The sequence below is a fragment of the Bidens hawaiensis genome, unplaced genomic scaffold (genome assembly GCF_021521415.1).
Source record: "Bidens hawaiensis isolate Kalapana, Puna unplaced genomic scaffold, B.hawaiensis_p1.1 tig00031418_1, whole genome shotgun sequence".
NCBI lineage: Eukaryota > Viridiplantae > Streptophyta > Magnoliopsida > Asterales > Asteraceae > Bidens > Bidens hawaiensis.
Window position 1 is genome coordinate 120,647 of NW_027505212.1, and position 72,089 is coordinate 192,735.

The window sequence follows — 72,089 nt, forward strand, 5'->3', positions numbered from 1 at the left end:
TTTTAAATCCTAATCTCATACCCGGGCCATACCCTTTAGATTTCGGGTATACCCGTCTCATTTATTTTGGGTTTCAGGTATAACCGTCGGAATCGGGTTTTTATGCCATCCCTAATCCTACGATTAGGGATGTGGGATTTAATATAAGTGCCCCCCCCTCCCTCCTCAAATACCGGTTAATAATTGGACATTTTGATCTTAAAACTGCCCACGTCATTGTTTGGCATCATACAAACTATGTAAATAACTTCATAATACTATAGTCATGCACATTTAAAATATTAAATTTGAAAAAACAAGACTATTATACAATGCAAAGCGACATAAATTAAATGGGGCTTGTAAATATTTATGCTAGTACAACTACAAATACAACAGTCTGGAGTTGTTCATTGTCAACATCAAAATATCATTTAAGCATCTTCAAGAAGGCGTCGAGTCTGTAACCCGCAATAATGTCCATAACAAGACCTTGAATTCTCAAGTTTCTATCCAAAGTCCACATAATCTAGTAATGCGTCTTTAGACAAATACTACCTGAAAAACATGCTTAAAAGAAAATACGTCAACTATAAATTCATGAGTTCATGATTTTATAACTAGGTAAAAATAGAATAAAGTTTAAATTCATACAATAAAAGAATAAAATAATTTAATGTGTAAATTAACACACTCACAACCAAACCTAACTATACACATCTTTGTGCTCAATCAAGTACGATTTTCGCGCCTGCTTGTATCATTAAGTTTCATGAAATATAATTACGTCGTCGACTGGCCGAAAACAATAATTAAGAGGATATATACGTATATTTTCGTGTATTTTACATTTATGTTTATTAAATATAGTATTTTATAAATTCTATTTTATAAATTCTTTTCCCATTTAGATACCTTTATGTGTAAATATACATGTTTCTCGTACATACACTAGGACAATCTACATTTGCCAGGTTCCAATCGCATCACACTCGAGCCAACCTCACTATTCTGATCAGGGTGGACAAAGTGGTGAATGACATAAAGACTACATCTTTTTATAGGTGAAGCATAGGAGGCGGAAGTTGAATTTAGCTTGAGAGGCTTGGTGTTCGTTTAACTTTGTTTCCCTTGTAATTTTCTTGCTTTCAGGCTATTTGCTTTTATTTACTTAGTAATTTGTAGGGCTCTTTATAAAGGCTTTAGCCACACATCGTTTTCTTAATATATCAAGGAAGACTAATATCCTACTAGACACAAAAGGAAATACATTCTTTATTAATAAAATATTTGTGTTGTTTTGATCATTATTAACTACATTATATTCTATGTAAATTACCCAATAATTAAATCATGAGATGATAAATGCTTAATGTTTTATGTGTGTAACTGTAGTTTTTGTCAAAATATATGGTTATATATTTTCTACAATTCTATCTATTTAAATGCGTTTGGTATAAGTTTGTGAAAGTTTTATATAATTTTCTTGCACGGTTAATTGTTTACTTTGGTTAATATATATAAGAGTTTATGACATTATTTAATTGATACAAATGATTAAGTGTATCGATATGAGATTAGCAAGTAAGAGATACGAAACATTAGCTAACGGTAACCAAGTTTAAGCTCGAATTGTGACACATGAAGCAAACTGGTTATTATTTAGTTATTTACCGAACTCATACCATCAAAATTTTGGATTGGGGCTTGACAGAAAATATGTGGGAAAAAGTTAAATGGGTGCGTAAGCAGTTTGGGTCTATTTTATAAACGTAAATACATTGAAGTATTTACGAGAATATAATAATGTAAATTGAAATCACTAGAATAATAGAAAGTCTAGTTAAATATTTATGTTCCAAGTCAGTTTTGATGTGAGCTAAATATCAAAAACTGGACAAAAGGCTTCAAAGCTAATCATTTTCAGCCGCATAAGAACATAAACGAGTATAACTAATACATGTGTGAAGAGGTAGGTCCCAGCAGAGCCCAGTTGGACCCGCAAGACTCACCTTAAACAGGGACGTCTGCGCAGAGACCAACTGGATCCGCAGGGACCTACCATGCTCAGAGACGTGACGTCCTTACGCGCAGTACGCAAGCTGGTCCCGCAGGAAATGCCTCCCAATGGTGAAGGACTCCGCCTGTCCCCGCAGCCTCGGATACAAGCCATTAGGGAAGGCCACCCGCGCAGCATGGCTACACGCACAAGGCACTTAGCTCTCGATCATTCAGTGTCACCTGAAGGAATGAGCCAAGCCGGGAGCAATCCCGCACAGAGGCGGGAGGGGGAATACTCCCGCCCAAATAAGCCAGTCCGTATACTGAAGGATCTTTTACTGTACCTGACGAGGTATGGGCGAAAGATCTGATCAGAGATACGACAGCTCACTGATACAGTATGGCGAGCAGCATGCTCCTGTACTGTATCACTATTAGCCGCTGCCTACTCACCAACTACTGTCATACCACGTGCGTAGCCGGCAGTTGGTGGAAAGGGAATAGTACACAGCAGGCCTGGTCACTATCAGCCGCTGCCTACCCACCAACTACCAGCAGGGCACGTGCGTAGGCTACTGTTGATGAACAGGAACACTGTTGCAGCCGGCCATACCTCCTTGGAAACCTACCTTCGGCTATAAATACCCCAAATGGTATGATCATCTCAACACATTACATTATCATATTATCATCATAATATACCTGATATATGCTCTAGCAATCTCTTAATATACTTTTATATTTAAAGAGCAATCTAGTCTGATTCTCACGCCGGAGGGTGGTCACAAGGAGGAACCCCCCCTTCTCAGTGACGAGCTCACGGTGTCTGTTTTGCAGGTTATCAGAAGAACCATCTTCTCAGGGCCTAACCCCTCGTGGGAAACATCTCTCCAACCCCCAGGTTACCAGTAATCTGTCCGGGGTCCGGTTAGTGTTTCTTCATTGGCGCCATCCGTGCATAAAGCTAGAACTACAATTTTCTCCAGTTTTTTCAAACTTTTACAAAGATGGTTAGAGAAATTCCGGTAACCACAACCCCAGCTACTGGGGGGAATACCGGCAACACAGTTTTTACAAACACTACCCCGGCTACCGAAGCCGGGGCAAGTGAAGTAAATTTTACGAACACTACCCCACTTACCAAAGCTGGGGCAAGTGCAGTAAATGATCACCTACTGGGATCCACCGATATCCAGTTTGAGAAACGAATACTCCCCCGCCAGACTCTCGATGAAGTTAAGGCATGGGCGGAGGCACGACAAAAGGAATTCCAGGCTGAGTTGAACGAACGCTTGCGTTCCGTGCAACAGGCCGACGAATTCGAATACTGGGAGGATGACTCGGAGGAATCCGACTCCGACGCGAACCCTCGCCATAGGGCAAAAGGGAAGCGTAAGGAAACGGAATCCCAACCGAAAAGGCATTTTGGACAAGCCTTCAAACCAAAAAGCACAGGTGGAAGTCCACGAGACTTCTCCAAAACATTCAGACCAAACGTTGCAAATGCAGGAACGTCCAAATTTGCAAGGGACATTGCTGAAGCAATCGCCCCAAAGAGTGCCAAACAAATGCCCAACATAGGCACATATGACGGTATATCTGATCCAGACGATCATTTGAACAGGTTCATAGCGGGGGCAACCGTCAGCAATTGGACGGAACCCACGTGGTGTTACATGTTCCAAATGACGCTGGTGGGGGCTGCTAGAGCTTGGTTTGATCGCCTACCAGTCAACCACATCTACGACTGGGCAGACTTCCAGCAGAAGTTTAGCCAACACTTCAGCCAGCAAAGAAAGTATACCGAGGAGCAATGGACAATCCTCAAATGCATACGTGAGGAAGATGAATCTCTGCCAAACTTCATCACTCGCTTCAACTCAAAGAAGCTAAGTTTAGGCAATATCAGCGAAGATCTTGTTCGCGCTGCCTTCATCCAGGGCGCACATGACCCAGAGCTCATCCGCACCCTAACGGGTAAAGATGGAATGCCATCCACATGGGATGGCATCATGACAGCAGCAAAACACTATGCGGAAACATAGAAGCAACTGGGTAAAGATCTCCCACAGAGCACAAACCTCCACACCCAGAGGACGAGAGAAGACAACGTCCTCACCGCCCGACTAAATAAAAAACGAAAGCAAGGCATTTGGCAGTCAAGGGTAAACTTTGACACCTCATCCGGCTTGCAACATTGGTTGGGCGGAAGGGATAATGTACAGTCGCACCGGAACTCCAGATGGACGCCACTCACCAAAAGCGTCACTGAGATATTCGCCACTGAAGAGCTCCCATGGCCAAAGCCTCCAATAATCCGACATCGTCACGATGCTGATCGGAGCAAATACTGTGACTTCCACAAGACAAAAGGCCACAACACTGAAGAATGCATAGACGTAAAGGACATGGTCGAAGCATTTGTCAGAGATGGGACGCTCGCGCACCTCGTGGCGCAATAAAGGCTGAGCAGGCGGGTGCGTATAGAACCCCAGCTGGGGAAAACACGAATCAATTCCAGCTTCAAAATCGAGACTACATGCTGCGTAAAGAACGAGATCCCGAACCAGGTGCGTATCAGCTCGATGGCACTCCCATCCCAACAACATGGAAGGGAGCTCATTTACACAGTTTGCATGTAAATCAATTCCAATATGTAAAGAAAAGGCCAAGAGCCACTTCTAATGGAAATGATTCTCTTTAAGAACATCGAAGCTGATGATTTTACATTTATACTTTTCTGAACACTAATATGCCGGTTTTCACCGCATAATTACGTGAAGTCATTGCATGGGAAGGCGGTCCTACCCGCACGAACCCAGCAACGTGACAAACCTTCACGCAGGTCAGTTGAAGGGGAAAAAGTTCAGCACCCAAAAATGAAAGTGCCGGTCTATCCCATTGAATCATTAAAGGAAACTGAATAATAACCTATCAACAACCGCACGTCGAACGGTTAAACTACGCAACACTGGTGACGGCATTCACATTACGCGAAGTCGTTGCGTGGGAAGGCGGTCCTACCCGCACGAACACATTAACGTGGCAAACCTTCATGCAGGTCAGTTGAAGGGAAAGAGTTCAATTATCCCATTAAATGAAAGTGCCGGTTTATCCGCATGAATCATTAAAGGAAACTGAACACCAACCTATTGACAACCGCGCGTCGAACGGTTCAAAACAAAATTCTTAAAAAGGATGAGGAAAACCTACACGCAGGTCAGATAAGGGTAAAGTTTTGCCATCCTACTAAGTGCAAGTGACGGTTCTACCCGCACAATCACGAAAGAGGAAGCAAGACTTCCTGTTATCAACCACGTTCAAAGGTTAACTTATCCTCAAAAGGATGAGGAAAACCTACACGCAGGTCAGATAAGGGTAAAGTTTTGCCATCCTACTAAGTGCAAGTGACGGTTCTACCCGCACAATCACGAAAGAGGAAGCAAGACTTCCTGTTATCAACCACGTTCAAAGGTTAACTTATCCTCAAAAGATAAGGAAAACCTTCACGCAGGTCAGATGAAGGTTAAAGTTTAGCCATCCTACCAAGTGCAAGTGACGGTTCTACCCGCACAATCACGAAGGAGGAAGCGAAACTTTAACCCATTATCAACCACGTTCAAAGGTTAACTTATTCTAAACACTTGGAAAATCGCTAACTTAAACTAAGTATGCAAGTCATGAGTTTATAAAGCAAGGAACCCAAAGAAGGAAATAACAATCTTATCCGCAAAAAGATTTATATTTCAGTAATATATTACAAGAATGGCCGGGTTACTACCCGCCTAAAAGAGTAAATCTATACAAGTCTATCTTAGCAATGGGAAAGGATCTTCAGGATCAAGCTTCAGGGCCGCCTCCACTTGGACCCGCTCCGTCAGAGGAACGGGGTGGTTCGAGGAAAGCTTTGAGGACAGCTAACCCATCATCAGCAGCAGCGACTTCGTCCACCTTTTCCACCACTGGATGCGGGAAGGCGGTGTATTGGTTCAATGCTTGGTCATAAATGGCTTCGGTGTCCACATCGAACAAAGGGAAGTTGGAAGGCGGGACGCCTTTCTCAACAAACCCTAGACCAAGCAAGAAGCCGGCCTTTTCCCCATCCTCATGAGAAGCATTGAGGGCTGCGCTCATAGCATCATCGTAAGAGGTCTCTGAAAAGACCCGACGCACAACCTACAAAGAAAAAATACAAGTATTAGAACCTTTTCTTACAAAAGAAAAGCGTGAAGATAAAGCTAAACATACCTGAGGCAACGCTTCTCGAAGAAGCCATTGGAGGGCAGCTTGAGCTTCGTTATGGGCGCGTTCGGCTTCGCTCTTGTTAAGGTTGGCAAGTAAAACTTCCTTTGCGGCAGCCTCTTCGACGCCCTTAAGCTTCCGCTCGGTGTGGTCAAGCACCCCCCTTTGGTCCAAGATTTCCTGGAGTTTCTTGGCATCTTCCATTGCCAAGGCATCATGAGCGCGTTAGAGAGCCTCTAATTTGGCCTTGAGCTCCTCATTCTCCACACGCAAAGGCTCAGCAACGGCTTCAGCCTTGGCAGCCCTCTCGGTTGCGTTTCGCGCAGTCTCCCTGGCCAGCCGAAGCTGTTCATTCACAGCTTGGGCAGCCTTGGAGCGGGCCTCGAGTCGCGCCTGAACTTCAACCTCGAGGGCCTTGAAGGCCTTCTCCTTGTCGGCGGCAGCTGCCGCCAGCTGTTGGTTCTCCTCCCGAAGAGCACGCGCCTCAGATACGTCCTTGGCGCGAGCTACTTTCAACTTGTCGTTTTCACGACAAAGCAGCTCGACGCGCGGCTGCATCCGGGCCTGGAGAACCCGAAGCTCATTGGTTAGCCTACCCTCCTGGTAGCTAACCATGGCTTCCCCCAACGCACCCGGGGGAGCAGCGTGGCGAGCCCAGTCCACGCACTCCACAGGTGTGCGAAGGGTTGTTCCTCGGCGTATGTTCCATCGTGGAACATACACTTCATTGGAATCCGATACTGCAAAAGAAACAAAGGCAGTAAGGAAAAGATGATAAAAAACATAAGGGAAAAAGAAAGGAACCCTACGCACCTGTAGGGTCAATGACAGGCCGATAGCCGCCAAACCCATCACCTGAACCTAAAGGAAATCCATCCAACAGGTCAGGCAGACGGGAAGGTGGCAAAGATCGGCGGGAAGCCCTGCGCGTACCTGATGGTCCGGCCGTCGGTGCCGGTGGCGCGGGCATGGTGGCAACCGCCGTGGTCGCCGTTGTGGTCGCCGCCGTGGTCGCCGCCTCGTAGTCAGCAGCAGCAGTAACCGCCGGCTCTGTGAAGGATGCTGTAAAAATCGCACTCACGGCCGGCGGTGACGTCATCTCGGCTGGAACAGTTGGCTCAAAGGAACGAGCAACTGGACCAGCGGATGCAGGCGCAGGCGCCTGGGTCGACGCCTCAGGAAGGCTGACCGAGCCTACCGTCATTGGCGGGGAGGTACTCCCCTGCGCTTCACCCCGGAATGCGTCAACATCCACGCCTACACAAAGAAGAAAGTGTTAAATTTATGAAGTGATAAATCTACAAAGACATTATGATTGTACTTACGGGTTTTCTTGACCCTGAACGTACGGACGGGCGGGGAGGAACCCGATGGAGCCGGCCTCTTGGTACCGGTCACCGTCGTCTTCGTTGGTTCTCCGGAGGTAACGGTCGTAGCCTCCGGAGCAGTGGTCTTCTCACCACCGGGCTTCCCCGCCACCTCTTCACTATCTGACTCCGAGTCAGATAGAACCACTGGATCAGCTGTGGAGGCCTTCTCCTTCCCCTTCACGCCGGCAGCAGCCTTCTTCTTCCGCACCAACGGAGGAGCATCTGAGGATTCCTCAGAAGAAGACGGGTCAGGATTTCCAGCAGCGGGTACAGCTTTGAGGGATTGAGGAAAAAATATCGCCTTACCTGGCCGCAGGTGGCTCAGGATCTCGTGGCCCAGCGGATAGACCTCCACAAACCGATCCGCCGTTTGCTCCAGGATGGGCAACTCGCCATCGTCCAGAGCACGAGTACCCATCCGCGCGGGACCGTCGGTTTCCCGCGGGAACAGAAGCGACTCCAAATCATTTCCCTCTGAAAGAAAAGAAACAGTTAGAAGACAAATGCGTATCAAAAAGAAAGACAAGACATACCATAGGGAATAGAGTTCAAACCGTATTCGAGAAGGATGGGAACCTGAGACGCATCCTTCCAAACCCGGCTCATCCCTAACATGACCATCCCGGACTCCGCAAACCGGTAAACCGGAGATTGGATCCGGGATATCTTCGAAAACCATTCCGCCTCCTGGTAGTTGGGGGCGTGAAGGCTCGGTATCGCTTGGCCATTTTTAAACTTCATGGCAAGGGGGATGGCGCGGGCAGAAATGTAGAAGAATTCCTGCTTCCACGCGCGAAGACTGCGCTCGGTGTCGCAAATCTTCAGACCCTTAATACGGGTCGTCAAGGTGTACCACCCCTGGATGCACCTCCAGGTATAGAAGGTCATCAGGCGGTCCACATGGGGCTCGATGCCCAAAATCCGGCACACCCACTCAAAATGGCGAATCTTGGCGATCGCCATGGGGTGCAGCTCGGTCAAATGAACACCGTGCCTCTCAAGGACACGGTAAACAAATTTCGTCAATGGGAATCTAAGATTCCCATAGACAAAAAATGCAGCATAAACCCCGATCTTGCCTCTGGGGGCATCGTACACGGTCTGGTGGGATTCAGGAAACTCAGGCTCGAGATGATCGAGCATGAACTTCCTGACAACATACTGGTACTGATCGCCGGGCAGAGCACACTGGCACTCGCCAGCAGTACCCCTGTCGTCAGCTACAGCTTCAGCATCACGAGAAGACATCTTGCAGAGGAAGAAGAGAACGATTTCAAGAGAATGCTCGATTGAATAAAGGAGTATTCGCCGGAAATCGCCTTAAGATGAAGAGAAGAGTGAAAAGTGTGAATTGCAAATAACCCTCTCCCCCTTTATATAGTAATCGCATTTAATGCGGTGAATTTAATGCGGAGGAGAGAGAAATCAAAGGTGCAATGAAACTATGACACGTGGCAAAAAGCAAGCTGGCAACAGCTGTTGAAAGGACGTGTGCCAGTAATTTCGCGGCCACGCGCCCGAAAAATCACGCCCACGCGCCTGAAAAAGCGACTGGAATGACCATGTTCTGTCACGTCACCATAACTTCCTGCACGTCCTGACACAGTCAGAAGAAACCGTCGCACGACGTTTCAGAGGTTTGGACTGTTCTTATCTTTTCACCAACTCTTCGAATTTCAAAATTCAAAATTCGAAAATATTAAAAAGTAAGCGGGAAAATACCCCTTACCCCTTGGCAAACAAGTAACCGTAAGACGGCTGCGGGTACAGTGTAAAGGCAAAACCCTTCACATACCTAGCACCCGCAGGGAATTGAAGCCAAATAAACCTTGGTAAACAAGTAACCGTAAGACGGATGCGGGTACAGTGTAAAGGCAAAACCCTTCACATACCTAGCACCCGCAGGGAATTGAAGCCAAATAAACCTTGGCAAACAAGTAACCGTAAGACGGATGCGGGTACAGTGTAAAGGCAAAACCCTTCACATACCTAGCACCCGCAGGGAATTGAAGCCAAATAAACCTTGGCAAACAAGTAACCGTAAGACGGATGCGGGTACAGTGTAAAGGCAAAACCCTTCACATACCGAGCACCCGCAGGGAATTGAAGCCAAGTACCTCGGCAACCAAGTAACTATAAGACGGCTGCGGGTACAGTGTTCAGGCAAAACCCTTCACATACCTAGCACCCGCAGGGAATTGACGCCAGGAATACCTTGGAAGTAAAGTAACCGTAAGACGAGCGCAAGTACAGTGTTAAGGCAAAACCCTTCACATACCTAGCGCTCCGCTGGGAATTGAAACCAAGAAGGATCTTCTGGGCAATGCTTGCGGAAACGGAAATAACATCCCCGCATAGCGGGAACGTCGAGAACTACGTTGTTTGAAGCTCCAGGATGGAATTGGTGGTCTTAACATAATTGATCACTATGTTCAAAACTACCAAAACCTCATGGAAAATCCATACAACTGGGACTCAATGCTCCTGACTTGCGAGGAGGTTACAGACCTACCCGCATCATACCCAAAGACCAAGCAGGAAACTCGGGCATTTCTGCAAGTGACAAGGACTTCCGAGGGAAAGAATCCCCATGGAAAACCTTACAAAACCCTTTTCAAAACCCTTTGCTCAAGTCCAAAAGTTCACCTCACTTTATTAAACACTCATGAGAAGAACATTGGACTGGGGGGACTTGAAGAGGTAGGTCCCAGCAGAGCCCAGTTGGACCCGCAAGACTCACCTTAAACAGGGACGTCTGCGCAGAGACCAACTGGATCCGCAGGGACCTACCATGCTCAGAGACGTGACGTCCTTACGCGCAGTACGCAAGCTGGTCCCGCAGGAAATGCCTCCCAATGGTGAAGGACTCCGCCTGTCCCCGCAGCCTCGGATACAAGCCATTAGGGAAGGCCACCCGCGCAGCATGGCTACACGCACAAGGCACTTAGCTCTCGATCATTCAGTGTCACCTGAAGGAATGAGCCAAGCCGGGAGCAATCCCGCACAGAGGCGGGAGGGGGAATACTCCCGCCCAAATAAGCCAGTCCGTAACTGAAGGATCTTTTACTGTACCTGACGAGGTATGGGCGAAAGATCTGATCAGAGATACGACAGCTCACTGATACAGTATGGCGAGCAGCATGCTCCTGTACTGTATCACTATTAGCCGCTGCCTACTCACCAACTACTGTCATACCACGTGCGTAGCCGGCAGTTGGTGGAAAGGGAATAGTACACAGCAGGCCTGGTCACTATCAGCCGCTGCCTACCCACCAACTACCAGCAGGGCACGTGCGTAGGCTACTGTTGATGAACAGGAACACTGTTGCAGCCGGCCATACCTCCTTGGAAACCTACCTTCGGCTATAAATACCCCAAATGGTATGATCATCTCAACACATTACATTATCATATTATCATCATAATATACCTGATATCTGCTCTAGCAATCTCTTAATATACTTTTATATTTAAAGAGCAATCTAGTCTGATTCTCACGCCGGAGGGTGGTCACAAGGAGGAACCCCCCCCCCTTCTCAGTGACGAGCTCACGGTGTCTGTTTTGCAGGTTATCAGAAGAACCATCTTCTCAGGGCCTAACCCCTCGTGGGAAACATCTCTCCAACCCCCAGGTTACCAGTAATCTGTCCGGGGTCCGGTTAGTGTTTCTTCAATGTGGGAATACTCATGAGTCTGATGAGTATTTAATGGTTACCTAAGTATGGGATCAGATACAACCAATGACATACTTACTTGCACCCACTGAGCTGCTTAAAAAACTCGATAACATGATATTTAACGAAACTCACTAACACAATAGGCGCAGATTAATCACATATCCTTCACATAGTAAAGTTTAGTGATAATTACTAACTTTCTTTTTTGAATGATGGTATTATATAAAAAAGGGAGAACAAGCAAATTGCTAGTCACTCAAAAACATACTACAACGTGTAAGACTTACAATTTACACCATCTATCTCAATAATGTTGCTGAATTTTTAGTGCTAATTCCACTAAAAATCTTGTTATTTCTTGCCTTTCGTGGACTCCATAGAGTGACCCAGAAGATAGACTGGATTACCATGGCCTGCTTTTGATCTCGGCTGAATTGGTCTTGGTTAGGGGTGTTCTTCGGGTTTTTTGGGTCGGGTTATTTAGGTTTCAAAATTTTAAATCCAGAACCGAAACCCAAATCTCTCACGGTTTCTTTGGGTTGGGTTAATCGTTTTGATTATCCCAGGGAAAAAAACAACGTTGCTAAATATAAATGTTACATTTTCTTCTTTACTCGTAATGTAAATAAAATAACAAAACAAAAATAAACATATAAAACATTATAAAAATAGTAAAATTTAACAAAGTTCAACCATAACAAACAAGACCGACATAATTATCTTCAGTATGCCGTGATTAGAGTGTTGAATTATAGTTGCTTTTAGTTATAAATTGAAACATTAATAAACAATAAACAATTGATTCATAATAGATGGAATGACAACAATCTATTCAGACTAAATTCTGATAACGTCAGCGGCTAATGTTTAGCCTATAATACCTAAAAATATATATGGTGTTAAAACTAAAAGTTTATTCGTGTTTTTCGAGTTGACCCGAAACATAGAATTCGGCCCAAGAACCAACCCGAATTACTTCGGTTTGGGTTCGGGTTCGGGTTAGCCTTTTCTCGGGTTTCTCGGGTCGGGCTAGTTCGGGTTCGGATACGTGTTTTTTCGGATTGGGTTTCGAGTTTCGGATAAAAGTGACAGCCTTAGTGTTTATTATGTCATAGCATATTGTAAATGAGAAAAAAGAAGAAAACTTGCACCATCTTGATAACGTAGTCCCCCAAAAAAACATGTGATTAACAAATGATCTATTGTCTTGTGCTCCAAACATTATCGTGCCTACATGTAGGGGTGTTCATCAGATCGGATAACAGGTTATTCGGTTTGGATTTGAAAATTTTAAAACCGTATCCGAAATCTGATCCGATCTGAATTAGGGACATTCCTATCCGATTCGAATTGAATTCAAATAGATTCGGATCGGATTTGGATAATCCGAAATAGTCCGAATAACCCGTATAACAAATATACAAACTTAAGTTTTATTAAATAAACATTCAAAACTGGAAAATAAAAATAAAATGCTACAAGAACAAGGAAGTTAAGTAGTGTTAAAGAGTATAACGACGAAGTGTTATAACATTTTTGCCTATGGTGTGTTAGGTTGATTGAACGAGTAATGAAGTTATGATTATAAGGTTATTGTAAATGTTAATGGACTTGATTATATACACAAATAACATGTTATATATTCGGATTATTCAGATATTCGAATTATCCGAACTATCCAGAATTTTTTGAAATCCGTATCCGAATTAGTTATTCGGAACGGATTATTCAGGTTTCGGTTCGAATTTCGGTTTTTTTCGAATTTCGAAGCCTTGCTAGTTAATTAGGGGTTAAAATGAAAACATACACAAACTACAAGGTACCTAAACGCCAAATCATCTAAACTCATCTCATTGGTTGGTAACAAACCACACAACAACGAGAGAATATTAATATTAAATATTAATATTAATACGATCGATCACAAACGCGTGAACAGTAGTCAGTTGTATCATCATCAACAGGTAAATATTATTATTATTATTAATCTAATATGTGTAGATCGTGTAGTGTTTGGTGATTAATTCTTGTTAATTTCAAGTATTTGTACGATTAAACTCTGATTATTAATAAAAACTGTGAATACTTAATGAATTTGTATTGCGATTGGTTAATTATGTTAAGTTTCTAGTGTTTTAGGTTTCGAATCGGTTATCGGATCGATTTTACACTGTTTTGTTAGATTATTAGAGATATAATTGGCATTTGCAAAGTATGTTAGTTGTTGTATTTACTATTTAGTATCTAATTTAGCAAATATGTACATGTAGTGTTGCAAAAATCGGCCTAGGCGCCTAGTTGCTAGTCGGTCCTAGGGCTGTTCACGAGCCTAGCCGAACCGAGCGAAGGCTTGCTCGTTTACGTCCGAACCAAACGGCTGAAATCCGAATCGAGTGAAAATCGAAATGAGCCAAAATCGAATCAATCATTTTTCGATCGAAGAGCGATTTTCGAGCATTATTTATTTCTTTTTCATTTTAAAATCTTCAATAAGATACAAATTTGAAGGTTGTAAATAATATATTTTGTAAACAAATTAGCACACGTGTAATAGGTTGTAAATATTTATGAGAAAGAAGTTTGAAATGAGATATAATGAACATGTAAACAAACTTATAGTATTCTGAAAACTTGAAGCGAATAAATGAAACTATAAAATTGACGGAATAGAAAAAGTTTTTAGGGTTAAAGAATTGTACACCGATATTTATGTGTGTTGTCTGTATATTTATATATTTGTTCATATATAATTATATATAAAATAAATTAATAAATTGAAAATATTCAAGCCGAACCGAACCGAGCAGACCTTTGTTGGTTGCTTGGCTCATTTACAAACCGAACCGAGCAGAGGGCTCGTTTACAATCGAGTGAAAAAACAAGCGAGCATTTTCCGAGCGAATTCGAGCGGCGAGTGATTTGGATGGCCCTACTTGGTCCAAATCGCCCAACTCGGCCCAAATTTTCCATCTCGGCCCAATATGTCCGGAAGCTTTTTAGTGAAATCCGGCTCAACAAAATTGGCTCAAATTCACTTTTTGAACTAGATTACTAAACCAGAAGCTTTTAAGTACTTTATTTGTTATGTTAATAGTTAAACGCTTAAAAATTCCAATCCAATTAATTATGATTAATACTAGGCGGTACCTGACCGCTCGACTAGCGCCTAAGGACTTCTGCAACATTGTATAGATGCCAATTTTGTATCATTAAAGTTGAATCAAGTATTGGGAGGCAGTAGTAGCAGCAGCAGCAGCAGTAATGGTAGTGGTAGTCGTCGTAGTGGTAGTGGTAGTTGTAGTGTAGCAGCAGCAGCAGGCGGAGCCAGAGCGGTTCACGAACTACTCGCTGAACGTTCGGTTCGTTTATAGCTCCAATGTTTAGTGATTGCGAAGTTTGTAGTTATATTTATCAATTTTGGATCATTAAAGGATCCACTGGATCACAAGTTAGGTGTTGAATCAAGTACTGGGAGATGGCAGTGTAGTTGTTATTAATGACTTAACAATTTGAGAATTTGATAATTGAATCACAACTTAGGACAGTGTTTATAAGTTAGGGGTGTAAACGAGCTTAGCCGTGCACGGGCTTGACTAAGTTTCAGCACGACTCGTTTCGAATTCTATTTTCAGAAGCTCTAACTCGAGTCGAGTCATTTTCTCAAGCTTGAGCTTTGCTCGTTTCAGGTTCTATTTTCAGAAGATCGAACTCAGCTCGTGAGTCGTTTTCAAGCTTGAGCTTTGCTCGTTTGTTATTTATTAATTAATTTGCATAAACTTTGAGAAAAAACTTAAACGAGCCAAGGCTCGGCTGTGCAGTGTGAAAACATGGAAGTCCAGAAGAGTTAAAAGTTAAAGATACACGAGGCTCGAGTTCGAGCTCGATAACTAAACAGGTTTTGTCTGAGGCTCTGGCTTGATAAGTCTTGGCTTGTTTCGAGCTTTTAATCGATCCAATCTCAAGTAGCCCACGAGCAGCTCAGCTCATTAGCGCCCCTATTTATAACTTTGGGCACAATGTAGAACTGTTTTTGTGAATTTTTTCTGATTTGAAGATAGTTGTTTTAGATAAGGTGTAAATAGATTTCTTTGTTGCAGGTTTTGAATACTTTGGCTGGTGTAGTGTATTGCATCTTTGATCACTAATATGAGTCTTGGTGGCCCTTCTGGTTAGTTTATTTGTGTTTCTTTCATCTCTGCTAGTTCCTTTTACTTGTACCTTTTGTAGCATATGTATTTTGATGAACACTTTTTATAATGATATTTGATTTGTGAGAACCAAGGTCTTTAACTTTGTTAGGAACAAAGCGGCGCAGCGGAATCAACACACACACACACAAACGATATAAACACGCGGTATAGAAAAATAAACGACACAAGAATTTTACGTGGTTCGGTCCCAGTGGGGGACCTACGTCCACGGGCTGCAACCAGGTTATTTCATTAAGCTCAAGGCACACAAGATTACAATTACAACTAGGGTATATATAGACTAAATCTAGGGTTCCTAACTTGTTCTCCAAGTTAGGCCCAAACAAATAAGATGGGACCCATTAGGGCCGGCTAACCCTAATTAGGGCCGGCTGCCCTAATACCCTTTGTTCGAGTCTCCAACCCTAACAATCTCCCACTTGGAGGCTCGAGCAATCCTCAATCCACCATCCAAGCAAACCCTATACCTGTAACTCCAGTAATCTTAAAAACAGAAATCTTCCAAGCCTCCAGTTCCAAGAACAAGCTAAAACTTCACGGTCAGAAGTTCTCCAAGCCTCTAGCTCCCAAGAACAAGCTATGATTTCAAATAAAAGAAGTCCTCCAAGCCTCAGTTCCCATAAACAAGCTAAGACTTCAATCTAATCCTCCTAGTTGCAGCGGCCCGCTCCTCAATTACCTGAAGAGCCAGTTGAAGCTCCATTGAGCTCCAACCCAACAGTCATCAATGACCCAGCCATGGCAAAACCCGCCATTGACTCATCCTCAATCTCAACCGGCTCCCACTGATTCGAACTACCGGCTCCAGAGACTCCCAGAGAAAACACCACTCTCCAAAACCTGCAAGTACCCAGGAGAGATTTTCCCATTCGGAATTCCGGTATTCAAAACCCAACGGTGTTTTGAACTGTACCTAGAACACGGTTCGTGCTCCCACTGTTCCAAAACCCCTGACCTAGTTTAAACCTCCGAATGCACTCAGCTACATCCCGGTGGCTCCAGGATTCACACTTGCAAAATGAATCCACTTAGCTCTACCCGATGCAGCGAGCCAAGACTTTAATACTCGGAAGTTGGTTCCCTTCTTCCAGCGATACATAAACTTGTACCTTCCCAAAGTCTTCAATAAGATTCACCAATACTTCACTACAGTGGGTAACATGAAATGAAGTATACCAGAATCTCGAACCCAAGAGTCTCACTGCCTTCACTGAGTCCCAATGCATCAACCCAGACACATTCTCAGAAGCAGAATTCATTATCTTTTGACATTGACTCTAAAGAATGTCACGAACCTCCATGCAGCTCCACGAAGTCAACTATGCCCAGCTCCCACTGTCCCTGTTATCCCAACCCATTACCAAAACCAACATTCCATGAGATTATCCCCGATCGTACTTTTCCCGGTAAACGTGTTCACCCAGCACAAGATCCCGGATCCCCTCAAATGTCGAACTGCTGATCACCACCGAACAAGAAATAATTTCATAGTTCCAGACCAGCTAACCGGCAAACGGTTATAACTAACAGCAGTAGAGCTTTACCGAAAGCAAACGGTACCAAGGATTCCGCGATTGTACACCCGATCAGCTAATCCTAACCGAATAAACCTTTCAACCTGACTTCCCTTTTTTTTCACTTATGTCGTCACCAGCACACCAGAATCAGAATACTTAAAACCCAAAGCATTCCAACCTGCTAGTTCCATTTTCACCTGTTTTATCCCACAGTACCACATCCAAGTTCCTTTGACAAAACCAACCAACCGAAATCCAAACCGGTCAAACCTTCGATCATACCCATCCCGTCTTCAGCTATAACAATAGCAATCAGGAAACAAATCGAAACAGTGAACACATCAATGGTACGAGCCAGAACTTGACGGATGTTCTCTACTGAACATTGTCAACTGACCGATTTGCTCCTACAATAAACTTCGCAGACAAATCTAAACCCAAATATTGATTTTCACGTAACTCGGTTCTCAAACAGTTGATAATAAACAGTCAACAGAAACTAACTAAATCTCTAACCTTTATTCGACGAATCCAAGAGTTTTATAACCAAACCCTAATCGGCGGCTTCAAAGAGATTAACCTGGTACTATAAACAAAACCATTTATACCCGCGATGTCATAACCCGAAACACCTGACCCGACCTTCACCTGCAAACCCGAGTGAAACCTGCAACTCCAAGAAGTCCAAAACAGGAATTCTAATTGCAAAATCACCCCGAAAACCGTCCCAAACAGCCCTGTTTTCTTTCCCTTTTTGCGCAACCTAGGGTTTCTCCTTTACGAATCGTTCTTCCGTGCAATACCGTGTGCAACAACGAGCCAAAGCTCTGATACCACTTGTTAGGAACAAAGCGGCGCAGCGGAATCAACACACACACACACAAACGATATAAACACGCGGTATAGAAAAATAAACGACACAAGAATTTTACGTGGTTCGGTCCCAGTGGGGGACCTACGTCCACGGGCTGCAACCAGGTTATTTCATTAAGCTCAAGGCACACAAGATTACAATTACAACTAGGGTATATATAGACTAAATCTAGGGTTCCTAACTTGTTCTCCAAGTTAGGCCCAAACAAATAAGATGGGACCCATTAGGGCCGGCTAACCCTAATTAGGGCCGGCTGCCCTAATACCCTTTGTTCGAGTCTCCAACCCTAACAAACTTACCCTTGTGAGGATCAAATTCCTCAATTTACACTTGCAGTTAATCACTAATTACTCGCTTATCACACTTAGCATATCTGGTTAATACTTAGGGTGGCAAATGCGACCCATGGGTTGAATGGGTTGTAATAAAATGTATATAATGGGTCAGAATGGATCAAACTAAAAAAAGAAAAGGATTGAAATGGGTCAAAACGGGTTGACATTTCTTGAGATTTTTTTTCTTTTTTATGGAACGAGAAAAACGAAGAAAACTTTTTAGTTTTTTAGTTTTTGATTTATTATTCGAGTTATGATTTTTTAATCATTTCTTTTGAATATTTTAGTAAGGGGTTTCTGAAATCTCAACCCATTTTGACCCATTTCAAAAACCCCTCACTAAAATATTAAAAAAAAATAATAAAAAAATCATAATTCGAAATATAAATAAAAAACTAAAAAAAGTAAAAAAACTAAAAAGTTTCCTCCGTTTTTCTCGTTCCATTAAAAAAAATAAATACATAAATAAAAAAACTCAAGAAATGCCAACCGTTTTTTAGCCTGACCCATTCTGACCCATTATATACATTTTATTACAACCCATTCAACCCATGGGTCACATTTGCCACCCCTAGTTAATACTTAACATGTTATTCACATTTAGATTGGCACAAATAACCGTATGTTATCTTTTTTTGTATTTGAAAGTTGTCACATTGACCTCATTTCGACATCTAACGATGTTTTGGTCCATCATTCACAACATAAAAAAAAGAACTTAAATAAAACACTGTCAAGATAATACATTGAAAATTTGGGATGCTACAAGTTTGCTGTAGTGAATATGAATAGAAGACACCAATATGTTGTAAACTAGATACAATTTAAGTAATCCGAACAAGTGCATGTTTATATAAGCAATCCCAAACTATCCTTAGTATTTTTGACTTTTTTTTTCATTCCATTTTCGTCTAACTTAATATTGAACCTTTATATCAAAGATGGTAGAACTGGAAGAAGGGCACTGGCGTTTGGAAAAACACATGTGGTAAAACCTAAAGGCAAACACCTGGCAACCATTGTGTGGTTGCATGGCCTTGGTGACAATGGCTCAAGGTAATATGTGGATGGTTAGATTTATAACAGTAGATTATTTTCATTGTTACTGAATTTAACAGAAGTAGTCTTTTTGAAAATGTTATTCATCCCTTCTGCTTTCTCTGTACTTTCAACTATTAAAATGCACCTAGTTTATTAGAGTATTGGCTTTTGGTATTAAAATAAATGAAATTCTATTCAAAAGAGGACTTCACTGATAATAAGGGGTGTTAGCGAGCCAAGCTGCCAGTGATCTACTTGAGATCGGCTTGCTAAAAGCTTGAATGGAGCTGAGCTTAAACGAGCTTGAGTCTAAAAAGTAAAAATTTGCTTGTGTTAATAAACGGGCACGAGCCTAAGCAAAAGCTTGTTTAATAAACTAGCCCAGGCCCGAGCCTCAGTTATCAAGCAAGAGCTGACTCACAAGCCTAAACGAGACTGTTATTTATATAATTTTATTTAATATATTTGTATATATTTATATAATTATCATTGTTATTAGAATTACATATATGAATATGATAAATGACTAAACAATATATATTATGTTATATATAAAAATTATAAATAAAACACATGTAAAAGTAGTTGTGAATATATATATTAAATAATGAACAATGAACGAGCTGAGATCGAGCTTAAGAAACAACTCACATGCCAACATCGAGCTTTTAAAATAGCGCTTGAAACGAGCCAAGCCCCAACTCTAGCTCTTTGTAAGTTAAACGAGCCAAGCCCCAGCTCTAGCTCTCTGTAAGTTAAACAAACGACCCAAGCTCGAGTCTAGTTGAGCTTGGTGTTATGGTCATAATAATGTAAGGACTAGAGTTGTAATTAGTAATAGTATATGGGTCTAGGTGTATATATTTTTAACAAACTCTGTAACCGTGTACTTAAACACCATGAACACTAATGAAAGATTAGCTATGTTTTTGTTTGGAGTAATCCATCTTCTTTACAATCTCTTCTATCTTCCTAATCTGCACCTATCACTCGGGCTCGTCTTGGCTCGTTTACACCCCTACGAATAGTTGATTTGAAGGTTCTGGTTTATTATTTGCAGCAACCCAATGCACCATTTTTCTGTTATGAGATCATCACCTGTGAATAATCTGTAGAATTAGTTTTAACTTTTAACTTGAAGGCCCTAAATCGTGTTAAACTATATTACGGATAGCATTTGAAGTAAACTATACACAAATTTGTGTTTATCATAGATTTGCTTTAATTGCTTATGCATTTTTTTTTGGGTTATTTTAACGTTGTTTGTATCCATTTAGTGAGTAATGACTGAGATCCATTTTCTGTTTTCTGGCAGCTGGGCACAGCTTTTGGAGACTCTTCCTCTTCCAAATGTAAGCATAAGTTTTCTCTATGCAATTCACTTAAAAGTTATACAACAATGCTACTTTTGTATAACAAATTTATTACTATGTGTTTTACTGAATGTAATGCAGATCAAATGGATATGCCCTACTTCTCCTTCTCAACCCTTGACATTATTTGGTGGCTTCCCTTCAAATGCATGTATGTTTTTACTGCTCTTTTAAATGCATTATTAGTTTATTACAGCCTTAAAAGTAAAGAGATAGCATCTAATGACAAAATTTCTGTTAAAAGTCTTGAAAAGACAATTATCTTTGATGAGATGTCAACATGTTATAGGTTTAAACCGTTTTTTTTTATAAAATTCCAATAGTGTTTCGTCGTTTGGCATGTTTTGGTTGAGATTGATATAAATGAAACAAGATAACGCTTGTAAATGAACCGAACAGACACGAAAGGAGCATGTTTATGTTTGTTCGTTTAACTTTAACTGAAAAAATGACCAAACAAAAACAACTAAATGAACAGGGTTTTCTTTTTTGTGTTCGTTAAGAAAATGAATGTGTTCACGCCTTCACGGACGTAAATGGATGAACATAACTGAACATAGATGAATTAAAGTAACTGAGCTAAAACCGATTTAAAGTAAATATGAACAATAATGTGTCAGGCCTAAAAGGTTATTAAACTAGACTTAATTGTATTGGGCCTAAAATTTGAATGAATGCATTAACAAACGTAAGCAAACGAACTTAGTTAAGACAAACGTAAAGTAATGAACATAAATGAATTGAAGCGAATGAACGTAAATGAACGAACATTAAAGAACGTTCGTGAACATAAATGAACGAACTAGACATGTTTTCATGTTCGTTCATTCGTTTATTAAATAAACAAACATTTTGTTTAAACGAATTCCCGCTGACCGATTAATGAATGATAGGTTTGTTTACAGGCCTAAACAAGATACATACTTTGGTAGCCTCTAAAGTTGATATAAACTTATAATATATAGGTGACTTGAAAATATCTGAATACTTTGGTGGCATGCACATACACTATTCTGATTAGTATAAAAGAAGGATTTTATGGTTCTAAATTCTCTAAGTTTTTGCAAGTAATCATTAAAAAGTAAATCAATCAAGAATAACATGTATGAAATAATTAATAAAAAGTTGGTGTTGTGGATGCTAGGGTTTGATGTGAGTGACCTGTCTGAAGATGCATTACAAGATGTCGAGGGACTTGATGCTTCAACTGCACATGTTCTGAGTCTACTCTCAACTGAGCCTGCAGACGGTAACTTTTGTTTTTGACGTGTCGAAGCGGCTCAGGTTATGTTTGTTGACCTGAACACGCTAAATAGTTATTGTGTCACATATGACTACAAACATTGTATTTTTTCAATAGGATTGTAAGTTTTTGAATATACTGATTTAGGTGGTTCCATGCTTCAGAAACCACTTTGGTTGACTTTTGACCAGTTTGACTCGTTTTGTTTTTAGCTTTTCTTTTCATTTTCCACTTAAGATTCGTTAGAGATAAAACTTAACTTGAATTGACACATTCGTAAGTAAATTGGTCAATATTGCCAACTCTGTAAGAATTTCGGGCGCCAACTTTTGACACTACACAAACCAGACATGAAATAAACGGGCTACGGTTTGGGCTAAAGTCTAAACGGGTCAAAGCTAAGTGGTTTAATAATGCTTTAGTTTCAAGTAATTTATGGCTTTTTATGTTTACACCTTAATATTTACTGTGTACCTTAAAAAGTTTTTTATGGTTGCTTATGCTTATATTATAATTATAATGTATTGTTGTGTACCTTAAAAAGTATTTTATGTATATCATAGTTTGATATATGGTTAGGCTATATGGATCCAACAACCCTGACGCAAGTACGCAACCCGTTTAGGGAACAGCTTACGTTGATTTTGATGCTAATATAATCATTTTGACTTCTTTTGCAGTCAAACTTGGTGTCGGAGGGTTCAGTATGGGTTCAGCGCTTGCTATGTACTGTGCTGTTTGCTGTGCCAATGGAAAACTTGGGAATGGGGATTCTTTTTCGGCCCGTTTGGATGGAGTTGTTGGTCTTAGTGGCTGGCTTCCGTGTGCAAAGTACTTACATTTTTTTGCAAAAACATACTCACAATTTCAACCCGTTTATTTATAAACGGGTTGGTTCGGGTTGCATGCTATTTCAAATAGGATGAGTGGGCAAAACAATGGAAACAGTTATAGTTACCAAAATGAACCACCACCACCAAAAGTATATTGCTATATTATGACATTTTCCTTGAATCATTTATAATAATAATAAAAAAAGAAGATAAAACAGGGTTTGCGGGTAAGCATAACCCGAATTGTAGTAAAAATTGACATGCTTCAACCCGAACCCTGATTTGACCCTTCTGATATGCCTGCCCGCACATTTGTTTTGCCGCCTCTGGTTAGTAGTTAGTATCATGACAAATTTCTTGATAATCTTAGTAGCAGCAGCAGCAGCAGCAGTAGTAGTAGTAATAATAATAATAATAATAATAATAATAATAATAATAATAATAATAAAATTAAAAATAAAAATAATATGTTTTGTTTGCTAGAGATCTAACCAACAAATTAGAAGGCGATGAAGCTGCAGCTCGAGCGTCATCCTTGCCTATTTTGCTTTGTCATGGAAAAGGTACCGCTAACTTCATTATCTAATTATTCTTGAAAAATACATTGTGTTTTGTTAAATCTTTTATTTTAATTTTGGGAAATATTTATAGATTTTTGCGAATTTCCCTGTTATAATTTTACTTACTTTCCATTGTTCAAAAAGTTTGTTTACCAGATTTTCTTGTTTTCTGATCATTTAGAAAGCATTTAAGGCATTTGACTAGTATTTGCACAAATTTATAAATGTTCAATAACAGTGTGTCAAATATGATTACAAGGATTTAACATTTCAATAATAATATGGTTTTGCAATATGATTCCAGTTGATGATGTGGTTCTCTTCCGCTACGGTGACAAGTCAGCTGAGAAACTAACTTCATCCGGCTTTCAAAACTTGACCTTCAAAACTTACGACTTGTATGCATTCTTTCATCATCTTTAATAAGTATATTATTGATTATAAGATTGAGCATGTATATTTATTTTTTAACCATAATGCAGGCTCGGCCATTACACAATACCTGCAGAAATGGACGACGTTTGTTCATGGCTAACTTCAAAATTAGAGCTGAAGAACGAGCCATAACTTTATCAAAACCAAAACAAACGGCAATGAATGATATGGAAAAATCTACCAAATAATATTTTGTGATGTGAAATATCAAGTTTCTGAATGGTATCGTGAAAATTACGTATCGCAGATCTTTGCATATTGCATCTGTGTATTAAAAGGTACTCAATGATTCGGGTTTTATGAATTATTGTATCATTTGCGTTTGTGTACGCGTACTGTAACTGTAATTGTGTGTGACATACTAAAATCATTACCATTGAATGTGGCATTGAACTTGAAATTTTTATGTTGGTAGTTTGAACCATAATGTTTGAAATTAGAAAATTGCTTGTCATTGAATTTGACAAATATTTATATATAGCTATTAACAGTTGTGTTTTTTTTATAGATTTTTATAGTTTATAAGCAGATATATACTAAAAAAAACAAGTATTGATTTTAATATAGTTGATAATTGTTTTAGTTTTTATAAAGTTTCAAAGGAGAAAACTATATGTATTTACGTAAGGACATGTTACCTTTGTTTTACAAGTTAAGGTTGCTCATTTTAATATAACTAGGATTTAGGACCCGTGCTTCGCGACAGGACCATTAAACCAAACAAAAAAACATACGTAAAAACGTTAAACCACGGGCGCGCTGTGAGTCGATGCGAAATCAGCCTGTATCGAGTTACAACATCGAAAGTAAACAAAAGAAATAAAACTGTCAATGCTAAAATACAACAAATTATCATGTGTGGAGCAAAAAACCCAGCATGTTAAAGGTGTGGCATCAAACGTCGAAACACGGATATTAAAACATGTGACAATAGGATAATTTTAAAACATGAAAAAAGTTTTGGTCATTTTAAAGACAAACCATAATAAATACGAAAGCAAATTTTAAGAAAATTTTAACCGAAAAATAAAATATGTAAAGCTGACACTTGGCCAAGTTTAAGGTTTAAAAATATAATTTGTTAAATATTATAATTAGTTGAAAAACAAAAATAAAATAAAGGGAATAAAAGCATTTAATGGTATACTGATCTATATTGTTTTTAAAAGTCAAAACATATATAAATTACAAATAATAAAGTAAAATTTAAGCAATTAAACGTTAAAACACAATGATAGATTTAAAACTGATTAGTAAAACAAAAAAACACACACACACTTTAGTGAATAGTAAATATGTAAGGAGGATGAAATACTCCTTTTAATATATATAATAATATGAGTTGAAAAAAAAAACTAACACCGGGCCATGCTTAAGAACACTTCTCTCATAGAAGCTAGTTACTTAATGCAAAATTTTTTTATCTATCATATCAATCCATCAATCATATAATATACCGACACTATATATTGTATACGACCATATACCTTTATTCTTGTGTATACCATCACGTTGGCCGCCTACACATGCATATAAAGTACAATACATAACGCCTTATAAGGGCGTATATCGTACATACATACACACAATATACGGATATCAACAAAACTTACATACCATATAATATCAAATTAACAAGAGCTTATTAGTAACATAGGTGGTGTGTATATAGCTTCTCGATGATTCATAGAAAAACAATTTTTTCTTTATAATTCAAAGAAACACATTAAATTGAGTTCTCTACATGAACCTGCCTTCTCTGTTTTTTTTTTCAATAAATAAAAACTTTAATAAATGAGTACAATATAATGATATATAGCTTCCATTTTTGTTTCAAGTTAAAAGTTCACTTTTTAACTTTTGGCCCATAAGTCCACATCCCAAATGTTTTAATTCAAGGACTCACAAGTATTATTATTACATATAATAATTTATAAGCTTGGTGCCGTAAAAGCTTCTATTGGACCATTTTGTGGCATCCTATGGGTAGTTTTCTTTGTTTTGTTTTGTTATGTTTTTTTTAAGTTTCGGTCCGTAATGAACGTAATGAAAACCTACCGAATGTGAATTTTTTTTTTCTTTTTTCATTATTTTGTTTTAGTTATGGTATCGTATCGAACTGGATGGAAATTGACAGAACTCGCGTAAACTCACCGCGTTTTGTTTTAGTTCCAGCACCGTAACAAAAACCGACCGAATGCTGATCTCCGTTTTTTTTAATTCCGGTACCCTAACGAGCATGAAGAAAACTGCCTGAATTCACGTACACTCAATCGCCACAACGCCCGGTATCTATACCGTTCTGGTTTTACCAATGATCGAGTTTTACCGACCGACGCTACGCCATTGGTCCAACCCAATTTTTATAATTTTTTTTGTTTTATTTTTGTCTTAGTTTCGATACAATAGCAGCACGTAACCGAAACCGACCGAATTAACGTCGACTTACCGTATCAACGCTTGAGTTTTACCATCGCCCAGGTTTTACCGACCTATCCGGCGCAACGCACCAGGAAAAATACTGGTATATTAATAATTTGAATTAAAAATTCACGGGTAAAATAGTCCAACAATATAAGTAAAATTTTTACTTTCAAAACAACTTTTTTTTTTCATGACTGGCTCACCAAAAGCACATCACCAAATTCATATGATACAACTTCCAAACACTCAATCTTTCCCATAAAACTACAACTCACTTTACAAACACAAGTGCGAAAACAAAGAGAAATCACTTGCAATCAACGAAAATAATCATACAAAACCGTCTTTTTTTTTTTTCATCTAGAGACCTCATTAACGAAAGCCACTTCACTCGATGCAAGTGGTGATAGCAGATGTTTATCTTGTTCGGTATCATCAAAATATTCCAACGGTTCTTGAGCATTCGAACTTGACACAGACGCGGTCCCATCTTCCTCTGCAATTTGACAAAACCAAAATTTTGAGTTTAACACATTATTTTACGGCTTAATGTCGCTTTTTTTACGCACTACTAAATAACGACTTTGAAAATTTTACCCTCACTAAAGTAAATGGTAAAGATTTTAAAAAAAGTTTAATCGGTGAGGGGCAAAATTGTCAAAACCATATAAAAAGTTGGTATATAAAGCATACCTATTTGCAAAAGTTCATGACCAAGACTTAAATGGTCAAAGTCAAACAAAACTAACTGTCAACTTTTGGACAAAAATATAAAATTCTAATGCTTTTCAGGGGTTAAAAATGAAACCTACGTTAAACGAAAGTACTAACATAGGAACATGTTAGGTTAACCACAAAACCGTCTATGATAACTTGAAACTGAGATATAAGTAGTTTGACCACTTAAAAAGTCAAACTGCATTACTTTATTTTTAAACAAAGGAGCTTGGCAAAAGTACACATACCGCAATTATGATACTCCGGGAGCTGTTTAACAGTAGTTACTTGGAGACTTTCGGGAAGTAGGCAACTGCATAGAGCACCTGGAAAAAATATTACAGAAAACCAATTATTAAAAATAAATGAATGATTTTACTTTTCAAATGAAGGTAAAAAAATCTTGTAAAAATGCCAAAACGAGGATACGCGTGTTTGTGTGTGATAGGTGCAAAATTGAAGGGCAACACAAATATATATATATATATATACACAGAATTAGGATCATTTCAGAACTTTAAAAATAATTTAAGAACTCTTAACAACTAATTACTTTATTTATTTCATATATTTAGTATTGTTTGAGGGTACTTTTGTTATTTATTATATTTAATTTTATGATTACATATATGATATATATTATATGCCATCATAAAATTTCATATATTAAATGACAAAGCTAACCCTCAAATTTTATTATTTGGAAGTTCTGAAATAATCCAGATCCTATTCATGCATATACTGATATACATATACATATACATATACATATACATATATGATTAAAATGGCACACACCTAGTTTTGCGAGCCGATTAACCCACCCAGGAATTCCTTTTCCCATTAATCTTTGACAAATATCATCGGTGAAATGGTTGCAATTCTTGGAAATTAGGTGATAAGTGTCCCCATGATATTCTGAAGCAACGGTTTCAATAAATTCCCTAAATTCAGTAGGCGATTTGGTCACATGCCCTAACGGTATTGAACATCTGTAAATAAAGCCCGGGCAACTTTTCGGTTCAACTTCAAACACCCCACTAACTGGAAAATCGTGCGCTCCAAACCCGTATTCCATACCATACACTGCACAAAAAACATTGCTCTGGATATATAAAACTGTTGATGTGGCCTTTCCAAAAAAAAATTAATAATAATAATAATAATGAAAAAAAAAAATAAATATATAAAATAAAACTGTTGATGTGCAAATATGATGCTAAAAACTATATTATTACAAGATAATCTAACTTATTTTTAAGTAAAGTGAGTGATTTAAGAAGCTTTTATGCATTTGAATACACTAATGATGATGATTTTACCCGTTTGACCGATTTGACTGGTTTGCATTTCAGGTTTATTCTTTACTTCTTTAGCTTTGAACCATTTTGTAGGTAAAACGGGTTCAAAACTGCAACTTCAACCTAATATGTACCCTAAACATGTAAATGTGCAAAGATAAATAACAAATGCTTTATCATTTTAGTCAAGATCACCAGGAAACCTCACCCGGAACACTTCTTAGAGGCCAAAAACTTAAAAAAAACATTAAACGAAAACCGATTTGAGTTCTATGTTATTCTACAAAACTCATATCACCAAATTCTAGACGAAATAACCCAGTTTCATTGTTCGCGCATAATTTGAAATTTTTGAAAGAACACCAATTCAAGAACCTCAAAAAACACATAGTCACAAAAAGAAAACCAAGAAAGTATCAAATGACTCCACAAATCATTGTTCTTATACAATCCGCAGAACCACATGAAACAGAAAGCCAAGATCTTAATAAACCTCAAGAAGAACATCATCAAAAGTTCAAAACCCTTATACAAAACAAATTTAAACACGAACCATTAAAAGTTTTAAATGATTCTAAAAAACCCATATCACCAAAATACAAAACAACAAAACCCTCTAATCATTGTACTTAGACAATTTAATATTTTGAAAAACAAAAGAAACATTAAGTCATTATCACCAATAATTTACATCCTCTAAGCTCAATAGCCCTAATCAAAATCCTTAAGATTCAAATAATTTTACTTATAAAGTTGAAATCTTGAAAAAAAACCAATAAAACATTAATTCATCATCACCAATAAACCTCATAAAGAACCTATCTTGCAAGGCTCAAGAAGCCCTATTACGAAATATTAAACTAAACTAAATAAAACCCATCAAAGATTTAAATCACTCTACAAAACCCATATTCAAATTTTGAACAAATTATAATGAAGCATTAAGTCATTATCACCAATAATTCACATCTTCTAAGCTAAATAACCCCAATCAAAATCCTTATTAATAATAAGATTAAATCAAAACCTCGTTAAAGATTCAAATCAATTTACTTATGACGTTTAAAACTTGAAAAGAACAAATGAAACACCAAATCTTGTAAGGCTCAAGAACCCTACTATAAAACAGTAATAAACCTCATAAATCCTATTACAAAACATAAAACTTAAATAAAATAAAACCCATTAAAGATTCAAATCATTTTACTTATAAAGTTGGAATCTTGAGAAAAAAATAATAAAATAAATTCACTAATAAACCTCATCAAGAACCCATCTTGTAATGCTCAAGAAACCCTATTAAATAACATAAAACTAAATTAAACGAAAAACCCATCAAAGATTTAAACCACTCTAAAAAATCCATATCAAAAATAAAAAATTATCAAAAAGAACACATTAACATTAGCTCATGATCACCAAGAAACCTCAAAAAGAACACATCTTTTAAGGCTCAAAAAACCCTATTACAAAACATTAAACTACAAGATGCAACTTTTTTACTTATAAAGTTTTAAACTTGAAAAGAACAAATGAAACATCAAGTCTTGTAAGGCTCAAGAAACCCTATAAAAATAACATAAAACTAAACCAAATAAAAAACCCATCAAAGATTTAACTCACTCTACAAAACCCATATCAAAAAATCAAAGATTATCAAAGAACCCATTAGCATTAGCTCATGATCACCAAGAAACCTGATAAAGAACCCATCTTTTAAGTCTCAAAAAACCCTATTAAATAACACAAAACAAAATTAAACAAAAAACCCATCAAAGATTCAACTCACTCTACAAAACCCATCAAAGATTCATATCATTTTACTTATAAAGTTGGAATCTTGAAAACACCCACCAAGAAACCTCATAAAGAACCCATCTTTTAAGGCTCAAGAAACCCTATTACATAGCATGAAACTAAATCAAATATAAAACCCATTAAAGATTCAAATCATTTTATTATAAAGTTAGAATCTTGAAAAAAAAAAAAAAAACATGATCACCAATAAACCTCATAAAGAACCCTATTACATACACCAAATTAAATGAAACAAAAAACCCATCAAAGATTCAACTAAGTCTACAAAAACCCATAGCAAATTTCAAAGATTTACTCACCTTGAATACCCGAATGAAAGATACCAAACCCGAACCAGATACTGTATGAATTAGCAGGTGTAAGATCATACACATTCAAGAAAATCTGTGTGTCCATGTTGCTGTAATCTCTTTCTGGGCTTGTTGAGCATGATGATGTACTCTCTTTATCCATTTTTACCAATCTTTTTAATTTTCAAAAAAAAAAAAAACTTTTTCAAGATCAAAAAGATTGGATCTTTATATGGGTTTCTTGGATAATATGCTGTGGATCGAAAAGGGTTTGTGTAAAGATGGAAATTGAATATGATTTGGGGATTTTGGGATTGATTGTGGAGGTGAACGAGTTGGTGACTCGGACTCGGTGAGCAAATGACAGAGTGGATTCAATCAAAAGAATATTGGGTGGGGTTTATTTTGTTTTGTACAAAATTATTAAAGTTGTAATTCAAAACTAGTGACAAGTGGGCCATATACAGGTATGAATGCATACAGGTAGGGGTGAGATATCGTGCATAACCGCACATGATAAGACACGAACATTAAATATGTATGTTTGTACATGATACAGAAATCTATAGTGTATCTGTATTCCAAATCCGAACATGAATTTGTTAGTACCAGATATACACGATAAGGCACAAAATTGTTAATACCGGAGAATCAGAGATGTGTAGAGGTAGACCGGAGAATCAAAGGGTTGCGACTACCAGAGATGTTTAGGGAAACCACCGGACTACCGGATATCCGGAGAGGGAGAATCGGAGAAGGGTTTGTGCGCTGTCTGCTTAATGTTGGATTAGAATGACGTGCACCGAGTTCAATTGTTTGGTATAAATATTTAGGGTTAACTATTTAGGGTATATAACGTATTATATTATTGTATATTTTTATTTATAAAAAAATTTAATCATGTACTAACGGGTACTTAAAAGATAAATGGGTATTTTACATATTTAGACACGAAAATTAATAGGTGGATTCGTGTCTATCTGTTTAGTATACGAAACCTGTTAAGGCCGTACCCGGTACTTGTTAAACTCGTGTAGTTCGTGTCGTGTATTATGTATCGTGTCTAAATTGTCAGCACTAGTATATGGTGCATTCGTATGAGAATTTGATAATTTCATTTATTTAAGCTAATTTGGATTTAAAAAAGGGAAAATCCTCAAAATGGCCTAGTTTGACCCGAAATTTCTAGAAATAATCCATGTTCTACAAAAAATCTTCAAAATGGCCTAAAAAATACCGTAGGGTCCAATGGAAACAAAAACTGATCCGACGGAAATTGTGGACCTTTAAAATCGTGACACGTTTCAACGTATTAGCGGATTCGGTGGAATTCGTTAAAGAACCGCCAGATCCAACGAAATTTTTAATGGATCCGACGAAGTTCTTCATCTTCTACCTCTCAACAATAAACGTCCATAACTTCTTCATCTTCATCTTTCTTATTTCTCCACAAAATCAAGCAAATTCATAGTGTAAATCGCTTAGTTTTTTGAGGAGAACACAACCATAGTGTTCAATTTTACCCTAGAACTCCAAATCAAATATCCCCTAAATTGAAAATCTAGGGTTTGGTGGACAAATTAAACAATCGGATCCGACGGAAGCATGAACTGAACCGTCAGATCCGACTATTTATCATTACGTCACCTAGAGCACGAATCCGTCGGAAAATTTAAATACGTGCCAACATCTGATATGCTATACTAATCCGTCAGATCAGTTCTTTTTTCCGTTGGATTCAACGGAAAAAATAGGTTATTTTGAAATTTTTTGAAAACCTAGGCTATTTCTGGAAAATGTTGGTCAAAATAGGCTATTTTGCAAATTTTCCCTTTAAATAATTCTAACTATTCTCTATTGATAAATAACAATTCTAATTTCACAATTAGCTGGTGGTGGTTCCAACTAAAGGTGTAACTTTTTTCCAATAGTTCACGACTAACGGATGGTTAACTTCATTAGTTTGATGCTTACATGGCACACTTAGTTATCAAAAACTTGATTATGTGCCAGCTTGCGTGGCATCTGTCTTTTTAATATAATAAAAATAAAAATAAAAAACCCATTTAACAACCAAATCAAAATCAAACATTAAATGGCAGAAAGGAAAGGGAGACCGAAGACGGAGATGGGGATTTTGGCTTTGAAGAGGATTGGGTTTGATTTTGATTTTGTTGTTGAGTGGGTTTTTGAATTTGATTCTGATTTGATTTTATATTATATTAAAGAGAGAGATGTCACGCAATCTGACACAGTCATGTTTTTGACAACTAGGCGTGTTACGTAAGCATCAACTAATTGTGGACCATTGGAAAAAATATACACCTTTAGTTGATACAACCACTAAGCAAATTTGAAGTTGAGATTGTTATTTGTCAATAAGGCTTAGTTGTGATAATTTATTTAAAACCAATTTGCCTTTATCTAATTTGTTTGAATAATCAATTATACTAAAACTCAGCTTAATTAGATTAGAGTTATATAGAAGAGAAAATCATAACAATAACATCTGTTACGACTTTTAGACGAACATAAACATAGACCCATGACATTTATATTGCATAGCTATTGTACGCTTTAGAACACTCAATGACTCACATGCATATGAAATTGCACAACATATCTTTGTACTCGTGTATATGCTTTATCATCCATTCAAAGTGAAATACCACGTGAAATATGCCTGCTGAAAAGAGTTTAGCGGGCCATGCATAGTAACTCATCGACGCTGAAGAACGATAATTTTGTTTTCAGTATGATCTGTTTTGCCATTCAAAAAGGGGGGAGGGGGCAGCTTGTTGCCCGCTAATCTACCTCTCTGTTGTAACTGAATCCTTTTTATAATTAAAAGAAAATCATAATTATTTAAAACTTATTTCTATAGGTTCTCTTTTTGAAATGCTGTTGACCTTGAATGACTCAAATGAAAAGTCTTATTCTTTGGAACTCATAGCTGATTTTAGGGGATTTTGGTTGACGTTTGTCAAAGCAGTCTTTCTATCCTTTAAAATAGAACTAAGGTTTGCCTGCATCTACTTTTCCAGACCCTATTAATGACCTTTTTGTTGTTAGGCCTTTTGACTAGGTGTGGGCTTTTTTTTCCTACTCTGTCTCTCGCTCATCTCTTCTCAAGGGATAGATCATGACTTGGTTGTTTAAAAGGCTTCTAGTTTCATTGGTTTTTTGTTAAATCAGCTTGAAATCCAATTATGTTCTTGCTTTGATTGCTCTCATAATCAACCGTTTGGTTCTAAGAGCATGTTTGAGATTGAGTTTGAAAAATGCTTATTGGCTTTTTCAAAAAGCTATTTTGAAAAGTCAGGATTTGAGGCTTTTGGAAAACTGTTTTTTAATCCTTTCAAAAAGCTAAAATAAAAAAGATTTTTGTGATTGTCAAAACACATTTTAGCTTATTGGCTTTTTGAAAACACCAATAAGCCAATAAGTATTTTTCAAACTCAATCCCAAACATGCTCTAAATCTTTTGTTCAACAACAATCATACCATTCAACTTTTGGCATGATACTTATATTCATGCCTATTGTTATCTCCTTATCATTTTACATATTGTTCATATTTCATTCTTATCATTTTAAAGTTCCTTACTCTTTATTAAGGTTGCCAAAGATGATAGACGGACCTTAGGCAGCCGATTAGGAAGTCGGGTGTACTCAGAGTACTTGAGGAGTTGGAGTACTCAGAGAATACTCAGACATGGTAAATATAAATAAAACTAACTTTTGGATATTATACATGAGTCAAATATCATAAGTTTACATATATTTATAACAAAATAGGTGAATATCAAAACATTTTTAAATACCAAATTATTAAAAAAATAGCTAATCATTAATTAAAAAATGATATTCATTCTTTAATATTACAAAAATAGGAGTTATGCTTCATTTTTTCAAGTCAAAATTGGCCATAGTTGGCCGACTAGATCTGATTCAGGCTGAGGTTGACGTCATTTGATTGATTCTTAGTAACTAGACGAAGTTAAAGAAAATCACCTTGGTGCCATGCTTAGTAGCGATTCTTCGAGAAATACTCGACCTTATAAACCTACTTTTACAATATTATATTGTCATAAGAAAACGAAATCTTAGACTAGGCATGTGAACAAAGTTCTTTCTAGCAAAGGGCCTTGACAGTTAATAGAGTGATTGATCATACATCTTTGTCAACTTATCGATGTGTAAACTATACAATAAGGGAATTGAAAAAAATGAAAAATTTGGAAAAGTGTAGTTACCGGCGCCTGGGGCGTTGAGATGGACACCCAGGGCGGCAGGGCCTAAAACTGTATGTGGGCGGCTTTTGGGGCGCTGACCATGTTTTTGCAAATTTTTATTTCATTTTCTGAACCGTCTTTTAATCATTTAATTGCCCAATATACATAGTTGTTTGTCTATTATAGTGAGATGTTTTTCTAACTAATTGAGGTGTTTTCGGATCTAGGTAAAGCTTAATATTGAAGCCTCATGAAGTCGGGGTCTCGGTAGTATCAAGTGCTGCTTTGGAAGAAGTAATGTTTTGGTTAAATACTACTTATGTAGATCAAAGGGATGCTTTTCGAAAACTACTTGTAATTATCTAGTTTAATATGAATAGCCACTATACTTAGTTGAAATTGGCCATCCTTGGAAAACCTTGTTTTGTGTCATAACCCAAAATGCTTAATTTTTATATTTATGATTTAATTTAAATGAAAAATTTTATTTGGGACTGATTTCTGTTGCGTCTTAACAAAAATCTTTAGTAAATGGTATTTGGGTGTTTCAATATGCCTTAGATCTATTTTTGTTCTATAAGAAACTACTAACCTTTATATACTCCACGGTTTATCAAATGTTAAAGTCTTTGTTACTAAATAGAGCTCCAAAAGATCTTTCAAACACAGAATTCGCAATGGCCACCAATTCCCACCCTGGTACAACTGGCCACCGAATTTTATAGTAGAATCACAATTAAGTAACATGTGCTCCAAGTGTTTGACATAAAGATCACAAGTCAGACATAAAACCTGACGCATTTATGTTAACACATCTATTGGAAAGTTCAACTAGAGTAGGATGTTGATCCATAGACACCCAAGAGTCCCATTATCCAACTAAGAAGTCAGCTCTAAACTTCTCTCTAGTTTAGAATACATAAAACAAATACATTTTATTATTAACATGAAAACAGTGATAACCAATTTGCTGTTATTATTAGCTTTATTTTTATAGGTGGTTGCTGCTATTTTTTGTTCGTATTTACTAATTTTCGATTATGAGATATTATAAGTATTTGCTGATTTATATTTTGTTGTTATCATAAGATTTTTTCTTTTGCTGTTATAAGTATTTGTTGGTATTTGCTGTTATTATTTTGTTCTTGATTTTGATTTTTTTGTTGTAAGTTTTAGGTTTTTTCTTTGTTATTATAAATCATTGTTTATGTAGATTTGTATTGTAGTTGTAGTTGGTATTGTTTCTTACGTTCTCATTTTTTTTTATAAATTGGTATTATTTCCTACGTTCTCATGTTAAGATTAAAATGCACATGAACCTTCCCTTAGAATACATATCTTAGTGGAAAAGAACACGCAATCCACCAAATAGTCTTGAAGTTTGACGTTGCATTCAGTAAAATCACTATTCTTTCAAGTACTCTGTGATATTCAGTTTTAAAGGCAAAGATAGATTTGATCATGTGTAACTATGAGTTGAAGCAATAGCCAGAAACCAAAAGAGAAGCACTTCCATCTTTGACTCTCCACCATCATTTAGCTATAAAAATATATATATATTCATCTTCCTAAGTGAATCCAAATCCTGTCTCCTTCAAATTGTTCTCCCTACCACCTTTTTAAAACAACATTTAAAGAGCATCCAAGCTCATCAAATTCTTGTAAAATTTCCAACCAAGGACCCAAAAAACACTTCTAGGCAAGGGTTTGCCATCCATCAAGGAGATATTGCATATGCTAAATTGCTAATAATACACCTCGCCCATAAACTTTGATATTTCCGCCATCATTTGGCTAAAAGAGCAAGATTTAGGGACGGTAAACTACAAATATATTTATACTAGTGAGTCCCCCTTCGTTCTTTACAAATAACACCAAGCCACCCAATTTATTTACTTTTAGTTTTCTTTTATATTGTCACCACCCTATAAAAACCTCCGCAAATTCTCTAACAAGGAGATCATGTTTTTAGAGGCTTTAAATAGATAGAAATAGTAAAGGTGTATCCTTTTAGACATTTTATTGAAAATCAGTTTTATTAGGCTAAATATGTGATCATTATTTTTTTTCTTTATAAAAATTAATTGGATGCACTTATAGCCCACTACAAAGCAGCCCACAAAATGTTCATACAGATCAACGATCTTCCACCCATTCGGCCCATGGATTATGTTTTCTTTTTGACATCATTGCCATTTTCATTAGTTTTTAATTTGGTGAAGTTATTTTATGCCAAACTTCTAACAACGGTTTTGTGAAACGATAAACTAATTTGCTCGGGTCGGATTAGTCGCCAGACCGACTGGTTTACCATTTTTAATATAAAATTATGCATTTTTTAATATAATTTCTATTGTTTTAAACCAACGTTTTATATAATAAATCTTTATCTAACAAGGTCGTTCACGATTATAATACATAAAAAATTGTGCAAAAATTCCCCAACACATTATAGCATATGTTATGAAACAAGCCTAATAGCCAAACAATAAGAGATGGACATGTATGGAGAAAGATAGAGATTTCATTAATAAGATGTGTCATACAATGAGATACAATTAGATGTGTATATAGGATAGGAAAACTTAGAAAGGAAGCTAATCTATATTAGGTGTTGATAACCATAATATTAATATATTTATAGCACTCCCTCTTGGTTATCAACTTAATACGTTTGGAGATGCTGCCTCATTAAAAACCTGCTAGGAAAACTCAGTGGGACAAAACCATAACTAAGGGAAAAAGAGTGCAGCGCGTATTGTCTCCCCCCTGCTTTATATACTCGTTAAATGGTAATTATCGATCTTCCGTGAAAGCTTCAAAACTTTTGTACTCAATATTTGTGTTCTCGTCCCTTGACATATGAATTGTTAAGTTGAACAATGTTGCATGATCTTTATGTAAAAACTTCTTTTGTGTCATCTCATAACTATATACTATTGTATTGATACCTTGTTGTGTTTCTCTGCACGACAAAACTAACAAAAGTTGTTTGATGGGTTAGTAAAATATAAACATATATCTTTCATACTTGAAATGTATGCATTAACTCATTCCGATGTCTCCTAGCTGGACACATGACGATAAAATATAAATAAAGAAATAATAATCATATATAGCTAACAGTACGACATAATGCACTTATGCATTTGATTGTGGTATTTCCGAACTAATAATATCTCATATTCAGGTAGGGAATGATATAGAGTGCATTGTCGACATCTTTTAACGTACTCAAAGAATGAATTTTGTCTTTGGTAACATATCCCAACATCTTTTAGATGTACTTATATGGATTGATAAACATATAATTACACATATACTCGAACTACAGGTCAAGTAATAATCAAATCATGTCAAGGTATTTAAAAAATTCTCTTTCTTAAAATTCTGCAGTTTCTCTCGATTATGTTTGCAGCATCACTGTAAACTGTGATTATATAAACTTTTAAGAGTAAAATTTTGATAAAACTATGACTAATTACATATAACTTATCTCCCTTCTTATCAAAATATTTCTTGATTGTACCACGTTCAATCCAACTATATTAGTTTATACGTAATAAGCAAAACTTTCATCTTGAAAAATAATGTATGTTCATTCACTTTTTCAAGAGTTTTACTCCACAAACTTGCTCATTTAACACATCAGTTTTTGTATCACATATCAAAAATCCAGATTGTACCATATCTTTGTTTATTGAGATATTATACTTATCGCATACATTATCTTCTATATGTATGCTTATTGACGCATAAGAATTACATCATTAAGATGTATCAATTAACTTTTCAAGTATTCAACTACCTTAGGAAACTTTTTAAGAGTTCCGTTTATGTTCAACATATTCAATAATTGTAACGCATTCAAATATGACTATATACACAACAATCATTGTGTTCTCGAGAACTTACTTTACATGATTTGATAATTTAAATCCTTCAAAGACTTTCTTGTTTCAGTATCAACTGGATCACAATATTTATTAGACGCGTACCAATTCTCTCTCTGTATTACCAGACTATTTAGGTATTAGAAAGTCAATGATTCCACCATTGGAGAATGAGTCTTCTCATAATCAATCATGGGTCTTTGAAAAGTCCTTGTGCCACTAATTTATTTTTCTTACATCACCTAATTAGATTTTTCACATAAAAAACCCGCATCTATCCAATATATTTGACAACTTTAGTTGTACGGACTGCTTCTCAGAAAACTTTCCGTTTCATTTAAGAATTTTAACTCAGTCATACTTGCGTCTTACAATTTTTGCCAATTATTTATATGTTTTCATTCATAAGCAGATCTTAAATCATGATCCTCCTCATTATCATCATCATTTCAAGCGCTAATTATATATAATATATATATATAGGGGAGGGATCTTTTGAGAACCATGGTGAGTTTTAAGAACTTAAGAACTCCATTCTAGGCCACACATTTAATTAAATGGATTTGAATATGTGGTTGAGATTAAATCTGGCAAAAAAATCAAAGTAGGAGAGATAATAAAGATGTAAATGGTTACACTAACTTTTACGTCCGTTACACATGTGTAAAAAGTCGAATCGGTGCGTAAAAAATTCTGTAATTTTTTTACGTCTATGTAACCTACATATATTACGCATGTGTAAAAAAAATTTAAAAAAAAAATCGTTACACTGAGTTCTTTCGAGTTTTTAAAACTCAAAGGGGTTCTCATATGAAATCTCCCATATATATATAAATTTAACGACGTCGATTTTATTAGATTCCATATATCTATGTAGACATAATACAAAATAATTTATTGAGAGCTCTTTATTTTCAGGTACCTGAGGTTCTTTGAGAACCATCATGTCTAATGTCTCTTTAAGAGACCTTGTTGTTTTACCTCAACTTGACCATCTTCATTATTTGCTCCATTATTCGAGGAATCATTATTCTTGGAATCGACTAGTCTACCACGCCACAGGTGTTCCTTAAACTCACTAGTCATTACCAATGTATGGTTGTCCTTCCAGGACACTTATATTAATTGGAGCATAAACAATTGATTTATGTGACTTAGTCACTCTACATAGGTCAGTGAATACGTCTTTAATTGATTCACTAATTTTTCAATGAATTATCCTTTGAACTATTAGTTCACATCATTTGAGTATCAATAATACTTCATTATAGTCCATTTCTTTTTCCAACTGCTTTTTTTTATCTCCCCCTAATGTTGGGAATGTTAATTCAGTTATAGTGAAAACCAATGAGCCGTAAGTATGTCTCTCATTAATACTCTAAGTATTTAATAATGCATTGACGTGAGGTCGAAGGCTCACTCAAACTTAAACCAAATACAACTAAATAGATAGCGGTAAATGAGTATCGAACACGAGGAGTTTGTGGAAAATGTGTTAATAAGTAGCTTAACGATTAAACTAATATAAATGTAAATGACGAAAAAGTAATTTCCAAGTTGGTTTTGATTTGATTTTATAAACTAAAGTAGACTAAACGAAAGTTTAAAACGAATAACTAAACAAGCATTCCTCTCGGGATTCTAGTTATTGCTCAACACTCTTGTTAACGTTCGATGGATAAACCATAATATCTCGGTTTTGTGCACATGCAATTGTTTGTGATTAATCAAGAACTAAGTACTCGGATTCCTAGAATGCGAACAATCAATCAATACTATTCTTCCTAGTTCTACCCACTAAATCTCGATTGCCAACGACACCAAGAACATATGGCTAAAAAAACTAGATAGAAACAATATGGACAAGCTACAAACAATTACACAAACACATGACTATACTAACATTGACATTTAGATAATCAATCCAAGTTCAAGAACAATAAACAAAAGTGTTTTGCAAATAACCTTACATCCCGAGAGAAATACCGAAGGGACTAGCCACTCATGGCTCGGGAGGTCATTCTTGAATCCAATATCTTGTTACTAGCAATCCCAAACATAAACCCAATGATACAAACACCCAAAATATTGTTTTTGTCTTCCAAAATCGCCCCTAGGCCGTCCAAAATGAAAATGTAGTCCAAAAGACACTCAAAATCAGCTAATTAAAGGACATGCAAATGTGTCTCCGCCACGGACCGTGGGCCACGGTGTGGACCGTGGTCCACGGTTGACCAAGGTCAAATAGCCATCCAAGCACGACCGTGGGCCACGGTGTAGACCGTAGGCCACGGTCCTCCCCACGGTGTCACTTCTTCTCCACGGCACGGTGTAAACTGGAAAGTTTGTTTCAGGTGGACCGTGGTCCACGGTCTGGACCGTGGTCCACGGCGGGGCTCGTTTCCAGCTTCTTGTTTTCTTCGTATCTCTTTCATTCCATCTCCGTTTTCTTCACCGTTTTCGCCCGTGTTCTCGTAACGTCGCTCTCTAGCTCCTCAAACCTGCAAACACATGAGCAACAGTAGTCAACTAATTCCACGTAATTAACTTAATCCCGTAAGCATATTTATATCTTTTGAATCACTTAGTTGCTTTCCTACGGGTCGTCCGTCACATTCCCACACTTTACCATTGCTTGTCCCCAAGCAACACTCGAAATCACAATTGCTTTCGAAACCGCCAAATAAACCACAAGACCGGCTCGGTTAAGGTCCCGAGTCATACCCTATTCCCACATAATTAGAGGTTTGCACTAGCTTACTTGATATTATATTTTAAAACATAGAATTCTAGTCAACCTTAACATGCTTTCGGTCTTTACTCATACATAACACACCATCACTCATTAACTCACTTATCGGTGACCATTCCAAATATCACAATCATACTCGATTCTCCTCGCATACGCTTGTACCACCGTCAAATCTCCACCTAATTGTGCTTTAATACAAATGCAAATCAAGAGGTCTTAAACGGGTTGTAATGAGGCTAGGGTTAAAGGTATGGAATGGAAATATTGCAAGTGACTCAAGTGATCCGACTCGGCTTGTTACATCAAAACTAAATTAAACAATAAAACACACTACTATATACATAACAGCTTTCATCACGAACTCGAACCACAAGTCTTTGAACATTGCCTCGACTTTTCCTTGTCTTTTCTGTTTTTTTTTCATTTTTTTTCACACGTAATAACTTGCATAGACAATTAACTACTACTCTCTATTAATTACTAACAAAACAACTACAATTACAAAGAACAACCTACTAAGCCAGATCGTTTCACAAATACATTGGGGTTTGATCAAATAAAAAGAGAAGGTCCAATAAAATTTTCTAAAGGAACCAACTCCCCGCCCCTCTCATTACCCACGCTCATATATGTAATTTATGAGGCCCAACCCCCAAAACCCGCACTCACACTCATCCGAGAAGAGGCTTTAACCTAAGTGCCTCAATCACTTTTGCATTTATGCCAAGCTAATGTCTCTAAGTGCATTGATGGCACAAGTTCTAACGGAGAATAACTATTCCGTCACCGTTTTTCGTTTTCTCAATACCCAAGTGACTGTGGGCATGTTATGTGACTAGATAAACCGAAAACATGCTAACCTTGCCTAGAATACTACTTGCCTGCATTTTTAACATAGCTAAGCAAACTTGATTTCTAGGGGAATTATGACCATGAAAGGGGACCAACACTTTGCCCTGCCAATCTTACCACTTTTCCGGTGTTTCTCTTTCAATTGTCTTCTTTTTCATCAAAAATTTTCATTCATCATCATTTTTTTTATTTTAATCAAAAGATTCCCCATCCCCGTACTTAGGATACATTTTCCCCAAGGTATGGTTTTGAGAAACTAAAAAACAAGCACAAAAAACGCCACCTCTTTCCGACCTACAACACTATTTCAAAAGATTTCATCCTCCTCCCTTCCACCCAAAAACTAAACCGAACATAAAATAAACAACTGTACAACAATATACAAAAACACATGCACCTGGTGTGACGAAGTCCTCATCAGTAATAGGGCGGCTGTGGCGGTCCGAAGATGGAGGTCATAAAGTCCGAAAATTCACCAAAGTTGAAAGATCCACTTCCGCTGCTGCTGCCTTCCCCCGATGATGGTGGGGTGGTGCCATCGACTGCATCGGGTCCATGCACATGGAGTGATGCAATGGAGGCTCGGGGTATCGCACAGAGCCGTCGTATGGAGGCAAATATGTGTATTCCACACTTGGTGGATCTGGGATGATCTTTTCACCAGCATGCCTGACGGGTGGATCATAAAGCCACCCTTAAGTGTAGTAATTCTAACTAAATCACGTGCGTTTATGTTTAATTTCAAAGATTTGGAATACTACATTATATTGTGAGATTGCAGGTTTTAAAAGCTAAAGGATGGCGTTACAAGATCATAGGTGAAAACGGTGAAGAAAAAGGAGTTGGAACGAGAAGATTATGAAGAAAACAAGAAAATCGGGAGCCAGCCCCACCGTGGCCCACGGTTCCTACCGTGGACCACTGTCCACCTGAAGCAAACGTAATAGAACACACCGTACCATGGAAGAAGGAAGGAATCGTGGCCAGGACCGTGGCCCACGGTCCGATCGTAACAGCTGACTCAACTTGGCTTTAATTGGCCGTTTGGCTAACCTTTTCAGGATCTTTTCATCAAAAAAACATTAGAGGACGATTTCTGGGAGTGAAGAACAATTTTTTTATGATTTGTAATCATTGTTTGGTGCATTTTAATTCATTTGATGTTGCATACAATTGATATTATGATGATTTCTCAAACCATGAGTGGCTAATTCCTCTTTGTGATCATATTGGATGTAGGGTTTAATTGATACACTATGTTATGCTTTGATTTCTAGAATAATGACTTTGCAATGTTTGTGAGTTGTTATAGTGTTTAATTAATTTTTTGTAAATTTTTGCTTGTGTTTGATCATGATTTAAACCATACGTTCTTGGTGTCATTGGCAATTGAGATATCATGGGAAGAATTAGGGTTAAACATTAGTCAATTGATTATCGGATAACAACCTTGCATTTTGTTAATCCAAGTACTTAGTTCCCTTTTATCACAAACAAGTAAACAAACATGAACTATGTCTAGGTGGTTCTTTCTATTAAGCATGAACATTAGTGTTGATTTAAACCTGAAATCTAAGATGATTGCTTTCGTTTAATTTGTTTACAAATCTCAATAGTTGTTTTGCAAGTGTTTTATTTTATTTTAGTCAATCTAAATATCAAACAATCAAATCTGAATTTACTTTTATACAATTTTAGTTTAATTCTATTTTCTGTTAAAGCTACTTGTTAACACATTTTCCACAAACTCCTCGTGTTCGATACCCATTTACCGCTATCTATTTAGTTGTAATTGGTTTATTTTTGAGTGAGTCTTCGACCTCACGTCAATGCCACTGTTCGTGCATTCTTCTCTTTCTGTCATCTATATACCGCATGTTTGATTCGTGCTCGCGCGCATAGGCGTGAGCACGGTTCCACATCTCGTTACGATCATGCCTCTCTTTCTCGGCCCGTTCATAATAAGCCCCCATGAAAGTTTGGTGGTCGAAAAGGGCTCGGGACTCCTCCGACCAATTATCGAAAGTGGAGGGCCGATGCTTCTCCACCACCTCATTTATCGAACCCATGTAGGCCCAATTGTCTCCATATGAAGCATATCCCGAAGAATAGTACCAACCCCTTTGTTGGGATCCACTACCACCCGCATTCTCATCACCACCAACCACCTCCATGTCTTCATCGTCACTTCCTTCCTCCATTATTTCCTCCCGGTCTTCACCCGCTTCTTGTTCAACATCCTCCCTTAATACTCTCCATTTCTCATTACCGATCTTCAACTGATGGTATCTTTCGCTCTTGGTATATATCCAACCTGGCCCCAACGCATTCAACTTTTGTTTCGTAAATATCTTCTTCAACCCAACTACGCCTGCTGGAATGGCGCCGTGCAACTTTAGTATCGCCGTTATCAATCGGCAGTGAGGGATTAACTTTCTCTTTGTCACACCCCAACCTAAGGCGGAAATGCCGGGGCGTGATCCAATTGCTCACAGCTCGAAGATACTATCATAAATATAAATGACAATATCTAATTAATTATTTTGTTCAAATAACACACACAATAATCAAATACAATGATACAATTCAAATAAATAGATATAACCATTTAAATTCAAGTTTGTCTTCATTATAATCCTAAGGTCTTTCTAAATTTCCAAACTTCAATCTTCAATCAACCTGCATATGCGTAGAAAATGGAGTTTGATCAACAACACATGTTGAGTGAGATGATCACCAATTTTGAAACAACAAATAATATAATATATATATATATATATATATATATATATATAATTGATAAATGATAAATGCGCAAACCAATCTATGTGGTAATAATCAATCAAACCTTAACAAACCAAAATCAAGTATATTCGTGTGCTAATGAATCGTTGCCAAGCGAATCAGGCATTGATTACCATGACTAAATTGTCGGTTTACCTTCGCCAAGCGAATCGGGCTCCGGTTACTAAGACGGTCGTATGATTATACTAATGAGAACCCTATACAAATGGGGATATGTTGGACCTCTCCGAAACGTTATCAAATAAACAATTAAACATGTAGCAATTATCAAATAACATTCAACTGATAATCATACAATGATTATGTTTGCGATTTTGTGTATATATAGCATAGAAAATATGAGTAAGTACGCATATGTCCCCAAAACATTTGAAAACAGTGTATAAAAAGGGGAATGATCAAACTCACCTTAGACGGAAGGCAAGTGATTAATAAATTCGACAAACGAACTAATGATTTAAGCGAGTCGTCCAATACGCGTCCAACGAGATTAATGATCAGAATCTGAAACTTTGTGATATGAAACTATAAATAAAAACGAACTTAATGCCACTGGAATCAATCCAAACGGATGAGTAGAACTCTAGTTATGTTGATTTTAATGTTTAAACGAGTCGAGTCTGACCAGAATCCGAACTTCAATTCAGGAGTCGAGTTTTGGTCAGAACCCTTAAAATCACGTTACGAGAATAAAAGTCTTCTGGACCGAACGTTGAATCCGACCAGAAGCATGAGAAAACGCAAAGTCAAACTTGTTGACTGTTTTACCCTTCATTGGGTTTTAAAGAAATTGACCAGTCAATACCCTTCAATCTCAGAAATTGATTGAAGGTCATTGACTAGGGAATATGTATGAATGATTTTACAGTTTACAACTTACCCGGAAAGTGAAAGGATTGATGAGAAACGGAAGTGAAAGATCCTAAAGCATGCAAAGTCAACGAACAAGTCTTGAATCTTTAACGAAGAGGCAAAAACCGAAGGGTTTACAAGCTGGGCAGAAGGTAGGATGGCTGGAGTATGATCTTTAGGGTTTGATTAAAGTTTACAGCAGATGGTTATTCCTTGTTTATATAGGAAAAACATAAAACGAACTAATTATAGGCTTTTTGGCCCGTTTAAGCAAGTATATGCGATTTAAGGAAAGAATCAATGAAATATTAATAAGGATCTGATCTTGGGCAAAGGAAATGAATTAGGAATGATATTTTAGTTATATGATGTTTACTTGGACATTAATTCACTCAAACATGCCTAAAATAAACGATTTTATGCCTTAAACGAGTTAACGAACGAAAATGAGTTGGGATTCTGACCAGGTCAGCCACCGCGCTGCGAGGCCACATGGAGTGGAGCCTGTCGCGCGGCGCTTCGGAGTTTAGGAGGGGAAAGTTTCATTTTTTACAAGTTTAGTCCCCATAGTTTGGTGTATGGTCTTTAAATGCACTTTTTGATGAAATCATTAGGATTTAAACGTTATTTAAAGTACGAGGGCCTAAAGTGAACATTAGGAATTTAATACTTATAAAGATTTGATTTTTGATTAATAATAGTGATCCAAAATATTCCCGGGTCGGGTTAAACGTAAATGAATACGATTTGAAAAATCCGAAATGTTACACTCTTGTTGCTTTCTCTACTCGTCCATATGTTTAACATGGCTAAGTAGCGAAAGGAAATTCACGGCTTGCCAGCCATCAATGCGGCCAAAACCGGTATATCACTGTTTCTCACCACTGAAATGTCGCTCCGACGGGGTACCACATTGGATAGACATATTGTCATCAACAGTTGAGCTTCAATTCTCAACTCCCTTCTTTTAAAATTCGAACCTGTACCTCTTCCCCCTTTCAACACAGACGATAGTATATTATACCATTGCGGACTTTTGTCAGGATGGTCAAACAAATCTCTGACCGGTGGATAGATGTACGAATTGGGTGGCTTTCTGTCGAACCGAGCAATTTGATTGAGTGTTTCAAAAGACATCTCCACTGTTGTTCCACCCACGGTACCAATCAACTTCATGTCTGAACCTCTCTTAAACGATGGGCATCGCAAGGTAGATACCCACTCCTCAATCTCCCTATCATATAACACTGTGCTCTCTCCATCGTAACACTAGAGAGCAGCTTCCCAACCTAATGCTTCAAACTTGTCAAACACGCCAAATGCTTCAAGACCTGAGTCGGTCACTTCCTTCTCACACATAAAACCTTCCAACCCGTCTCTTATACCGCTCATCTTATCCTTAAATAACTCCGGCTGCCATTCTAAAGCATAACTCGATAATACCCCACCCCTCAAGTCGGGTTTTGGGATTTCTACTTGCATATGCTCTTGCTCTACTCGCAACCGTTGTCTTTTGGCTTGGGCGGCCCGACCACTCGAAGATGTCGCCTTACCCTTCCCCTTGTCCGAATTCCTTCCCATCTATACACACAAACCACCAAAAACAAACTAAGTTAATTCAATATATCCATCCCCACACTTTCTTGTTACCATAGTTGTGGATAAACAACTCGTTATATAATTAACCAATGTCACAAAACTTCAATAAACACTTAATTTTTCAACTTTTCCATGAAAAATCACCAATTTCAAGCATTTATTTCTTGTCCACAACTACAATTTGTAACCATTATAACCAACAAGCAAGTGGTTTACACAAATCGACACTACCTTAACAAATTTTGCAATGGATTCAAAGAGTTGACAATGAACATACCTTGGTTTAATGTTTATGGTGATAAACAAGCACTTGTCTCAAGCAAACAAGAAAACCCCAAAAATCTTTGAAATTTTCTGAACCCTAACCCTCACAATCGGGTTACCACTTAAGAATTAATGAAAATAAAGTTTGGGTTGTTAATCCTCTTACAAATCCACACACAATCGGGTTAAGAAACTTGGATTTTGGTAGTTAATTGGAAGAGATGATGGTGAAATTAGGGTTTGAGAGAGTGTTTAATGAAGATGGAGAGATGGTTGGTGAGTTTTGTGGCTGGGATATGTTGTGAAAGAATCTTAAAATTCATTTAAAGTCTTTAAAACTCGTCTGAACCGTGGTCCACGGTTGACCCAGGTCAACGAAATTGCAGAGTCGGACCGTGGGCCACGGTCTGAACCGTGGTCCACGGTGATGTTGTTCCAGATCGTCCAGAGTGCACCGTACTGTGGTGACTCTTTGGACTGTGGGCTACGGTGACAGGACCGTGGGACACGGTTGGGACCGTGGTCCACGGTTTACCTGTTTTTTTTTTAAATACTCGACTAAAAGAAAGAAAATTACATAAATAAGACAAAACTCAAAATTACCCTACCCCCATGAAAAACCCGATTTTCCTCAACACGGTAAAGAAATCCATACGAACTTCCCCACACTTGACTCGAACATACTCACACGAGAAAGGTAGTTTAAAACAAAATAAATGCTAACAAAAAGCTATTTACACCATACCACATACCTGGGCCTTTATGCGGTGGAACCGTCCGGTGAGCTTAAGAGGAAACTCACCTTGTCATTGTCTAGCATGTTCACGTCTTTCCCTTCTAAGTATGGTTTGAGACGATGGCCATTCACAACTTGTTTAGCTTGACTTTGCATGTCCTCAATCTCCACATCACCAAACTTCCTGACTCTTGTGATCACATACGGGCCCATCCATTTACTTTTGAGCTTCCGGGAAACAATTTGAGTCTTAAATTGTAAAGCCACACTTTTTGCCCAACCTCAAATGTTCGTTTCCGTATCTTGGTATCATGCACCCTCTTCAATTTCTCTTTGTAATTTGAAGCACATTCATACGCCTCATCCTGGATTTCCTCCAACTCGTTCAATTTCACTTTCTTAACTCACTGGCTTCCTTGTAATCCAAATTAACATTCTTAATTTCCCATAATTCCCGGTGAGCCAACTCCATTGGCAAATGACACCCCTTCCCATACACCAACCGATAAGGAATGGTACCAATCGGTGTCTTGTAGGCCGTGCGATAAGCACACAATGCATCATCCAACTTAGTCGACCAATCTTTTCTATCAACGCGAACCGTCTTCATTAAAATTTCTTTGATTTGTCGATTCGAGACTTCAACTTGGCCACTTGTTTGAGGATGATAGGGTGTTGCAATTCGGTGATTCACACCATAACGCTTCAACAATTTTCCAAATGCAAAGTTCTTGAAATGCGATCCTAGAAATGCAAAGTTTTGTGCACATTCAATTGTTTGTGATTAATTAAGAACTAAGTACTCGGATTCCTAGAATGGAACAATCAATCAATACTATTCTTCCTAGTTCTACCCACTAAATCTCGATTGCCAACGACACCAAGAACATATGGCTAAAAAAACTAGATAGAAACAATATGGACAAGCTACAAACAATTACACAAACACATGACTATACTAACATTGACATTTAGATAATCAATCCAAGTTCAAGAACAATAAACAAAAGTGTTTTGCAAATAACCTTACATCCCAAGAGAAATACCGAAGGAACTAGCCACTCATGGCTCGGGAGGTCATTCTTGAATCCAATATCTTGTTACTAGCAATCCCAAACATAAACCCAATGATACAAACACCCAAAATATTGTTTTTGTCTTCCAAAATCGCCCCTAGGCCGTCCAAAATGAAAAGGTAGTCCAAAAGACACTCAAAATCGGCTAATTAAAGGACATGCAAATGTGTCTCCGCCACAGACCGTGGGCCACGGTGTGGACCGTGGTCCACGGTTGACCAAGGTCAAATAGCCATCCAAGGACGACCGTGGGCCACGGTGTGGACCGTAGGCCACGGTCCTCCCCACGGTGTCACTTCTTCTCCACGGCACGGTGTAAACTGGAAAGTTTGCTTCAGGTGGACCGTGGGCCACGGTGGGGCTCGTTTCCAGCTTCTTGTTTTCTTCGTATCTCTTTCGTTCCAGCTCCGTTTTCTTCACCTTTTTCGCCCGTGTTCTCGTAACGCCGCTCTCTAGCTCCTCAAACCTGCAAACACATGAGCAACCATAGTCAACTAATTCCACAGAAATAACTTAATCCTGTAAGCATAATTATATCTTTTGAATCACTTAGTTGCTTTCCTAAGGGTCGCATGTCATGCATTCATACCGAATTCCCAACCTCCTTTGAGGTCCCATCTTTGTGTGTTGTGGTGGATCAGTTTCATTACATATCATACAACAAAAATCTTTGATGGGAAGTACATGGTTCTGACAAAAACCAACTTTAATGGGGAAGTATTATAACTTATTGGCTTGATGTGAATTAATGCTACTGTATGTAAAATACATGTACCCAAATGCAAAAATCAATTATTGCTCTTATAATCACTTGCCCTGAAATCAATTGCAGACGCTCAATGATTGTCTTAACAAAATCAATTTATGTGTGAACATAATCTATATGAAGTTCAACAATTATTCCAATAATTATTAATAACTTGGGAATTGAATTTATTATTATAACAAAAAATAAATATGGAAAATATGCTTGCTATCTTATTAGCCGAGCCATATATCACACAAACTTGAAGTTGCGAACTTGATAGCCATTTAGACGATTAAACACTAGATGGTATCATGTTAGGATATGTGTATCCTTTTCTCAATTCCATGACATTTAGGAATTCGCACACTCCATCAGTTGAAAAATAAATAATTCCTTTTGAGAGCAATATTGCATATATAATTATCAGGAAGAATCTTTTGTTCTTCAATAAATTCCCCATCATTAGCTTGGTGTGGTCTAGCCGGTCATGCCATTAGATAATTATGAACCATAAACTTCAGGTTTATGATCGTATATGTATTATGTTTCTTTAATACAAGACTATAAATATGAGAGAACGTTGTATTATCGTTTCAAGTGATCTTGTGATTTTACTTTGGTATTTCTATATTTTCTTCTCATATGTGATCAATCTCTTTTCCACTTCTGGTGGTCGATCTCATTATTAGTATGGCTATCATTATAATTCTGATGATCGATCTCATTATTAGTATGGCTATCATTATAATTTTGATGATCGATCTCATTATTAATATAATCATCGTTACAATTTTCTCATTTTATGTCCTTGATTGCAATGATTATCACATTCACTTCAGGGAATGGTATTTATTCACAATTTTCTCAGAACATGGATACTAAATCACCTCAAACGTTTCATACGTTTTAATGATATGCTACTTCAGAAGCATATTTTAGCTTTGACAAAATGAAAAATGGTTTTATTTGACTTTTCCTCATAATTAATCTTCTCTTCATATAACAAGTATTGAGAAGTAATTACATGAAGGAGTCATGTAAATTTTCAGGTTAATATTTTATAACCTTCAATAATGAGATTTTGAGAGAATAACACTTCAGGTGTCATATATTCTAAATAAATAAGTTAATCTTTTTGCTACAACCCAAAATGATTATGATACTTCATGATAGTGGTAATAACCCACAACTTCGGTTTCGTTGTTCGAATCAACACTTTTGATATGAATAAATTTAGCATATAAATACAAGGTATACACAATGCAAAATTATAGAAAACATGACATTATAAGTATCACTGTATAAACAATGGAATACTCAATCACAAATATCTATATTATATTATTAAGCATAAGTGAAGGACAACCATGGTAATTTCACAATTAGAGGACAAGGACAAAAGGGACAATTTACAATTAGACAGAAAAAGTAATTTGCCATTATATCATTTCGTCTTTAAAGCGTATTGTACAACTTGACGAAGCTTCACGTTTATGTAATTACTCTCTAATCCTCCTTTGGAATAATGCAAAAGGTTCACAATTTAATACAATCCCACCCACTAATTGAGAAGCCAATATCTTTAGAGCATGTTTGGGATTGAGTTTGAAAAATGCTTATTGGCTTGGCTTATTAGTGTTTTCAAGAAGCCAATAAATCAAAATGTGTTTGGCAATCATAAAAATCTTTCTTATTTTAGCTTTTTGAAAGAGTTAAAAAGCAGTTTTTCAAAAGCCTCAAATCCTGGCTTTTCAAAATGATTTTTTGAAAAATCCAATAAGCGAATAAGCATTTTCAAACTCAATACGCTCTTATTACTCATTCACCAACGGCTGCACGTTCTCCATTCCTTCAATTGTGCAGTTATCCGGCGACTCTCCGGCAATGTAGAATCACGCATGCGTGTTATGAAGCGTTAATTCGTCAAATAATTTTAATAATATTTAGAATACGATAATAACTCTAATATAATAATTGTTATATTATAATATAAAAAATAATGATAATATAATAAAATTAATAACAATAATATAATAATCTGATAATGTGATAATAATTATAATATAATAATCATCATAATATTTTGTTAGTATTGTTGTTGATTCCATTACTTGAATAAATGAAAAGAAAAAACACCTACTCCTTAAAGAATGAAAATATTATATTTGAAATGAATTTCATTTATTATGGAATGGTTCATTCCATTACCACATGACAACCAAACATGATTTTTTTCATTCCTTTGGAATGACCCATTCCATTCCGCCTCTTATTCTCTTCTACCGAACGCTACCTAAGAGTTTTCCTCAAGATAACTCCTCAAACTACGAACTATAAACTTAACAGACGAGTGATGAAAAGCCCTCTTATTTATTTTTTGGTCTTTTAAGCCCTCTTATTCCCACGTTGAAAGTTAAACAACCGAATAACTCTTCACCGTATTTAAGAAAAATCAAAAGCACAATTCTACAAAAGTATAATGGAATACAATAAAGTCCATTGAAAATCATTGACCGGATTTGATTAATTAAATACATAGATGATAACGGTTTCCTTGAGTATCTCCTTACTAACAATCACGTTATTATTCCTTAACTGATCCCCGGTCTCTTTCTTTACATACATGCATGCGTGCATATATCTCTGATTTTGTAGGCTCCTTTATTTGTTTATAGATACATATATGAAAAATAGTATGTATACACATATAAGTACATACGATTTACATGTGTATCATGTGAAGCCTAATACAGTTTTTAATTCCATGTGAAGATAAGTAAGAGCCTCGTTCTCAAAAGTTTTGAGGCCACATTTGTAAAAAATACATATAATGGGACATTATTATGTAATTTGATTATTTGATCAATTATGTTGTTTTTTATTACAAGTATTCCACAATGTGACCCTCTTGATCTTGGTTCGAATCTATGCGTCGTGCTTATTAACTTTCCGTATATTTTAGCATTCATTTTGGTGTCAACAGGCCGTGTAGGCCCAATATGTTAACCAATTTTCTGTAGTGGCCCATAACATAAACTATTAAATATCACACCACGCTCCATCAGAAATCATTAACCTAATTTAGCATTTGTTAATTCAATAACTTTAAGCCGCCGCCGCCGTCTACAACCCTAAATGGTAACGATTCATTGATAATGTTAGAGGAAAAGAAGCATCATCGCAGGGTAAGCATTCTTTAGTTCTTGTTCTTGCCTTTATATTTTCTATCTTCTTTGGGGCTATTATTGTTAGAGAAATATGTTTTGATTTTATTGTAAGCTTTTGATTCTTTCACGAATATAGCATCCTTACTTGTTATCGGTTTCGTGTTACAGGACAGTGAAGAACACAAAATACATTACAACATGTTGATCGTTCATAGAAGGAAGACTGCATATGTTAATATTAATATTTACAATTATGAGATTTTAATTCAACTCCCTATTAGTATATATGTGGGTTTTATCGGGTTTTGGGTTTATCGTGTTGGGTTCTTCTGATTTTCAATGGTGGAAATCTAACCCGATAACCAACCCTTTCAGATTTGTCTTTTTTGGTTCTAGGGTTTATTGAGTCGAGTTTGATTTAAATCGGGTTTTGGGTTAAGTAACAATTCACGAAATGGATGCAATTTGGTGGGCTTTTATGTCTCCAAAGTGCTGAAACAAGCTTCAATTTGGTGTGTTGTGTTGGCTTTATTTTATTTGGCCCACAAATGAGATTTGAGAAAAAATAATGATTATAAGTCTACTCCGCTGCTTATCTTATTTACCAATCAAACTATTAAGTATAATATAACACTCTAGAGAAAAAAAGTTAAAAACTATGAAACATTAAGAGTTAATCATTAAATAATATAAAACAAAACCACTATCCACTGGATTCATCCTATACTATTGTGTCATACAGTGCTGACCGGACGCTGATTGTACACTCATTGAAGCCCCTGTAGAAGCCACCAGAGGCTATTGTGGTTCAAGTGAACGGGGGCTTCAACGAATTTTTTGTTTTTTTATTCAAAAATTTAAACAATAAAAGATATTTTTAATAAAAAAGATTAAACATCTTAAAAAATTTAAGAAAAACATAAAAAATACAAATTAAAAAAAAATATAAATTTATTCCCTTACTCCGCCTTTTTATCTGTGTCTTTGTATTTGTCTTTGATCTTCTTTGATTTCCTCTAGAAGAAGCGCCTGTTCTTTTTCAAATACCTTTTGGTGACTCGGATTTAGATTGCTAAGTCCTTGGTAAGAAAGTCTAAGTTCCTCAACCTTTGTTCGTCGCGACACTATTCGATATTTTACGGACGTCTTCGCTGAATTCTAAATCGACATCAGTACTTGTTCTCTTTCCACTGTCCCTTCCGATTGGTTGACGTAGGACTATTGGTTGATCTTCTTGCCCGGGCACGTTTAGGTTGATCTCTACATGAGCATCCAAGCTAACTCGACCCATTTCGAGCATGACTTGAGTATTCTCCACAAGTAGTCCTCGTCCCACGTTTTTACTGTCCTTGTATCCTTGTAGACTTGAAGATCATCACTCCTGTTCACTCGCATTCGACGACTGTTTCCATTACGTAAATAGTCCAAAAAATTTGCGACTTACGGACCGCCTTCCTGATATCAAATTGTCAGTACGTTCTCTACTTACCACCAACGTGTAGAACAACTCTCGCACTTTGGTATATTTTGCGCCTTTGATAGTCCAATGCAATAAAAAAAATTAACAAATGTTAAATGTAATTTTAAAATTTTTTACTAAACCAAAAATAAAAGGTTGAATAAAAAACCACCCTTCTTGATCTTGGGATATATCAACTCAAGCACGACACAAAGCCGTTTTCTCCTTTGGCGTCCAAGGAGTTGCTCTTCTTTTTGTAACGAACTCTTGGACCGCTCTGCCCGAGCCTCCCGCTCCTCCTTAGCTCTTCTTTTTGTGCGCTCGTATACCTTGGCACTTTCTTTAGGAGGCTCTTGCGTCTCTGGAATAACCGTCAAGAATGAAGGCTCGATAGGGTTTAACTATTTTATGGTATGTAATATAGTGCTTTGACATACTATAGTGTTCAACGAGACATTTGGACCCTAGAAGACTTATATTTATTTCTGCATGGATATTTAATAATCTGGTATTAGAGCCAAGTTTGACACTAAAATAAAACCAAGTCGCTCGATCTTCTGCTGTAGTCGAATTAGTGATTATGAACTTGCTGCATATGTGGTTGCACTCAAGAAAGTTGTGACTGATCCACACATTCCGGATGTGAATCTAATGGCACCTCAAAAGGACTTGTTGAAAATGAAGAAAGTTGCTCGATCTTCTGCTCTGCGCCAACTAAAAAGAATCGTCTCAATGAAGCCATCAGGCATTAAGCTGGTCATACTTTAATTCAAGTTTCAATGGACAATGACTAAAGTAAGAGAATATATTTTGGTATTGAATGAAAATTTTCAAAGTTTAACTGGATGTCTATTTTCTTTTGGTTTTTGGCCCGTGTTGATGGTTGTATATATTCTGTACTTTTACTTACCAAAGAATTAATCAAGTGATGGACATGGTTTACTATATGTTTAATTAAGAACTGATAACGATATGTTGCTTATAATTAATAATGTTCTATGTGTACACATTTAAAAAAACGTAGGTAAAGATCTGTTTATATTTGGCAAGATATTGGTTAGGATAAAATTAAGTAAAGAGTAAAGTGCCAAAACCGTCCCTGAAGTTTGATAAATTATGCGACTTTCGTTCAAAAAAGTTTTTTTGTGCAACTAGACCATCGAGGTTTATCATTTCTTGCCAATTATGTTCAAATCGTTAACTCGGTTAACTTTTTAACGTTAAGTTAGGGACAATTATGTCTTTTTATATGCTTGTTTATCTAAATAAATAAATAAATATAAAAGTAAAACTATTGAGTTAACTTAGGTCGGCCCCATGAAACCATTTAGATCCGCCTACACCACACATCTTCATCACCCAACATCTTTACAAGCTTTTCGGCTACTTGTTTTCAAACGAAGATGACAGATTTTATGAGTGAGGTAGGCGTCCAATAAAGTATAAAGGATAAAAAGAAAATATAATATACATTAGTAATAAATAATGTAAAATGGCATTTATACCCCCAACTTAACGTTATAAATAGATGGAGCTAACAATTTGAATGTAAATGACAAGAAGTGATAAACCTCGATGGTCTAGTTGCATAAAATAAACTTTTTGGACGAAAGTCACATAACTAAGTAAACCTCAGGGACGATTTGGGCACTTTACTCTATTATAAAGAAATAGTGAAAAGACATGTCTACCCCTGACTTAACGATTTAATTTATTGGGGTTAGTGATTTGTATGTAATTGACAAGAATTAGGAAATGTGGATGGTTCATATGCAAAAAATAAACTTTTGGACTAATTCGCATTATTTACCAAAACACAAGGACGAAAATGACACTTTACAGTTAACAATATCACGCGCATAACATATATGTATTGAATTTGTGTGTGTGTATATAGTATAGATATAACAACCAACAAAAGATTTCATTAATTTGAAACGTTAGCAAGAAGCTAGACCCGTCAAACAAGCAACACCACAGGACAACAAAACAAAACACAAATGAGCATAATACAAAATGCAAACTAGCAATGGAAAACAACCCACTTTACAACCCGCAGTCGTCACACCCAAAACCCGCACCAATCCTCCCAAGACCACCCGAGCCTCTGCGATCTATTCTTGATCCAAAGAAAGCCAACCATTTTGACTTCACCAAACTTGAGACATGAATCGTCCCGCTATGAACCAAAGTGCTCCTCTTCATCTATAGGCTCTTTTCGAAACGAGGAGAACTGATGCAACTCCACCAAATTTCGAACACAAAAACTAATGAGATCGGGCATCTTACGTAGAGATGGTCAAAAAAAACCGGTTGGGGAACCGGTTTACCGGTTTTTACGAAAACCGGTTTTTTAAAAACCGGTTTGACCGGTTTACAAACCGCCGGTTCGTATTTCGGTTACAAGTTTTAGATCCAAAACCGGTTAACGAACCGGTTAATGAAAAAACCGGTTTTTTTTAATAACCGGTTATTGAAAAACCGGTTAACCGGTTTATAAAAAAACCGGTTTTTGACCGTTGTGGAAAAACCGGTTAACCGGTTTCTCCATAACCGGTTTTTGAACGTTGTATAACGGCTATATGGCCGTTTTTTTTTTGACCGTTTTTTTTTTTTACCATTTTACCCCCACAAACATCTATATATAGTTTAGGTTGGGTATTGGTTAGATCACACTGGATTATACAACTCCAAACGCTCTAAACGTTTATTTCATACGCGATTATTTTGTTATCTCACGCTCAATTATACCACATTACCACTCCATACGCTCTTATTTCGTAGTCGATTATCATGGCCTCCCAAAGTGCTGCTTCATCCGTCAACATGGGTGCCTCGAACACGGGAGAAACGGTCGTTCGGGTCATCCCCACAAAACGAAACCATGATGTTTGGCAACATTTCGACCTATGCGAAATGTCTAACGGTAGCCAAAAAGCTCGATGCAAACATTGTTTGAAGTTTTATGGCAAAGATGCAAACTCCACTTTAAAAGCGCATGTACAAAGGCCCTTTTGCAAGGCCTTGAAGGACGAATCGGGAAGTAGTTCGCAGCCGGAGATGACGAATCAAGGAGCGGTGTTTACGTACGACGTTGAAGCGGTACGTCAAAAGTTTTCAAACTTTGTGATTCAACAAACACTTCCTTTCAACCACTTCGACAACCCTCAATTCACGGAGATGATGCAAAACTATGTTCAACCACGCTACCAACACGTAAGTCGTTCGACCCTTAGAAGAGATTGTTTTAAAGCATGGAAAAACGCTAAATCCGAACTAATTTCATACTTTTCAAACTTACAAACTGGTGTAAACTTAACAACGGATGTGTGGTCGGTACCTCATGGTTCGCCCGACTCATACATTTGTGTGACGGCTCATTGGGTTGACCCCGAGTCGTGGCAAATGATGAAACGAACCGTTGCGTTTCAATTGTTTGATTACCCGCACACGGGTAGAAATATTTTTCAAATCTTGGATAAAGTCATTCGACAATACAAGATTGAACATAAAATCTTTTCAATTTCGTTTGATAACGCGTCCAACAATACGGCCGCGGTTGGCCATTTAAAATTAAAGTATAAACCTATTTGTGATGGAGCGTTTTTTCATAGCCGATGCATTGCACATATTATCAACTTGGCCGTGCAAGATGGGTTAAACGTGATCGAAACGCAAAGAAACAATTTTAAAAGAATGTCACGAGATGTTTTTAGCAACAATAAAACATTTTCAAGATACAAAAAATTTTGTGTAGAAGCTAATTGTCAATGGTTGGGGCCAAATTGGGATTGTCCAACAAGATGGAACTCGACTTGTAATATGTTTGAGAAAGCCATCCAACAAAAAGAATCATTAATTGCGTTTCATCAAATTTTGTCAAGTAGGGGTAAATGTGCACCGTACGATCCTAGAAACTGGTTATTGATTGAGATCGTTACGGAGGTCCTTCAAATTTTTAAATCTTGCACAACTAGTTTATCCGGGGTTTACTATCCAACAAGCCCCATTGCTTTACCAAAAATTGCTGTCATGTGCACAAAGTTGAGTGAACTTCATTGTAGGGGTGCACCTTATTTTGATATGGGTGTAAAAATGAAAGAAAAATTTAGAAAATATTTTCAAGAACTACCCGCTGTTTTGACATGTGCTGCTGCGTTAAACCCTTGCATCAATGTTGGTGGTGTTGAAGCTTTAATAGAAAAAATTTGTGATGAGCTAGAGTTAAACGACGATCAAAACCCCTATTATAGCCAAACTTTAAAGAATGCTTTCAACACCACCTTGTCAAACATGTATGATGTCTACCTTACAAAACACGGGTCGTCTTCCCAAATTCATGACTCGTTAAGAGCTGTTGCCCAATCCCAATCCCAAACCGACCTTGAAATGGGGATGTACTACATGATTTGGGAAGACGCCGGTAAACGTCAAAAGGTAAACACCCCAAGCAGTGAACTTGGAAGGTATGGTGGTACCAACTTTGTGAAACACATGACTCCGGATTTAGAAGTCTTGATTTGCTGGCTTGGTGGAGAGGTAAGGAGGATGAGTTTCCGATCCTCGCCGCCATGGCCAAAGATTTACTAACGGTCCAAGCTTCCACGGTAGCTTCGGAGTCTGCTTTTTCTGTTTCTGGCAGGGTTATATCGATTCGGAGGACTCGACTCACTGCACCTGCTATAGAGATGTCGATTTGCTACAAGGATTACTTGGACTCTTTAGATAGGGCACAACATCAACGCTCACTCGAGGGGGAAATGGAGTATGAAGCGGGCTTGTATGAAGACGAGGTCAATGAAGGACACACTCAACCAATGACCGATGAAGAAGCAGCGTACGACGATTACCTAAGAAATAGCTCGGGATCGGGTAGCGAAGAAAATTAGTTAAAGAAACAGCAAACATGGAGGCAAATCATGAGTAAGAAACAGCAAGTTGTTCATGTAATCGTGTCTAAACATTCTTTAATGTTTGTATTTTTGAGTTACGAATATGCGATAACGATTTAATGTTTGTATTTTTAATGTAAAAACTATAAATGAAAGTTATGTGTTTTTAATCTTTGGTTTGTTGAAAACACATTCACCAACACACACTCATACTCATCTTCCAAGCAAAGAACCCTAACAACGAAAGCAAAGAATGGCTTCGGTCAGTCCGTTTTGCCTTGTAGTTACCGGTTTGCCTTGTAGTTACCGGTTTGTTTATACTGTGAAAAAATAATGGTTATTAAAAAAAAAAAAAAAACCGGTTAATAAAAAAACCGGTTTATTAACCGGTTCTAACCGGTTTCTAAACCGGTCCTAACCGGTTAGACCGGTTAGGGTTTTGACAGAAAAAAACCGGTTAATAACCGGTCCGGTTATTAACCGAACCGGTTTTTTTCCGGGCCAAAAAACCGGTTTGTGCACCTCTAATCTTACGCCATCGTGAAATCAAACTCCACAAAGTTTGTTCAAGGCCACACGGAACAAACACATGCTTGACCTTTTCCTCAACCTCTCCACAAATCAGGCGTAAAGTCGAACTAGCCGAAATATTCCTGTTCCTCAAGGAGTTGAAAGTCGGCATTATTATATTATTAAGCATAAGTGAAGGACAACCATGGTAATTTCACAATTAGAAGACAAGAACAAAAGAGACAATTCACAATTGGACAGAAAAAGTAATTTGCCATTATATCATTTCGTCTTTAAAGCGTATTGTACAACTTGACGAAGCTTCACATTTTATGTAATTACTCTCTAATCCTCCTTTGGAATAATGCAAAAGGTTCACAATTTAATGACAATCCCACCCCCTAACTGAGAATCCGATATATTTAGAGCATGTTTGGGATTGAGTTTGAAAAATGCTTATTGGCTTATTAGTGTTTTCAAAAAGCCAATAAATCAATATGTGTTTGTCAATCATAAAACTCTTTCTTATTTTCGCCTTTTGAAACAAAAGCCTCAAATCCTAGCTTTTCAAAATGTTTTTTTGAAAAAGCCAATAAGCTAATAAGCATTTTTCAAACTCAAGGCTTTGGCTGACTATGTCCATAACAAAGGTCTGAAGCTCGGTATATATGCCGATTCAGGGTAAGGTTGGTTATATGCAAATTTCTTGTTCTTAAATAAGAAGTAACAACTAAAGGATTGTTTTTGTACCTCTATTTCTGTAGTACCATGACTTGTAGCAAAACAATGCCTGGTTCACTCGGTCACGAGGAACAAGATGCCCAAACGTTCGCTTATTGGGTATGATTTTACTTGTTTGCAAACGAACACTTTGATGCTTTGACCATAACGTTCTAATAATCTAACATCATTAACTTGGTTTTTTATATGTTTTGATAATACTATGTTATGTTGTGACTAATGCAGATACTCGATAATGACTAGAGCTCTCATGAAAACATGATGTCCTATCTTTTTCTCACTGTGTCAATGGTGATTTCACTTTGCAACCATTTTTTAGAATTAGAGTTGATGTTGCATGCTACTAAAAATTTAAAATTTATTGTTTTGGTTTTAAAATTATGGGATAGGGGAGACATGCATCCTGCTCTTTGGGGTTCTAAGATAGGAAATAGATGGCGGACTACAAACGACATTACTGATACGTGGAGCAGGTAACTTTGTATGCATGCTTCGTGTTTTTTCTATGGTATTTTTATATCATTTAAGCACATTATGTTGAATTTTAACTTTTCTTAATACATTATGATGTCTATAGCAGACATGAATGAGATGTCTATAGCAGACATGAATGAGTATTATGCAGACTATGCAAGACCGGGTGGCTGGAATGGTTAGTTTGCTATCCTCTGAATTTGTGAACAAACTTTATAATACCATGTTATGCATTTTGATCAAATTGATATTTTTATACTCGCAGATTCTGACATGCTTAAGTTTGGAAATGGAGGGATGACAAAAGACGAATACACTGTCCATTTTAGCATATGGGCTATTTCTAAAGTAAAACACTTTTTCCCTTAATTTTGTCTATCTTAAACGTGCGACTATTGTACTATGTGCGCTAATGCTCTCGTGTCCTTGCAGGCTCCTCTTTTTATTGGTTGTGATATAAAAAACTATCACGAAAGACACTCTCGACCTTGGAAACAATGGAGGTCATTGCTTTGGTTTAAAACAAAAGGCCAAATTTGGATGACAAATTGGGTAGGCGTATATTGAGTTTGATTATTTTCTCTTCAATGTGGAACGTTTGGAAATAGAAGAACGCGAAGAGATTCAACAACGGGACTCTCTCTTTTAAATACATCTACTCACAACGATATTGTTTGGCTTGACTGGGCTAAGTCGCCTTCATCTTGTGTGTCGGTTTAAATTTTCTATACGGGCTGTTTTTGTATTCTGTTGTAATAAGCCATCCTGTTTTCGGTTGATTTTGTATATTGTCGAACACCTCCATCTTCCTGCTAGAGGTTCTTTTTATTTAATACTAGAGTGCTTGCTATTGTTTAAAAAAATCATAATGCATAGTTAAACTATAAAAGTTATAATTTTTTATATATTGAGCTTTAATTTTAAACGAGCCGACAAGCAAGCCAACGAGCCAGCTAAGGTGAGCTTACCTTTGGTCGGGGTTGGCTCATTTACAAACCGACCCGGCTCAGCTTGCTTAAAAACCAAGCACACTCAGCTTGGCTCATTTATAGAGAAGCCAATTTTGAGTGAGCCTTGATCTTTCCTTGTTTAGAAACCGATCCAGTTTGGCTGGCTTACAAACCAAGCAGGCTCCGCTCGGCTCGTTTAGAAACAATCTTATTTCGAGCGGGCCTTGGTCTTGGCTCGCTTACAAACTAAGTTGGATTGCTCGACTCGTTTAAAAACAAGGCAATTTGAAGCAAGCTTCGGTCTTGGCTCGTTTGCAAACTGATATGTTTGGCTCGCTTATAAACCATGCCATCTCGACTTGGCATGTTTACAAACAAGTCGTTTTTGAGCGAGCCATTAGTTTATTTAACAGCCATATTTAGAAATCACCGTGCACTGATTTGTTTTGGCAACCCTTAGGAAACTGAACAGCTCAAACATGCAATAACACAGGAGATCATGAAGGCAAAGGTACTTTCTTTTTAACATTTCTTGGTGTTTTACAGCCTTAAATTTATATATCTTACATCACTTTTCAAGGTGAAACTCATATTAACAGAAGTTCTATATCCACTAGCAATAAAGATATTCTAACATCAAGTGAGCCCATGCCCTCAAATGATCATATAGAAATGGCAACCGATGTATAGGAAATTGATGCCAAGATGATGAAATTTGAAAATAAAGTTGCATCTGGTACTTTTGATGATTTGTAAGTTTTTCTCTCTCTTTAAAGTTTACACTCATTCCCTGTGAATAGTTCAAAGAGTTTAGCATGGAATAAATCAAAATTATGTAAGATGTATTTAAAATGGTTTTTTAAGTATACACTATTGTAAGATGTATTTAAAAAAAATTATGAACGTAAAAAGAATGCATGTTCTATTATTTCATCTTAAGTGTAAACAACTGCTATTTCAGTTTGCATTGGGCCAAAACTAATGCAGCAGCGATCCAAACTTTGTATAAAATTTGATCAAACTGTCAAAAGAGCAAAATAAGCAAAAATAAGATGGAAGGGCATAATGGTAATTACAGGAAAATCACTGAATTACAAGAAGACATAACTGGCAAAATGTTGCTTTATACGGTGGACTTAATCGTACACTTTGGTCAAAGTTACTAGGATGGAATAAGTCAAAATGCTGGATTGGTTGACTTTTTTTGTCAAAGTTGGTACTTTTGGGCACCTCAATGTTTGCTTGTTACTAAAATTCAATTCTATTTGATGATCTACTCTGTAAAGTGACTTAGATTTGTTATACTTGTTTATGTTGATAAATTTACAGAAGATATATTAATTATGTGAAAAAAAGATACATCATTGATGAAACATGTCAGCTTAAGAATGCTTTAAAAGGTATTTTATGGCTGTACTGGGAGTTTTCATCTTCGCCTGGCAACCAATTAAACCAAAAACCGAGCCAAACATAAAAATAAACCAAACCGAATGCTAATTCGGTTGCTCGCTTCGGTTTGTAATCATAACTGAATTCTTATTCAGTTATCCAAATGCCAGAAGCAATATAGGACATGAAAATAGTAATGGTTTGCAAATTGTTGTTCACTCGGCTTTAAGGTTGGTATATTATACAAACATTTAATTTGTTTGCTTATGATGTTTAGACTTTAGCAGTACTTTTATTTGATGATATGACAGAAACACTTCTTCACTTCATCTTGACAAGATTTATGTTCTTCTAGAAGAATCCATCGACAGGAATGATGGCATTAGGCCCGCTTATTTGTTGTTCCTCGGTCCGCCCGTTTATGTTGTGTTCGTCAAACGGGCTCAAACTTAATCAACATGTAATTATATATAATTTTAACCGACATGGAATGGATGTAAGGGGTAAAATGGGAATTTTATAAATAAAGTTGGAGAAAGGGCAATACACGAAATGATGAGTTTTTGAAATGGTATGTTGGGTAACTTCTCAGATTAAACATACAAATTGTAAAATTATACATTTTTTACTTGGTTGAGTTTTTAGTCAAAATTGAAAATCTTAGTATTTTTTTTACTCGTATGCTTGTATTTTTGGTCAAAGTTAAACCAAAAAGTCACAAAACCAATATAAGCAGTATTTGGGTTGGGTTGGGTTGGGTTGACCAGTATAAATAGTTTTATTAAAGATGTTTTTCAGATTGACCTGTTTTGTTGATCCCCTTCAAAATAGGCTAAGACATTAACCCCGGATTGACCTGTTTAAAAACACCTGACCCGTTAACCCTTATAGGTTTTATTTATTTTTCGATTCTAGAATCATTATTATAAATGAATGATTTGTTAGCAAAGTTCTATTTTTGTTACTTTTCAAAGTTGATGCACACATTTTTTTGGTAAACTTAAAAGCTATTCTATATTTTATAATATTAATAACAATAATTCATTTTCTTATTTTCTTAAGCACTTACAGGCATATACCATTGATCAGGAGACCTAACAGACTGATACGTTATGAATATTTATAAATTATAACTAATACATTATGTCCTGATTTTTCGGGTAATCTTCCGCGAGATGACAATAAAATGACTATTGGAGAATATTTTATTGAAACAATTTTAAACTTAGCATGGCTATGTTAATTTAAAGGTCTATCACCACTTAACACATTGTTGTTTTTATTAGGAAAGTATTTTATTAATATCTCATGTTTTCTTTAATCCTTGTTACCCATATTAAAAATGCCTGGTGGCAAACCTGTTAAGTCTTATGGGTCTTCTTTCTGTTGACTGGTTTAAAGACATCAAATGAAATGGACCATGTTGCTAAACGCCCAGGTTGTGCCGCACAAGTAGGTTTTTAATTTTTTTGTATGGTTTTTTATTCTTGTGCTTATATATTTGTCATGTATGTATATGTTGCTATTCAAAAGTGACATTTTTACTTTGAGTTCAATGTTCATGTAAGATGCTTGATATAATGTTTAATATATGTTAATCCCATGTACATTTATTTAATATTTTATTAGTTTATGTTCGGTTTCTTGTAAGATTTGTATACTACTAACATGATTTTATGTTTTAGGTTTCAGGTTTTAATTCCGGTGAAAAGAGGGCGAAAAACGAGCAAAAACAAGCCGAACCGGAGAACCGAAGGATCAGGAAACGAACCGGACCGAACCAGGATTGAACCAGACCAGCCATGATGGACCACCCCCCAGGCCGGAGCGCCGCGCGACGGGGAGGGAGAAGCCCGCCGCGCTGCAGTTTCCTTTGGCCGACTTAACTTATTTTTGGACCCCTGTTGCCTATAAAAAGACCCCTAAACTCACCATTAACCATACCTTGAAATCCAGACGAATTTGGTGGGTTCCGAGGAGTCAGAGAGTAGTTTCCGGCAGCTTTGGAGTCGAAGAATCAGATGGTGTTGCGCGTGTTAGTTGAAGGCGAAGAACACGGGTTTTATCTTTTGTTTTCATTATTTTATCGCCATGAATTCTTATTTGTTTGATTTGCTTAAACCTAAGATGCTAGGCTAAATTGCATGAACTGCCTAGGTTATGATGAACTTATTTTGATGTTTTGATTTGACTTTGGGATTGTTTACGTTATGGTTTAGTAAAAGATTTATTTATATTTAATTGATGCATATGAATACTTAGGATTGTTTGATAAGTTTTATTCCATAGTTTTTCTTGATTATTGTTTGTCATATGATAGGATTGCTATTAGGTCAATTACTTCGTGTTTTTGATTATTTTATGATTGATGTCATGATTAGATCATAGGAATAATATTGTCAAATAAACCTAAGTGTGCTGCTAACCTAAAATCTGTAAAGTGCTAGGTTATCGATAAGTCTTTACTATTTAATCTTGCTAGATTTAGTTCTTCGTAAGGAGTTCGTCTAGGGTTGATTATTTATTATTGTTTATCAAATCAATTAAGTATAGTAAATTGCCTTTGTTTTCCACGCTGTAAGGTAGGATTTCGTATAAAATAACTAAATTATAAACAATTGGGTGACCGTAAGCGAATTTGATTTTTAATACTGGTGTGCGTTAAAACTTGTTAGAAATCCATAGGTTTCTCTTGAGAAGGGTCAGGGGTCCTGTTCGGGTTTTCTTTTAAGTGTCTATTTTACGATCCCAATCAATAACTAAATATTTTCCTGAGTCAATTCATTACTGAAATTTAGGGGAGTCTAGCCTAGGTAGTTTTCTCATTATCATCTTATTTTCATAACAAACTTCGTTTTCGTTTAAATTACTTGTTTTCTTAATTAGTTTTTAATTATAGTATTAAATTAGTATTTTAAATCCCCCAAACAAATATAATTAATAAGTCGTGTTTTGTAGTCGAGTCTAATTAGCTAATAAACGTAATTTAAAGAGTCTCGTGGGTTCGATATTCAGACTTACTTAGCTTTACTAGAGTCGATCGGTTCACTTACCGGTTAGTAGTTTAGTCGAGTTTTAAAGAGTCTAGAGTATTACTTAGTGTTTATTTTTAGTTAACTTAGTTAATAAATATTAAACTACTTCAAGCACATCAATGCTTAAAAACATCAATCTTTAAAATAATATTCATGTTGTTTTGTTAAAACAATAACATTCTGAATGTATAAAGTTCAACCAACTACAACATGGTTTTCTACTTTGTGACTAATGAATTACGCTCTCTCTTTATTTATGGTTTAAAGTTTCAGATTTTGGTGCAACCAAATTGGGAATACCACATGTTTTGCCCTTTTATCATTATTGATGATTCCAATCCCCAATCCGTTTATCATTGTAAATGGTGTTGCAGTATCTTAATTTGATTCAAGTTTATTTTCATTGTTCAGTAGGTGTACAAAACAGTAAACATACGTTAGTTTTTATATCGATTTGGTTCAGGTCAAAATGATTCATTTTATAACCGTGTCAATTTGTTTAATGCATTTGAATTTCCTTGATTTAGCACATATTAAATCTTTTAATCCACAAGCAAATACTGAGATAATAGTTAAATATTACATAAAAAGGTTTACAAGTGAATGAATAAATAGAAGTTTATGGTATTGATCTTCGATTCTTCGAATGAGGTGGACCCAATGTGACTTGTATTAGCATAAGTGCGTAAGCTGTACAACGCCTTTCATATGCCAACTCAAATCATCTCTATAGCCACCTGTCACATAAGGCACACCAAATTATGTCAAGAACTGTTTTCAGAGAATGCTACAATTACCTCATGCAAGGTTGGTCACGTTGCTGCTTCATTATTTTTAACGTTTTGTAAATTTTTATATTTATATGAGTTGTTATCGTTTGATAGGTTATGTTGGATAATAATGTATATAGCAGATTGCTTGTTACATTTTCAACGCTGTAAAGTACTGTCGAACCAACATTAGTTAACTTATAAAAAAAAGAAAAAAATTAATACATAATTGTGTTTAACTGTGTTGTTATACGAATTTCTTATTTTTTGTATCCTAAACTATACTGATTATAAATTTGGACTATGCAAAATACGGTACCTTAACAAACCAACCCTTACATGAATGTATAATTTCTAGGCAAAGTAGTAATTACATAATTCCTTCAATCAGTTAACTTTCATCAATTGAATGCATCCGAAAGCTCGAGGCTGATCAAATCTGCTATTTAAGTTTGTTAATGTCATTACTGTAACACCCCGACCAAAGGCGGATTATACATCGGGGCGCCACATATTGCTTCATTACTCGCGACACTATTGGTGTCAATATTTATTAATACACATTTTATCGCGCACGCGCAGCGGGGAAAATAAAGAACATAAATCAAACATAAATCAATATATTATAAATTATAACATTCAAACAACATTAACTTGTCTTGATACATTTTAATTCTAGGTCCAAAAGTAAAAACGTCCTATGTGTCCACAAGCTCCAAAACAGCTACTGCAAACCTGAACATGTGTTAAAATAAACGTCAAACACTTGCGTGTTGGTGAGAAATCAAGTTTAATACAATACATAGATAATAATAAATCTGCGCGCAACACGTGTATGTCTGATGTTTAACAAGGGTGCAATCAGATTGTGATCAAGCCTAGATAGATCATAGCTCATAGTTCATAGTTCAATCCGTGCTCCCAATTGAGCACAAAAACGAGAAAACATCTGTGCAAGTGTAAACAAAGAAAACCGTAAACGATAGGTCTCCCGTGTTCATCTAATGGATCCATGAAAACTTCGGAATAGGCCGAACAAAGCGGTTAATGATACACACATACAAATAAACAGCCAAGTAAACGTCCTCAACACATGGGATACTGCGCGACTAAAGTTCATAAACAAGTTTAAGACTCTAAGTTTGTATGAACACATGATCATCCCAAAACATTAAAAGCAAAAAGGGATTAGGTACGAGATTACTCACTTGATAAACGATGCGGTGTAAGATAAAGCAAGAACCAACTTTAAACAAGCACAAGTTAACCTATAAACAAGATTATTGTTTTAATGATTTGTTTTAAGTCTTGATTATAAGTTAGCATAATTAATAAGTTATTATATATATAATATATTACCGGAAAACAGGGCAGGGGAGAGGAGAAAACGGAGGCAAGAGAGGAGGGAGGCGGCTGAAGAACAACGGCAGAGAGCAAAAAGGGAGGAAGAGAACAGGAGAGATTAAGTGTTTTGTGTGTGTAGTGTTAGGAAAAATAATGTTATTATTTATAGAGAAACCCTAGGAGACATAAATCCAGAAAAAGGGGAAAAGATTCCAAGACAAACGGAACAAGACAAAACAAAAGATAACAAAAGATATCAAAAGATATGGCAGCTGCAGGGGGCAAGATAAAGCTGACAGGGAACAGAAAAAGGCATGGGAGAGGACAGATAAAGTTACTGGTTAAAGCATGGCAAAAGCAGATCTCAAAAGATAATGTCAGTCACTTTTTCTACCAACCAATGGGGTTGGTACGCATGCTGCGCCGAAAGTAACTATTCAGACATTAGATAGGTTAGGTCAACAGCTCAGAAGAAAAGACATTTACAAAAGCAAACGGCTAGAATAAACAGAAGATACAAGGGTTAAGCGCGGGAAGGCTGAGTGCGCGAGCGCGAAGGCTGGCACAACAATCCTTAGCGCACTGCGGGAAGAATCACAAATCCTTAGCGTGCTGCGTGAAGAACTAGAATTCTAAGCGCATCGCGGGAAGAACATACATTCTTAGCGCATTGCGGGAAGAACATGCATTCTTAGCGCGCTGCGAGAAGAGTTCTCTTCACGCATCGCAGGAACAAGATGTCTTCACGCAGGCTTCCATGTAAGGAGTCTGGCGCGTGGAGCTGCAGACATCCTTAGGCGGGAAGAACCAAAGGACAAGCAAAAAGTTAGAAGAAAAAGAGGGAAACAAGGCGGAAAGAGAGAAGGAAGAGGGAGGGGACGGCGGAAAGAAAGAGAGAGAAAGAGGCGGGAAGGAAATATATATTATTATTATTAAAAATAAAATATAAGTATAAATAAATATTAAATCATAAAAGAAAGAGATCGGGTCAGAGAAACGGGTACCTGGGTCGGGTCGGATCGGGCAGATGTCACAGTCTCCCCTACTTTAAGAAATTTCGTCCCGAAATTTATCTCGAAGTAGGTTGCGCAGAGAACAGGTGCGGGTACTTGATCTTCATTTGATCTTCCCTTTCCCATGTAAACTCGGCTCCGCGCTTGGACTCCCAGCGAACTTTCACGATAGGGATACGACTGCGCTTGGTTTGCTTAACCTCGCGATCCATAATCTCAACAGGCTTCTCAACGAAATGCATAGATTCATCAATTTGAACTTCATCAAGTGGAATGTGAAGGTTCTCGTTAGCTAAACACTTCTTGAGGTTGGATACATGGAACGTTGGATGCACATTACTGAGCGCGGGCGGCAGGTCAAGTCTGTAGGCAACTTTTCCCACACGCGCGAGAATCTTAAATGGACCAACATAACGAGGAGCAAGCTTACCTTTCTTCCCAAAGCGGACAACACCTTTCCAAGGCGACACTTTGAGGAGAACAAGATCACCAACTTGAAATTCGAGAGGCTTCCGCCTACGATCTGCGTAACTCTTCTGTCGGCTTCTGGCAGTCAGCAGATGATCACGGATCTTGGCGATTTTATCGGTTGTCTCTTGAACAAGTTCGGGTCCTGTGATTTGAGTTTCACCCACTTCGCTCCAACAGATCGGGGAGCGGCACTTACGACCGTAAAGTGCTTCAAATGGGGCCATACCAATACTGGAATGATAGCTGTTATTATAAGAGAACTCGATCAAAGGCAGGTGCGAATCCCAATTACCTCCAAAATCAAGAACACAAGATCGGAGCATATCCTCAAGAGTTTGAATAGTTCGCTCAGACTGACCGTCAGTCTGAGGATGATATGCCGTACTCATGTCCAAGCGAGTTCCTAGCGCAAATTGGAGAGATTTCCAAAAGCGAGATATAAAACGGCCATCGCGATCGGATATGATGCTCAAAGGAGTACCATGGCGGCAGACAATTTCCTTGACATAAAGCTGCGCGAGTTGCTCAACACGGTAGTTTTCACGAATGGGCAGGAAGTGAGCAGACTTAGTCAATCGATCCACTATTACCCAAATGCTATCATGTTTGCTTGTTGTCAAAGGTAACTTGGTAATAAAGTCCATCGCTACACATTCCCATTTCCACGTAGGAATTTCTGGTTGTTCGAGCAAACCAGATGGGCGTTGGTGTTCAGCTTTCACTTTAGAACAAGTCAGGCATTTAGCTACGAACACAGCAATATCCTTTTTCATACCGGGCCACCAATAAGTAATGCGCAAATCCTTGTACATCTTATCAGCGCCAGGATGAATAGAATACCGAGATTTGTGCGCTTCACTCAGGATATCAGCGCGAAGATTCCCATCAAAGGGAATCCAGATGCGATTAAGATAGCAGAGAATTCCACTCAGATTAGGGACAAAGAGTGCTTCCGCGCCACACGCTAACTCGGCGCGAAGGTTACCATTACTGATGGATGCGCGCTGCGCGTCACGAATACGCTATTCAAGGTTGCTTTGAATCGGCGCGAAGTGAAGCTGCGTGCGCGGCAAGATACAGTTAAGCTGGCAGGGTTTTCGGCTGAGCGCATCGGCTACCACATTAGCCTTACCAGGATGATACCGGATCTCACATTCGTAATCGCTGATGAGTTCGTTCCATCGGCGTTGCCTCATGTTAAGTTCCTTTTGATCGAAGATATGCTGAAGGCTTTTATGGTCAGTGTAAAGGATACACTTAGTACCATAAAGGTAGTGTCTCCAGATCTTCAAGGCAAAAACAACTGCACCAAGCTCGAGGTCGTGAGTTGTATAATTCTTTTCATGAACCTTGAGTTGCCTTGATGCGTAAGCGATAACCTTGCCTCGTTGCATAAGAACACAACCGAGACCTTGGTTGGATGCATCGCAATACACGACAAAATCATCATTACCCTCAGGTAGCGCAAGAACAGGAGCTTCACACAACAAACGCTTGAGCGTTAGAAAGGCTTCTTCTTGCTTCGAGCCCCAAATATACGGTTTACCTTTGTGCGTTAGAGCTGTTAAAGGCAAAGCGATCTTCGAGAAGTTCGAAATGAATCGCCGGTAGTAACCAGCTAAGCCCAGAAAGGAACGGATCTCAGAAGGAGAGGATGGCGTAATCCAGTTCTTGATTGCTTCAATCTTGGATGGGTCGACATGAATACCCATCTTGTTAACAACATGACCAAGAAACTGTACTTCATCAGACCAGAATTCACACTTGGAAAGCTTAGCATAGAGCTGCTCGGTTCGGAGCTTTTGCAATACCAATCGGAGAT

At 37.3% G+C, this 72,089-nt stretch overlaps 2 protein-coding genes and 1 pseudogene across 2 annotated transcripts; 2 read left to right on the plus strand and 1 right to left on the minus strand.

Annotated features, from left to right (window-relative positions):
• Positions 1–13,214: 13,214 nt before the first annotated feature.
• LOC143611513 (uncharacterized) lies at positions 13,215–24,006 on the plus strand. The gene is made up of 10 exons (XM_077085715.1): positions 13,215–13,233; positions 15,352–15,437; positions 19,148–19,262; positions 20,563–20,599; positions 20,702–20,771; positions 21,765–21,869; positions 22,544–22,694; positions 23,180–23,259; positions 23,561–23,654; positions 23,739–24,006. The coding sequence occupies exons 2-10, from the start codon at positions 15,416–15,418 to the stop codon at positions 23,821–23,823; spliced, it is 759 nt and encodes a 252-aa protein (XP_076941830.1). The 5' UTR covers positions 13,215–13,233; positions 15,352–15,415; the 3' UTR covers positions 23,824–24,006.
• A 2,346-nt stretch (positions 24,007–26,352) lies between these two features.
• On the minus strand, positions 26,353–30,715 carry LOC143611518 (deSI-like protein At4g17486). Its single transcript, XM_077085718.1, has 4 exons — positions 30,251–30,715; positions 27,631–27,918; positions 27,081–27,158; positions 26,353–26,611 (listed from the first exon to the last, which is right to left on the minus strand). The coding sequence occupies exons 1-4, from the start codon at positions 30,402–30,404 to the stop codon at positions 26,472–26,474; spliced, it is 660 nt and encodes a 219-aa protein (XP_076941833.1). The 5' UTR covers positions 30,405–30,715; the 3' UTR covers positions 26,353–26,471.
• A 24,614-nt stretch (positions 30,716–55,329) lies between these two features.
• On the plus strand, positions 55,330–64,087 carry LOC143611514 (alpha-galactosidase 1-like; annotated as a pseudogene).
• Positions 64,088–72,089: the final 8,002 nt, after the last annotated feature.

Bases quoted from the DNA above. Each gene is read 5' to 3' on its own strand.
- LOC143611513 (XM_077085715.1), top strand. From the start codon at position 15,416: ATGAGTCTTGGTGGCCCTTCTG. The intron at 15,438-19,147 runs GTTAGTTTATTT...TTTATATCAAAG, and splicing joins GAGTCTTGGTGGCCCTTCTG to ATGGTAGAACTGGAAGAAGG. The intron at 23,655-23,738 runs GTATGCATTCTT...ACCATAATGCAG, and splicing joins ACCTTCAAAACTTACGACTT to GCTCGGCCATTACACAATAC.
- LOC143611518 (XM_077085718.1), bottom strand. From the start codon at position 30,404: ATGGATAAAGAGAGTACATCATCATGCTCAACAAGCCCAGAAAGAGAT. The intron at 27,919-30,250 runs GTGAGTAAATCT...TTTTTTGTGCAG, and splicing joins CTTTCATTCGGGTATTCAAG to TGTATGGTATGGAATACGGG. The intron at 26,612-27,080 runs GTATGTGTACTT...GTCAAATTGCAG, and splicing joins CCCGGAGTATCATAATTGCG to AGGAAGATGGGACCGCGTCT.